This window comes from Toxorhynchites rutilus, chromosome 1 (assembly GCF_029784135.1).
Source record: "Toxorhynchites rutilus septentrionalis strain SRP chromosome 1, ASM2978413v1, whole genome shotgun sequence".
Lineage (NCBI taxonomy): Eukaryota > Metazoa > Arthropoda > Insecta > Diptera > Culicidae > Toxorhynchites > Toxorhynchites rutilus.
Genome location: NC_073744.1, coordinates 111,671,458 through 111,743,546, shown reverse-complemented (window position 1 = coordinate 111,743,546; position 72,089 = coordinate 111,671,458). Strand labels below are relative to the sequence as shown.

Below are 72,089 nucleotides of genomic sequence, written 5' to 3'. Positions count from 1 at the left end.
CTTCGACCTCCGTTCCGTTAGCGAGGGGAATGGTTTGCGTACCAACTTCCCTCTAATACAGCATTCGCACACGATGCGCTCACCGCAATCTTCCACATCCAAACCGCTAACCAGCTTTTTCGACTGCATCACGTTCACTACTTTCATATCGCGATGACCGAATCGGCGGTGCCACGTATGCTGACACCGGTCCGTATGGTTTCCATTATTGCTAACCACCATACACTGTTCCGCCATTTTGAGCTTATACTGGAATCCAATTAATTCACCAACTGCCAAAACATTCTTATCAGAACTCTTTATCTCACAACTATTCTCGTTGAACACAACGGTAAATCCTTTCGATGCTAGCTTGCGCACCGAGATCAAACCTCCTTCTAAAGCGGGAACGTATAGCACATTTTCCAATGTAATCGCGACACGCTGACCATTGCCATTAACACCCATGACAATGCCACTGCCACAACCAGCAGATTTCGTTTTCGAACCATTTGCTAGTGTCACTTCTATAATTACACCGCTTTTGAACTCCGTGAAAAAATCTCGCTCATTCGTCATGTGACAGGTACAACCGCTGTCAATGACCCAAGCACCCGGAATAGAATCTCCCGCCATAAAACACATTGCGCCCCAGACTGAATCGTCTGCCACCACTGGTTTCGGCTGCTGCTCTCGTTCCACTTGTGCTTGTTTGGCCTGCTGATCCTGGGCCGTATTCTTATTAGAATCACTTTCACTTTTCTTCATCGCGAGAAACTTGCGACAATTTCGCTTGAAATGTCCCGAACGTTGGCAAAAGAAACACTTTTTCTGCTCATCTTTGACACCTTTTGCTTCTACTTTGAGCACCTTTTCTTCCTTGGTCACGATTCGACCAGTACCGCTTCGCTTCTGACACTCATCACGTAATCTCGCAACCACCAAGTCCATCGTAAGATCATCTTGTGGGCGATTCTCCAGCGAAGTAACAAAACTACTGAATGAGGATGGTAAACTTCTCAAAAGCATAATGACGCGCAATTGGTCACTCAACTCAACACCCGCACTATCAAGCCGCTCGAATAAATTTTCAACTTCTTCGAGGTGTTTTTCCACGTCACACCCTTCGCTCAAATTGATTGAACATAACTGGTGCAAAAGCATAGCTTGAGTTCCGATAGTGGCCTTTTCATGAAAACACTTTAAATTTTGCCACATATCACGCGCGGTTTCCGCCTTTTTCACAAATCTTAGCTGACTGTCATCAATAGACAAAACAATCGTCGCGCGAGTCTTGGCGTCGTTTTTCTTCCACTGAACATAACCTTCATCCACTTGTTCAGGCTTCAAATTTTCCACCGTTTCCCAGATATCTTCGCGTTCCAATAACGCCTGCATCCGGAACTTCCAAGACACGTAATTCCCATGAGTGAGCTTGGGAAAAGATAGCTTCGATTGATCAGCCATTTTGTTTTCTCCGAACACAAAACTTTTTCTTCAGAAAAACACACGTGGTAATTTCCGGAAAACCGATTTTTTCGACTAAAAACACTTCAATTGTCTCTTCCTGAACCTGGGCCCATAACCTGTTGGGTCGAAACGACAGCAGAATCACGCGGAATGCGTTCGGAAGAGAGACAATTCGAACCACTTCGAGAAAGAAACAACGCAATCGTAGAGAAAAACAAAAAGCACGTTTAATCGATACCGTTTCAGTTTTTAGAATGGATACATCGAGAATACAGTGTTGCTAGTTTCATTATAATTGTGACACTTGATAACTATTCAACAAGGGGTGATTCATTGCGCTCATCCCATACCAACACAAGCAACCAAACAGGACGCTGAAGCAAAATCTGATAACCAAAAGACGCGCTCGAAAGTTGTACAACAAGGTTTTGACGAAGTACGAATGATATATACTGATGGTTGACGAAATGTACGAGACGATGGATTTTGTACAGCTCCCAGGTTGACGTATTATAAGGCCTGTTTACACAAGTTATGAACAGAGAAGACTCAGAATGAGCTATAAGCGACACTGGTATTAAAAAGTAGGATTTTAATAGGAAGTTAGCTAGGTTATTCAAGTTGGGTTAGACCTCGGTTAACATTGCGACGGCGATAGCTATGCTTGAATATCCCCGCCTGTGTATACCGTACCTGAAGGTTAACGGAATGAGCGTAAATGAAAAATTGTAAAGCGTTATTTGAATCTCTCTCTTTACGCGCTCATTAATAAATAGCGCACGTGAGCGACGTTAGTATTAGTAGTGTTAGAATTTCAACCATTGGGAGCACTGATCGATCACCGAAAATCAGTCAAATTATAGTAGAATATAATAAATAATTTTTTTAATAAAAATAAACCTTTTGTGTGAACAATAAAACTGTGATCTAGTGTTGTCACTTTGTGTAAAAGGAAAACATAGTACTTTAAAGTGACCCCTATTCAAACTAATGAAAGTGCAGTTGCAGTAATTTGTGAATAAGGGTACCGTCACAGATTCGGTAACCCTGTACCGGAGAATCATTTGGAACGGCGTGAATAATAGTTACAATTCGCAACAAGGCCATTGCCAGAATTGATCTCCCCAGCAAATTAAAGTTCGTTTTCGCTGCTATTTGCTATTTGCATTGGACAAAAAACCAAGGATATCGTCACAAATAAGACAATGGACTCGAAAATGTATCGGGAAGAATGCCGCAGAAAGTCTTCTTCCGTTTATTAAGGCTTACAAAAATCCGATGAAGTTGTGGTCATATTTGGCAAGCTACCACTTCAGTCGAGAGGAGATTCAATGGTAACGTGACAATGGTCGATTACATTGAAAAAGACCTCAATCCTGGCAATTGCTACCGATTTCGCCTAAGCGAAAAATATTGGACAATTGTCAAGCGGAAATTGTAGAAGGGTACCAGTAACTCGGAATGCTGCAGACATGAAGAGATCGTGGAATAAAATCGCCGCTGAGATTGATCAACAGAGTGTCCAAACTTTGAGAGGGTTTTTTTTTTCATACATACATTTATTGAATCTTCCATAATGTGGAAATAACAATAATTGGTTATACATTTAGTTCTAACATAATAAAGTATTACGTTTGTTGTCAATTCTTACAGTTAAAATTTCACATGTGTGCTGGAGCACAACACTAACGTTTGACCACGTTCAAATAATTAAGGTTTTTTTCTTCAGACGTGTTACCATAGGTTGACCGAGTCGCCTTGCTAGTGGATTTGGATGATTCTTCACCTTTTCCGCATATTTCCTCCTCGTTTTATGAAGTTCTTCTTTAGCCGTCGCCATCCCTAAGTCTAGATGTATGACACTATTGCGGATGTACCAAGGGGCGCCAGTAATTTGTCTTAGCAGTTTATTTTGTACTCTTTCGATGATTCCGATATTATTTGCTGAAGCTGTTTGCCATAGTTGACAGCCGTAATGCCAAATAGGTTTCAGCATGGATTTGTATAGAAGTAGTTTGAACTCTAGTTTTAATTTAGACTTCCTCTCGATTAGCCAATGTATTTGTTTTGCTCGCATCTTCAATTGCGTTTTCTTCGCATCTATGTGTTTCTTCCAGGTTAGACGACGATCTAGATGTACACCAAGATATTTAATTTCATTCGATTGAGGTACTGCAGATCTATTGAACTTAATTTGTGGGCATGTGTTCTTATTAAGCGTGAACGTAACGTGGACACATTTTGTTTCATTTACTTTAATTCTACATTTTTGAAGCCACTTTTCCACGACCATTATGTGTTCCTGGAGATCCCGTGAAGCAATCGTTCTGTCTTTGTGACTGCTGAGAATAGCTGTGTCATCTGCGAATGTTGTAGTCATTAAGTTACGCGCGGTCGGGAGATCAGCTGTGTAGATGAGATAGAGAACTGGTCGAAGAACACTGCCCTGAGGAACGCCAGCATAAATTTCTTGCTCTGGATCAATCGGTGCACTTGTTCAATAGTGCCATGTTTTGCTCGGAATCCGAATTGATGATTCGGGATTAATCTTTCAATCTCGGGCGCTGATTTTATCAGGATAATTTTTTCGAACACTTTTGAGAAGATTGGAAGAATGCTGATAGGTCTATAAGATTCCACTTTCTGTGCGTCTTTCCCTGGCTTAGGAATCATAATGATGGTCGAAATTTTCCATGCTTGGGGGAAATATCCTTTATGGGTCATTGCGTTGAAAATTCTCGTGAGATGTTTAATTGCTAGGTCAGGTAGTTCCTTGATCATATATCCGTTGATGTGGTCGATACCGGGTGACTTTTTCACATTGATATGATTATTGATAACATGTCTCACCAGCCGATGTTTGATTTTCATTTTGTTTTGGTTTATAGCACCAGAAAATTCGAGCGTTTCTTGATTAGGTCCGGATTGGTTCGGAGTGAAAACTTTTTGAAGATGGTTTGCAAAAGTTGCTGCTTTTTCATCGTCACTTCTGGCCCAATTACCAGAGGGCATTCTAAACGGCGGGACCTGTAACTGAGGTCGTTTTAGATTCTTAGTTGCCTTCCATAGTGAGTAATTATTATTTTGATTTGGCGATAATTCAGTTAAGTAATTATGGAATTTTTCATCTTTCTCGTCTTGTAATAGCTTTCTTAATTTACGTTGTGCCACATTGAATTGGTTTTTAGATTCTGGCGATCGTTTGTTTTGCCAGATACGTCTTAGTCGTCGCTTTTCTGCAACTGCTGCTTTTATGTGGGAGGCAGTAATAATTTTTTTGTGTTTCTGAGGCTTCATAGGTGGGGTAGCTATCTTCGCAGCATTCTTCATGAGTACACTGAGCTGGTTAACTGCTTCCTCGATATGATGTTCGTTATCCAGAGGAAGATCGAGAATGTTAGAGGAGATATATGTCTTATATTTTGTCCAATTCGTTGAAAAGTTAGTGAGATTAGATGACGTCTGCTTCACTTCCTTTTCTATGAAGTATTCCAGGAGTATTGGTGAGTGATCAGATGATAAATCCAGAAGAAGCTTCGATCGAATTCGTTTACTATTAATATTTTTTGTGACAGCGAAATCTAGCAGGTCCGGAAGTCGTGCGAGGTCCTCTGGCCAGTGTGTCGGTTCACCGCATGATGCAATGTCATAGCCAGAGTCAGTGATAACGTTGTATAATACGCGTCCACGAGTGGTAATCAGCCTTGATCCCCAAAAGGTGTGTTTTGCGTTAAAGTCACCAGCGACGATAAATCGGTGCCCTTGGAGTGAGAAGAAGTCTTTCAGTTCCTCTTCCGAAGGGTGGTGGTTCGGTGAAGAGTAGAGTGCTGTTAGTACTTTTTTTTTTTTTTTGGCAGACTTATCTCACTTCTTAACTAGGCGAACCTAGCCAGAATTTTCACCTGCCCCCGGGCTTCTGAATGCCAAAGGGGGAATAGGCTCTGCGGAATGCACGTATCTGCATGCTCGTGCTGTTTTAGTCCTGACCGAGGAATTGTCGGACAATCGCGCAGGTGCTAAGGATGACCGACTTTTGGATGCCGGCCAATTCCTTCTCGATGTTCAACACCTTTAGCGCTTCCAGAAGTGTCTTCGGGATAATTCCAGTTCCAGAGAGAACGACTGGAACAATTCTTGGGACCTCCCTTAGCCCCCACAGTTCCTTGAGCTCCACGGCCAATGGTCGGTACTTGCAGATTTTGCGACCGTGGGTCTCCTCCAGATTCTGGTTCAGTGGAATAGCGACATCGATGATGGTGACTTTGCGGTCGCTCTTGTCGTAAACCATTATATCTGGGCGGTTGTGGTGGATCGAGAGGTCGGTCAGAACAGTGCGATCCCAGTACAGCTTGAAACGGTCATTTTCCAGGACAGGTGCAGGCAGGTACCGGTAGTTTGGTACGTTGTCTTCCAGCAGAGCACATTGGAGCGCCAGTTGTCGATGAACAATACGGGCCACGTTGTTGTGGCGCTCGGTGTAGGCTGCGTTGGCCAAAACGGGACAGCCTCCCATAATGTGCTCTATGTTTTCACCTGGTTGATGGCACATCCGGCAAATGTCATCAACGTCTTGATGCCAGACGTACCGCCTGCAGTTTCTCGTCGGCATTATCCTGTCCTGGATGGCTATCATGTCGGCTTCTACTACTGAAGAGAGTTCACCACGCGTTAGCCACAGATTAGATGCGGCCTTGTCGACGTGTGGCCGGTCCAGTTGATGGGGGTGGGCACCATGCACTGCCTTCTGCTTCCAAGCTGCAATCTTCTCCTCCACTGTCTGCAGATTGCAGTTTAGTTGGTACTCCGCTTGCGCCAAGTGCAGAGCGCTGTATCCTCTGTCAGCGGCGCAGACAGCCCGGTATAGCGCGTTTTGGTTGGCGCGTTCTGCGAAGTACTCGCGCAGTTGTCGTACCTGGGCAACACACAGTGCAGAAATGTCGACGATTCCAAGTCCCCCTTCTTTGCGTGGTAGTGAAACTCTCTCCAGTGCCGATTGAGGATGGTGCATTCCGGCCTCTTTGAATGCTTTCCTCATCCTCCTCTCAAGGTCCTCTAGGTCAGTTTTGCTCCATTTGACTACACCAAAACTGAAGGTCAGCAGGGGAACCGCGAATGTGTTGATCACGCGTACCTTGTTCCCCGCGTTGAGGAAAGTCCTCAGGACACAGTTCACTCGACTCAAGAACTTGTCCCGCAGCTCCGTCTTGATGTCGGAGTGGCGAATCCCGGTGAGCTGTCGGAATCCAAGATATTTATAGGATTCGCCACGAACCATGTCTCTTATAAACTCGCCGTCATAGACCTCGTAGCCTCCGGATTCGGTAAGTTGTCCTTTCAGCAGGTGGACACAGCGACACTTGTCGAGGCCGAACTCCATACAGATGTCCCTGCTTATGTCTTCGACAACCCGGATAGCAACACCTAGACGCTGACGTGAATCAGCGTAGACCTTGAGATCGTCCATGTAAAAGGTATGGGTCACTTCTTCGTGGGCGCCGTCGCCATACCTTATTTTATAGCCATGACCGTTTCTATTGAGCGTCCTACTGAGGGGGTTCAGTGCCAGACAAAACCAAAGCGGGCTGAAAGAGTCGCCTTGGAATATCCCCCTCTTTATCTGCAGCGTTCTAGACTGCAACACATTTTCCCCATCACTAAGGTGCAGAGACGTGCTCCACTGCCTCATCGCATGCTGCAGGAACCTAACGACGACGGGATCAATTTTGTAGAGCTCCAATACCCGGACGAGAAACGAGTGAGGTATGGAGTCATAAGCCTTCCTGTAATCGATATAGGCCATGCTTAGGTTCCGCTGGTTATAAACCGCCTGGCCGACTATGGCTGCGTCGATGATGGCCTGGTCTTTGCAGCCATGCGTATTTTTTCTGCATCCTTTCTGCTCTTCTGCGATGATATGATGTTGTTCGCAGTGGGCAGAAACTTTGGCGGTTATGATGCTGCTTAATATCTTGTACAGACTCGATAGGCACGTTATCGGCCTGTACTTTGATGGGTTCAATGTGTTGCTGTCTTTCGGGAGGAGGAATGTGACGCCACGAGTGGCGAATTCAGGGAGGTTGTGTGGGTCACGTTTTTTTTTTTTTTTTTTTTTTTAAAGAGGTGAGGAACGCTCTACCAGCCTTACCTGGGAAGGGTTAACCCAGACGTCGAGTGGGGATCGCACCCACAAAAACCAAGCCCTCTACTCGTTGCCTTATTCCCCCTGGGACCACATCTAGGCGACTACTTCAGGGGGCGGCTGTGCTCATGCACTTCTCGAGTTTTCAACGCAAACTAGCGTTGTCCTTCCCTTTTTCTCAATATTTTTTTCTTTCCATTCGTTATTAATTCCACTGCGCTGATGTCCTCTTCGCAGGCATTTTGAATTTACCCGTCGAGACGTGAACCGATTAGGAATTGCCCTCCAACTTGACGCGCAACCCGTCACAGCCACCCTCGCGGGGTTTCTCACCTGTCGAGACGTGAACCGATTAGGAAGCGCCCTCCAACTTGACGCGCGCCCCGTCACAGTCACCCTCGCAGGATTTCTCTTCCCAACGGAGCGCCGATTAGGCAGTGCCCTCCAACCTGACGCGCACTCCGTCACAGCTACTCTCGTGGGGTATTCACCATTTTGATCGTGGCTTCATCCTTGATGCTCGTTCCTTCGAAATGTTCGCGGTGTTCCTCCATCCAGGCCACGATCAGGCGTTGTCAGGTAGGCCTTTTGCTGTTCTCCGCGGCAGTATCCGTTTACCTGTCGAGACGTGCACCGATTAGGAAGCGCCCTCCAACTTGACGCGCGCCCCGTCACAGTCACCCTCGCAGGATTTCTCTTCCCAGCGGAGAGCCGATTAGGTGGTGCCCTCCAACACAACGCGCACCCCGTCACAGCTACTCTCGTGAGGTACCATCTCTTGCAACAGCCGTCGCCGTTGTTCACCTTTCACCGTCGGACGTTGTCAGCACTTTGGTCAGCCCTCCACCTTCGCTGCAGCTCCGACATGATTTGTGTGATTGCACTGCTCACGGCATTCCAGATCATCTCGTCGCGACACATCTCCTCCACAATATTCTCGACATGAAGTGCAGGCAGCCCCTCGCGCCTTTCGATGAACCTGGGACAGACAAAAACGACGTGCTCCGGTGTTTCCTCCATATCTCCACAGTCCGGACAGAGGGGTGAAACTGCGTGCCCGAACCGGTGTAGATATTGCCTGAAACAGCCATGCCCAGACAGAAACTGCGTCAAGTAAAAGTTAACTTCACCGTGTTTCCTGTTCAACCAGGTCGAAAGTACCGGTATCAGCCTGTACGTCCATCTACCATTTTCTGCCGTATCCCATTCATACTGCCATTTGTCCAACGACTCCGCTCTCATCAATTTCCGGATACCTCTGCTTTCCCGTCGCTTGTAGCACTCGCTATCTTCCGCCAGAGTGATGCAGATGGGAATCATTCCGGCGATTACACACACAGCTTCTGTCGAAATGGTCCTATAAGCACTTACGACTCGCATGGCCATGAGTCGGAATGTGCTGTTCAGCTTCCTCCGATTTCGGTGGGTTTCCAGAGCCGCCAACCAGGCAGGGCCACCATACCTCAGTATCGACGAAGATACACTTGCCAAGAGACGCCTCTTGCTGCTGCTTGGGCCAAAGCTATTTGGCATGATCCTCGCCACCACGTTGATGGCCTTTGACGCCTTCCCACATGCATAGTCGACGTGCTGGTTGAAGTTCAGCCGGTCGTCGATCATGACTCCGAGGTACTTCACCGCCCGCTTCGAAACGATGGTATGTCCTCCGACCGATACCTCTGCCCGCAGCACTGCCTTACAATTGCTCACTAACAGCACCTCGGTTTTGTGATGTGCCATCTGGAGCTTTACGCTGTCCATCCAACTACCGATCATGTCTACAGCCTCAGTCGCCAACATTTCCACCTCCTGAAGCGTCTCGCCGATTACCGTTGTTACGATGTCGTCCGCGAAGCCCACGATCTCCACACCTCTGGGTAGCTTCAGCCTTAGAACACCGTCGTACATCGTGTTCCAAAGCGTAGGACCTAGGATGGAGCCTTGTGGAACTCCCGCCGAGATATTCTTCACTATCTGTCCCCTGTCTGTGTTGTATACCAGGATCCGATTCTGGAAATAACTCCTCAGTATCCTGTACAGGTAGCTAGGGACCTTCAATCTGTGTAGCGCCTCGGCGATGGCCTCCCAGCTGGCACTATTGAAGGCGTTCTTCACGTCAATCAAAATCACCGCGCAGTAACGGTCGCCTCTTCGTTTTTGTTTAAGCGAGACCTGAGCTTTCTCGATAACTGTCCGAATAGCGTCCACTGTCGACTTTCCTTTCCGGAACCCGAACTGCATTTTCGACAATCCGTGGTCATCCTCCGTGCATTTCACCAGTCTGTTGAGAATAACCCTTTCCAAGAGCTTTCCCAAAGTATCCAACAAACAAATAGGCCTATACGACGCTGGATCTCCAGGTGGCTTTCCTGGTTTCGGGAGCAGCACCAGCTTTTGTATCTTCCATTCCGCAGGGAAGAGACCGTCATCCAGGCATTTCTGCAGCACCACCCTGAACATGTCGGGGAAAGCAAGGATCGCCGATTTCAGGGCCACATTGGGGATTCCGTCGGGGCCGGGTGCTTTTTTCAACTTTAGACCTTTTGCCACCGCGATGAGTTCTTCGTTGGTGACTTGTGCGTTCTCTGCTTCGTCCTCACCGTACAGTGTGGGTGGCCACGTCGGTGGGTCGTGCTGCGGAAAGAGTCCATTCACAATGACCTCGAGTTTTTCCGGACATAATTCCATGGGAGTCGTTGAACTACGGAATTTCGCCATCACGATTCGATATGCTTCACCCCAAGGATTTGCGTCGACGTCACGACACAGCTCCCTATAGCAGTTCGATTTGCTCCTACGTATCTCTCGTTTCAAGGCGGCTCTGGTCGCTCGGAAAGACGCGCGGTGCTCCTCTCTCTCTACATCGGTTCGTGCCCTCTGGACTCTTCTTCTGGCTCGTAGACAGTTAGCGCGGAGGATGCTGAGTGTCTCGTTCCACCAGTAGGCTGGACGTCGTTCATTCGTCGGGTTCAGTCTTCTCGGCATCGCTGTATCGCATGCCCTCACCAATGTTCCTGTTAGCCCGTCGGCGCTCAGATTAAGAGTTCTGCTGTCTATGCGTAGTGCTTCGACGAAAAGCTCCTTGTCAAAAACCTTTGTCCTCCACTTCCGCTCAAAGGTTTTTGTATTCCGTACCGCTGCGGGATTCCGTTGGCCGACACTATACAGGATTGCCTGGTGGTCGCTGTGTGTGTATCCCTCCGACACTCTCCACTTCGTATTAGCCGCCAGTGATGGACTGCAGAAAGTTACATCGATGATGGATTCGCGGCCGTCCCTTCGAAAGGTGCTGCTAGTGCCTTCGTTCAGAAGTGTGACGTCTAGTTTTGCGAAGGCTTCTAGTAGGCTGTACCCCCTGGCGTTGGTGCATCTGCTTCCCCACTCCTCAGCCCAGGCGTTGAAGTCTCCTCCGATGATGACTGGTTTGCGGCCGCTGACCTTATCCGTGAGTACGTCCAACATCTCGTGAAACTGCTCCGCTGACCATCTTGGGGGTGCATAGCAACTACACATGAAGATTCCGTTGATTTTGACGATCACGAAACCTTCCTGTGAGCTTTCCACCACTTCTTGGATGGGGTACCTTCCCATCACTAGTATTGCAGCCATCCCTGCTTTATCCACCACCCATTTTCCGTTATCGCGAGGAACTCGGTACGGTTCTGCGATCATTGCAACGTCGCATTTAGTTTCAGTTGTTGACTGCCACAACAATTGCTGTGCTATGTCGCAATGATTGAGGTTGAGCTGGGTAACCTCCATTACTGCGAACCCGCAATCGCCTTTTTGTACGCCGGACATTTGAAGCTACCTGTGACGTGGTCGTTTCCGTCCTCCTCCTTGCACAACATGCACCTCGGTTGCTTGGTGCAGTCTCTAGCAACGTGACCTTCCGTCCCGCACTTCCTGCACAATTTCGATCTGTCAGGACCACCGCAGTTTTTCGCCTGGTGACCGAAGCCCATGCATTGAAAGCATCTCTCCATTTGCTTGGCCATACGAGGGGGAGCTTTCATCGGGCACACGGACCACCCCACTTTTATTTTACCCTTCTCCACCAGTTTATTCGCAGCTTGTTTCGAGAGCCGTATCGAGGCCGTTTGTGTCCCACCGTATGCCTTTCTCAGTCGGATTGTCATTGGCACATCGCCAAGGTCACATTGTGACTGTAACGCAGTTCTCAATTCCTCAACAGTCGTGATCTCGTCCAGATACCGGCACTCGATGGTTGATTCCTGAGAGAGAGCTCTCACCTTCGCCTCCTCCCCTAGTGACTTCTCAATGAGTTGTTTGAAAGCGGAGCTCTTAACCGCTGGATCTTTTTTAAGCTCGAAGAGCATCTCGCCTTTCTGCGTGCGCCTAGTTTTCACGACGTTCTCGCCCAGTGTCTGCAACTCCGGATCGTCTCTCACTTTCCGAAGGATAGCTGCATACGATACTCCTGCTGACACTTCAACGATCAAAGCATCGCCCTTGATTCGCTCCACTCGAGGTCCGAGTTTCTTCTTTTCCTGCTCAACTTTTTTCTTCTTCTCCTTCTGTTTTTTCGTTTTTCTGCCTGGTTATCGACAGTACGCCATTCACTGCTTTCACCTCCTTTCGCGTTACTCAGATCGTTCTTGGCCTTTTTCAGCTCTTCTTCTTCTCCTGGGGTGTCCCTCCTTCTCTTGTCCGATCGTGTGTTCAGAGGACCCTTCGGCGTCTCAAGTATCTCGACGGGTTTCTCATTCGCCTCGAGCAGAGCCTTTTCAGCACCCTCTGCTCTCATCTGCAGCTCCTTATGCTCGCGTTCAGCAACCATGACGACCGATCTGATGCTCGTCACCAGATGTTTTATTTTTAAGTGGACATTGTTTTTGTCCTTTACGAACTCGTAAAGTTCGTTGACCTTTTTCCTAACGTCCGTGATGCTGAGCCTCCCAAGTTGCCCTTCTTGGGATGCGCTTGAGGTCAGCGTAAACAACTGGCTCTGTACGGAGCCAAGATCTCCTTGGAATGCTTGGGCAGCAAACACTTCTTGTGGTTTTGTGTTGCTTGTACTCGTTGTGGCTACTCGAGTGACAGGTGACCTCAGCATTCGTCCGCTTCTCGCGAACACATTCTCCTCTCCATCGTTTGTTGGTGTGTTATTGCAACTATTCATATTTTTCTGGGTCCCAACTTCGGGCCGCTATCTCCGCTCGTTGTACATAGTCGCTACCAGTGATCCCATGGTTATCTATGCAAGCAGTGAGGCCATGCAGGGGTTGACACGGTCCTTCATGGGGACCGTGTTCAGAGCCAGATCAGCGCAAGTCAGGAATGTGACATCTGACGCCTAGTACCTAGTGCCTGGGCCTAGACGAGCATCGAACGTACCCGAAGACTTGCCAAGTTATTACCGGGACGGGGGCAACCGCACTATTAGCCCAAACGCCATTTCAGGACGGTGTCACCCTTCCTTACTCAGGGAACAGGATAGTACGACTGTCAGCCTTTAGCGTCGTGTTGAAATCGTTTCCGTATCGTGTCCGTTTTCTATGTCGTAACCAGTATGTCGTAATCAGGATCTTACTGGCGTCAATCCTGATGTGCTTGGCACTCCTTTCGTGGCTCCTGTACACGGTATTTCCCCCGTGCAATCTCCAATAGGCTTTACCGCGCCCTTACTCGCGTTGTCACCCGATTAGTCGCCTCATACGACAGGGACAGGGACCAAGACCCGAAGTGCTATTCTAGGCCGGCAACTCCACGGCCATGTGTGGGTCACGTAGCACCTTGTTGAAGCACTCAGCTATCTTTTGATGTGCGACGGTCAGCTTCTTGTGCCAGAAGTTCTGAACACCATCGGGGCCCGGTGCTGCCCAGTTCCTCAGGTACCGCGAGGCTTCGCGGACATCGTTCTCTTCGACGATGATAGCTGGCATCTCTCCAATTTCACCACAACTCTCCTCCTCCCGTCTTAACCACATTTGCCCGTCGCGATGTTGTACTGGGGTCTCCCAAATACCAGCCCAGAAGTTCGTCACATCGCGCATATCTGGCAAACCTTCGCGGTAGTCGGGCTTCTCGTCGCTAATGTGGTCGTAGAACGCTTTTTCGTTATCTCTTAACATCCGATTTTGTTCCTGGCGCTTTGCAGAGTTAGAGTAACGTTTCAGCCGTTTAGTTAGGACGCTCAATTGCTGTACCAGTGTGTCGAGTTTTTCCGTCAGCTGGTGAGCTCCCAGCTGGCGAAGTTCAGTAGGTCGCACGATCACAGCAACTTGGCGACATAATTTCGCCGATCTGCTGCCTCTTTTGTACGCCATCAGTCTTCCAATTGCGGAGCGCTTGTTTAGGATCCGTTGCTCCAATCTCCTTCGCCATGGAGGCTCACGCCTTTCACGGAGATGTTGGAGCAGTCCGCCTCTTGGCCTAATACGGTATCCTAAACTTTTGGCGGTCGCCACAGCAGCACAGTAAACTTTCAGTTGCAGCTCCTCCATGTTCTCAGCATCAACCAAGTGCAGCGGAAGAACGTGCTCGTTCATGAGCTTTACTGCACTTGTCAGCCTGCGGGAATGCTGCAACTTCGGGATCCTGGGGCGCGACAATGGGTCTGTGTCGCGGAACTGTGAGATCGCCTCGTCGTAGTGGAAGACCAGATCGCGTAGTAGTGGTTGATCTGGCTGTGGATCTTCCGGCTCAGGGGGTTGTTGTACTGTGGCCTCCACTGGTGCTGATTCGCGTGCCCCACTCGCGAATGAATTGCTCAGCCGTACTGAACTTCGTCTCGACACATCGCTTGCTCTGTTGTTCCTGGAGCTTATTTCTCTCTGCACCTGCTGCTTGATCTCGTCGATTTGCGTTTGGGAGAGCATGTTGTTGCGTACTATCGCTCTACGCCTCGCGTTCATCGCGTTCTGATCAAGCCTCCCGACGAACTCTGGATACGCTTCCTCGAACATTGTTAGTATTCGAGGGCGACCGCTCATGTCCGTCTCCAAAGCAGTGCAGATGTAATAGGCGCGGATCACGAATTCATTCATTTCGTGTGTCCACATGATCCGGCGCCTAGTGGTACCCACAAGTGTGGACGACTGTCGTCTGGCAGTCGCAACACGTCTCGTAGGCGCAGCGTTTCTTGGGTGATGTCGATGGCTGCTGTTTCCGTGTGGCGGTAGCTCTTCGGGTTGAACCCGGCTGGTGGCCCGCTCTTGCACATCGCCCTCCAGCCGCTGGCCGCTCGCTCTTACGCCCGTTCCAGGACCAGCTCCAGTTCGGGGACCCTCCTCGGGTGATCGCATTCTAATTACTCTTCGTGAACGTAGCTCCATTTTCTGGGTGTATCTTCTTTGCCCGGGAGACAGCGGGTTGGCAAGGCCTCCATGACCCGGGAGGCCTTCCCCGGGAGAGATATAGCGCTCTGACTCGCTCGCACCCCCTCACTTAGCCACTTTCGACACCCGTTCTCGGAGCCAAGACCAGGTGTGTGTTTCCAGTTCACGCCCGATCTAAAAATGTCGTCATATGATCTTCGTGGAGGCGTGAGATAGGAACATTTGAGACCAACAGGCAGGCTCCTACCCTATGTTGATCTCCATTTGAGAAACATTTTTTTTTTTCTGATTGGCAGACTTATCTCACTTCTTAACTAGGCGAACCTAGCCAGAATTTTCACCTGCCCCCGAGCTTCTGAATGCCAAAGGGGGACTAGGCTCTGCGGAATGCACGTATCTGCATGCTCGTGCTGTTTTAGTCCTGACCGAGGAATTGTCGGACAATCGCGCAGGTGCTAAGGATGACCGACTTTTGGATGCCGGCCAATTCCTTCTCGATGTTCAACACCTTTAGCGCTTCCAGAAGTGTCTTCGGGATAATTCCAGTTCCAGAGAGAACGACTGGAACAATTCTTGGGACCTCCCTTAGCCCCCACAGTTCCTTGAGCTCCACGGCCAATGGTCGGTACTTGCAGATTTTGCGACCGTGGGTCTCCTCCAGATTCTGGTTCAGTGGAATAGCGACATCGATGATGGTGACTTTGCGGTCGCTCTTGTCGTAAACCATTATATCTGGGCGGTTGTGGTGGATCGAGAGGTCGGTCAGAACAGTGCGATCCCAGTACAGCTTGAAACGGTCATTTTCCAGGACAGGTGCAGGCAGGTACCGGTAGTTTGGTACGTTGTCTTCCAGTAGAGCACATTGGAGCGCCAGTTGTCGATGAACAATACGGGCCACGTTGTTGTGGCGCTCGGTGTAGGCTGCGTTGGCCAAAACGGGACAGCCTCCCATAATGTGCTCTATGTTTTCACCTGGTTGATGGCACATCCGGCAAATGTCATCAACGTCTTGATGCCAGACGTACCGCCTGCAGTTTCTCGTCGGCATTATCCTGTCCTGGATGGCTATCATGTCGGCTTCTACTACTGAAGAGAGTTCACCACGCGTTAGCCACAGATTAGATGCGGCCTTGTCGACGTGTGGCCGGTCCAGTTGATGGGGGTGGGCACCATGCACTGCCTTCTGCTTCCAAGCTGCAATCTTCTCCTCCACTGTCTGCAAAATGCAGTTGAGTTGGTACTCCGCTTGCGCCAAGTGCAGAGCGCTGTATCCTCTGTCGGCGGCGCAGACAGCCCGGTATAGCGCGTTTTGGTTGGCGCGTTCTGCGAAGTACTCGCGCAGTTGTCGTACCTGGGCAACACACAGTGCAGAAATGTCGACGATTCCAAGTCCCCCTTCTTTGCGTGGTAGTGAAACTCTCTCCAGTGCCGATTGAGGCATTTTTTTTTTTTTTTTTTTTATAGGAGTACTTTTTTTTTTTTTTTCCAATAGCACTTTTCCAATAGCACTTTATTTAAGATAGATTACAACAAATTATACGCTTCCAGTGAGAACAAATCTCTTTAAAGGAAGCACACTATCCTATTTTATAGTTAATTCAAAAACTAATTCATAACACAAATTCAACTGTTTCCAATATTTATGTTTAAAATGACAAACTATGAGACTATGGTCGGTCAAAAGATGATAATGAGGGAGGATGACTTGGCGTATCGGTTGACAGCTACGGATGTGCGGTTTTCATAAGCAGGAAGTGATTGCAGTTGAGGTGTTTCCTGGCAAAAATGGGAGTTCCGCTTGGCCTTCGCGCCAGGAAGCAGTACAACCGACAGATGTCCATGGCGGACGGGATTGTATCACGAAGATGCATCAGCAGATGACCTAGTTGCAGGTTAGGCGGTGGCAGCGGCACAGAAGAGGCATGGTCAAGGATGGAAGTCTTCAATCGTGTTCGTTGTCCGCGTGAAAAAATGCTCCGGCAGAACTGAAGTTTTTGACGGATGATGTACATTCCGTGGACGAGGCATGATCGAGGGAGTTCTAGAACTGTTTAGGCTACATTAGGCGCGCAGTATCACTGGCTTCGGCCAGACATATACCAGTCTTTTACCTTACAAAATCTATTTTCCGCTTGGTGTCGGGATGCTGCTCCAGGGACCGTTAAGTTTCCCGCTTGATCGCTGCGTCAGGATACTACATCACAGATTGTTGTTCACGGGAAGAATTACTCGAGTAGAACAAAAGCATTTCACATCGAGAAAACGATGTCGAATGCCTTAAAATACAACCATTGAAGTTCACAAGACCAGGAGCGTCAAATATATCTCAGAACGTTCTGTTTCAGCTTGGTACGAACGACGGCTTTGAAAGTTTTAATACGGCGAATACTTTTTATCTGTTCCGTAAGGTTGTTGTACAGCTTGGTTCCTAGATAGGTAAGCCTTTTCTTCCCTAGTTCCGTGTTTGATCTCATTACAGCAAAATTTCCGGCTTGTCTGGTTACTCGTGTCAAATTACCTCTTCGTAAAACTGTATTATGATGTAATGAAGGGTCACTGATGATTTTTTGCATTTGTTCCAAGATTTGCAATTCATGAAGTGCTTTTATTGGAAGCAGTGAATCATTTATGTTTGAGTACAAGTTAGCGGTGGGATACAAGAACGGTTTCCGCAGAACAACTTTTAAGCATCGGTTTTGTAGAACTTGCAACTCTCGCAGATTTGATTTGCTAGCAGAACCCCAGTTTGACACGAGATACTGCAGTCGGGAATGAACTAATCCAAAATACATGTTTTTTAGGCATAATTGTGGCATAAACGGTGAAATTTTCCGTTACAAACCGCACAAGGAGCCAACTTTTCTTTTCAAAGAATTGATATGTGCAGTCCATCGCATAGTGTAATCTAAGGTTAGTCCTAAGAACTCGTACTGAGAAACTTCTTCCAAATCATGGCCATGAATCGTGATCGGAGTATGATCAGGAATACTTCTCCTAGGACTGTGTATCATCATGTACTTCGTTTTCATTAGATTTAGGGACAATACATTTTCGTTGAAGAACTCCAACAATGTTTCCAGGTCTTCTTTGATATGATTACGGATAGTTCCAGTATCTGTACCGGGATAAAAGACAGCGGTGTCATCAGCAAAGAGTCGCAATTTACCATGGAGTTTTAGTTTTGCTAGGTCGTTAATGAAGAGCAAAAATAATATAGGGCCCAAATTGCTTCCTTGCGGTACTCCAGTTGAGATGTGTCGTAACGTGCTACAGCAATCTCCAATTGTTACAAATTGACAACGGTTTGTAAGATAGCTTTCCAATAAATTCCCGACATTACCTCTCATACCATATGCTTCCATCTTCTTAATAAGTAGCTGATGATCCACCGTATCGAAAGCCTTTTTTAAATCGATGAATAAGGCTCCAACATGTTTTTTATTATCTAAAGCCTCATAAATCTCTTCAACTAGTTCATTACACGCAGTCAACGTACTAGAACCTTGCCTAAACCCATATTGGTGGTTGTATAATATACGATTATGAGTGATGAATTCCACAATCCTGAACACAATAAGTTTTTCTAGTATTTTATCCATTATAGATAATGTGGATATAGGTCTGTAATTATTCATGTTCTTCGGATCACCTGACTTATAGATGGGCACTACACGAGCAATTTTAAGGCAGCCCGGGAATTGGCCAGTATAGATAATTTCATTAAATACGTCTACCAGCAGTGACGAGAAAAACTCATGATGTTTTTTGATGAATGACACTGGCATAGAGTCTGGTCCAGATGCTTTCTTAGAATCCAATTGGTTGATTATAACGATTACCTCATTAAGAGAGGTAGGTCTTAGAAACATCGAAGACTGTAGTGGTTGCATGGTTTCAAATCGATTAATGTTCCTATTAGTATTGATCGTGGAAGCAAGGCTAGGTCCAACATCGCAGAAGAATTCATTGAACTTAGTACAAATGTAACTCGGATCCGTTATTATTTGCGTGCCGTCACGTAACGTGATCAATTTATTGTGATTGTCCTTATTTCGTGTCACGTCGTTAATGAGATTCCATACCATTTTCTGATTATTACCACTCAATATCCGTTCGTAATATTCGCGCTTGGCTTTCACTTTCCTTTCTTGTAGCATCTTCGAAACGTGTGTTAGTATCTCTGATGCATGTACGTCGTCCGGATTTCTACGTTTACGTTTAAGAGCATTATCCTTCACTTTGATCAACCTCCATAAATCAAGCGACATCCAGGGGCAGAAACCTTTGAGTTTGGCTTTAGCTGAGACTGTTTTTGTGCATTCTTCTGAATTCGCTTTGTATCCATTTATTACATATGTTAGTTTTTCGTTAGCAGATGAATTGTGTGGAAGATTTGCTATGGTTTGTCTAAATCGGTCATCCAAGCGAGAATGGTTAACGATTCGTTTCGTCAGAAGTTTTATTGAGGTATGGCATGTCATATTGAATGATGTGCAAATCAGGCAATGATCGCTTAGCTCAGTGAATACAGTTTCATTTACAACAGATTCAGTTAAAGTGTCTGAGCAAGCTACATGATCTAATATATTGTTACTGATAGGCCTCGTTACAATCGTGTTAGTTATCCGTATATTGTATGTTTCTAACATTCGCATATATTCACACACTATGTTATTAGAGGTGATGTTTGTTGGGATGTTCATATCGCCGACTAAAATACTTCTATCACCGCTGTTTGATTCCGAGACCATATTATCTATTTCATACAAAAATTTTCTGGCATCAAAAGAAGGAGGTCTATAGACCGCATGCAAATTAGTTGCCTTTCCCTGTGATTTCAATCGACAATGTATGTGATGAAATCCATCTATCGTTACATTTCTACACACATCAACATCTAGCTCATTGTGCACAAACACAGCTAGTCCACCGTTAGAGCTGTCTCGGCAAGAGAATAATCCTCTATATCCATCGATTTGGTACAGGTTCGTTCGGTCAGCTTTAAGCCAGGTTTCACCCAACACGATAACATCAATACGATTTTCATATCTATGCAGTATTTCTTTCAAGCTGTCAAATTTAGTCAGCTCATTGATCCCTCGTATGTTGAACTGGAGTATTCTAAATGAGGAATTTGTATTATAAGTATGTTTATTTTTGATCCAATCTTCAATACAAATATAGCTCTTATTACAATACATATTTAATAATAAAATTTGTATACGGCGATTCGAAATTCCACTCCTAACACTAGCGTTTTGGAGATGGTCCCGCAGGCGAGGAAGGACTATTCAAATTCCCTGATGAGCTCCGTTGTCTCTTCGATCCATTCTTCTCCAACATTTCAAGGTCAGCTCGATTTCGTATAACTGCAACTTTCGAATTCTCAGTACGCTTTGCAAGAACCGCTCCATAACGACCAGGCCAAATAAACTTCCACTCTGCAAGTTCCTTTCGTTCGCGGACTTCGGTCAACAGTTTCATTCCAAACGAAGTTAGCTCATCCCTCAAAACTATTCTCCTTACAGGGTTAGAGAATGATTCATTCATGTCAGAAGAGAGCAACTGCCCACGAATTTTCTTTTTTGCAAACAAATCCTCCTTGATCTTATCATCCTTGAAACATACTCTAATTGGAGCTGCTTTGCCATCAATTGCATTAGAGTTTTTCGTTATTAATCGACGAGTTTCCACAATTGCATCATCTGGTAAATGGCAACCAAGTTTAGCAGCGAATGACCGAACTATTTCTGTTATATTTTCGCCACTTTTCGATGGAATCCCCAGTATGATTGCATTTTTGGCGATCGCAGCTCGATTAACCCGATCAAGTTCTCCTTCTAGGTGGACAACACGCTCCCTCAATGATTTTTGCTCCATTGATATCGATTGAACGTTGGTTTTCAGCAGGTTATAATCCACCTTCAAAGCCTTCTGTTCGGATAGCAGAGTGTCAAACTTCTCCGACAGGAAATTCTGGAATTTTTCAACTTCACCTATCGTTTGCTTGACCAACTGCATCTCGCTTCTGGTTTCTCGCACCTCCGTCAAAACTTGCCGTAGATCGTTGAGTATCTGTGATTCTGCATTAACATTAGCAGTTATCCGCTGGTAGAATTCACAGCATTCCAAAGAACAATAATAGGGTTGCTCTCGTAGCTTTCGGACGGCATTCCCTTTAACGTTATTGCACTTGAAGTGAACGGATTTGTGGCAATATGTGCACTCGATAACTTTTTTCGGGTCTTTCTCCTCTTTATCGCATTTAATACAATACACCATCTCTTCAGACATGTCTTGTTTGTTATCACCGAACCTCGCAGATCACTTGGATAGGTAGACAATATAATGTGCCAAACAAAACCTCGGTATCAATAACAACACTTGTTGATCAAATAGAGTGAAATATTTCATCCTATTCATACGAACCGTAACGCCTGAACGTACTAACTGATTCAACCAGATCGCTCAGAGACCGTACTTTTTGACTGATTTTTATATTTAATCATGCACAAATGTCTGATATAACACGCATGCTATCAGATTTTGCCTATACCTCAAGCTTGATGTGTGATGATGGATTTTATGTTGCCTTTTTCCATGGAAATTCGTTGAATTTTACAGCTTAGTAGTTGCCTTTGGATTAACTTCACAGTGTTGCCAGCTTGAGACTTGAGAGGGTATCCGAAGAAAATTACCTTCGACCAATCTCGAGATACAACTGGTTTTGTGATTCCGGATTCCGAATGAATCATGCCTTTACTTTACCAATCGAGAAGACCAATAGATGCAATGGGGGCACTATATCACTGATAACAGGACGTACAGGACGTTGCGAACCGAGCTGCCGCAGTTGATATTGTTGTATCGCTAGGTGACTTTAATCTACCAAATTTGCGTTGGCAATTTGATGATGATATGAACGGTTTTATACCCACAAACGTTAACCTTGAACATGAACAGGCACTCATCGAAACAATGTTTGCTATTGGACTGCAACAAGTCAACCAATACCTGAACGCGAACGGCAGGCTTCTTGATCTAGCATTTGTGAGCCTTCCAGAGCAGTTGGACGTAATCGAACCCGGCTCGCCTCTGTTGTCAGTGGACAATCACCATGCACCCTTTGTTATACTACTCGACGAGGACAGCGACGATCTAATTATGCACACCGAGTTAGACGATAATCCTTCCTATGACTTCAACCTATGCAATTTCGCGCAGTTAAAAACGGTTCTGAGCGCTATCAATTGGGACTTCTTACAGCAAACCGGACCAATAGAACAACTGTTATCAGCATTCTATGACAAGCTCTATGCAGTGTTTAATGACAATGTGCCTCGCAGAAGACGTTCATTCAGATCAATGTCTAGCAAACCGTGGTGGACCCCCGAACTCCGAAACCTGCGCAACATTCTTAGGAAAGCTCGTCACCGCTTCTTCAATTCGAAGTCTGTAAGCGATCGGAACTATCTTCGAAATGTCGAACTGCAATACAAGACAGTGCTGTTCGACAGTTACAGCAACTACATTGCCAGGATTCAGACTAGCGTAAAACAAAACCCATCGTGCTTCTGGGATTTTGTGAAAAAAAGGCAAGCATCCACTCGAATCCCTCGTAGCGTCAACTTCAATGGTATCCAAGCCAACACAATCGCAGAAGCCGCGAACCTCTTCGCTATGTTCTTCGGGAGCGTGTTTAGCAAAGAGTCACCGGTACCAAGACGCGGTTGTTTTGCTCACATTCCTGCATACAACATCGACCTGCCAGTGATCCAGTTCACCGAAAATGAAATTGTGGAAACTATCGATGCCCTGGACATCAGAAAGGGATGCGGGACGGATGGTATACCTCCCCTACTGCTGAAGAACTGCTCGAGGGAATTAGCGGCACCAATTACCCTCTTGTTTAACCAGTCACTTCGTGAAATGACCTTTCCGGAAGCCTGGAAAGCTGCCTACATCGTTCCCATTCACAAGTCTGGCAACTACAAAAAAGTGGAGAATTATCGTGGCGTTACTATACTGTGTTGTATTAGTAAAGTATTTGAAAGGTTGGTGCACAAAGTTTTGTACAACGTGATGTCCCCCATTATTTTTGAAGGACAACACGGGTTCATGAAGCATCGCTCTACTACTACGAATCTTATGTGCTACGTCACTGCCCTGTCTCGCGAAGTAGAAGATAGACGACAAGTTGACGCAGTATACGTTGACTTCGCGAAAGCGTTCGATACGGTTCCGCATACTATGCTCATCGAGAAAATGTAGCACATGGGATTTCCAGATTCAATCACAAATTGGACTTCCTCGTACTTGCGTTACAGAACCGCATATGTGGCGCTCAACTCAACTCGATCCCGAGTCTTTAATATTACATCTGGAGTACCGCAGGGTAGCGTATTAGGACCGATGCTATTCCTCATATTTATCAATGACTTGCACATGTTACTTTCCTCATCTAAACTCTCTTTCGCTGACGACCTAAAATTCTACCGTACTATCGAGACTTCCTCAGATTGTGATGCACTCCAGGCAGATATTATCACTATGTTGGTGTGGTGTAGAGAGAACGGAATGCGTGTCAACGGCAATAAGTGCAAAATTATTTCTTTCGGCCGTTGCAATAGTCTTGTTATGCATCATTACTGGATGGAATCGACAGAGTTGGAACGTGTATCGTGCATCAACGACCTTGGAGTTACTATTGATTCCAAGCTTAGATTCGGTGAGCATGTGGCGGTTACGACCGCGAAAGCATTTTCCGTTATGGGCTTTATTCGACGTCACGCAGCTGAATTCACAGATATCCATGCACTGAAAGTACTATACTGTTCACTAGTTCGCAGTACGCTGGAGTACGCTGCGCCAGTCTGGTCCCCTTACCACGCTGTCCACACCTTGTCGATCGAGCGGGTGCAAAGAAAGTTTTTGCGCTTCGCTCTTAGACTACTTCCATGGAATGATGCGACCAACCTACCGCCATACCCTGACAGATGCAAGCTCATAGGATTGGAAGCATTATCAGCCAGACGAATTACGATGCAGCGGTTACTTATATTCGATATTCTTGGAGGTTCTATTGACTGCCCTGAATTGCTTGCACAGATCCCGCTCAACATACCTCCCAGACGTTTCCGGAACTCGCCTTTCTTTGCAATACCATACCACAGAACAAACTACGGCTACAACAATCCGTTCGATTCTTGCCTCCGCCAATTCAATCTTATTTGTGATGTGTATGATTTAAACTTGACTAAGAACGCTTTTAGAAATAGGATAAAATGTCTATCATAGGTATAAGCAAATTACAGTCTGTACGACTAGTCGAAGACGGTGTAAATAAATAAATAACGTGGCGACTGTCATCTTCCAGGCGTAAACCGTCAGCGGCTCATATACTAGATATATGCTTTCCCCGGATCAGTCTCCCGAAAAACACATGTCCATGCGATTTTCAAATTCCATGTTTTTGTTTAACACGAACTTGCTTTGCGCTAGTTCATGTTCATCCCAAACACGCCCAACATGAGTGCATGCACTTTTTGCAATTTACCGTGAAAAGAAAACATTCTCCGAATAGACAGAAGTTTCTATGAGAATTTTTTTCTCTGTGCATGTTGCCAATCGAAGTCTGGGGAACCGACTGCACAGCAGGGTGACGTCATACAAATGATAGCCTAATAAATTAATAAATACCCAAAAAATAGTTTTAGATGCATGTTTTCGGGAAAGGTTACACCTATATGTAAGTGGTATTTTGATGTGGGTAACTGAACATCTCCGCCACGCTTTATTCAATTGTAGTACTTGTTCCAACAGCTTATAATAGCGGATGTTACATAAATTCAACTTATAAATTGATGCGTGCACTAAAAACAGGAAGTGGGTTATATCTATGGTATAACCGCAATGGTGACATAGGACTATCGTTGATTTAGTGATCATTTGAATCTGAATTCATTCTGAATGAAAGAATAAATGAATATTTGGGGGACTTCGAAAACGAGAGCGTTATGTAGGAGGTACAAGGTTTTATGCATCCAATATTGGATACGAAAATGTCCTACTGATGGGGAAGAATAATCTTCAGAAGCTTTCCTGCTAATTGCACTTGATTGAAAAATCACAGAACTAAATGTATTTGGTCGTAGTATTATATGTATAGAAAACATTAAAATAAATTCGTTCGCTTGCTTGTAATTTTCAATTCCAAGGGGAATTGGCTGATTATTTTGCAGCAACGACATCTTTCCGGAATCTCCTCGATTCTTCTCGAAATCCACCAGTGGTTAATGCTAACTCGATAACCACCTGTTGATTGCACTTGATTGAAAAATCACACAATTAATTGTATTTGGTCGCAGTATTAAATGGATAGAAAACATTACAATAAACTCTTTCGCTTGAATGTAATTTTCAAGTCCAAGTGGGACTGACAGATTATTTTTCAGCAACGATTGGATCTTTCCGGAATTTTCTCGATGCTGAATGGCATCCAAACGAAAATAATTCCGTGCGTGTATGTGTGTGTGTGGCGGCTGCTTCGATGTCTTCCCGGGGAACAGTTCCTCGACGCTGATACTTTCTTGGTCACCTTCTCTTCTCCTTCTGATCTATCGACTTTTCTGTCCTCCCTCACAGTTCCAAACAAACTGCATGTCTTTCAGGTCAGATAAGGCCAGGTAATGAATCCCTCGATCCCTCGCCGTTCAGCTCGTTCAGTAACGATGTTGTCTTGTCGATGTCCTCACGAAAAATGAATGGGTTTCACCACCATAATATCGCTTAAGTATGCTATTCGTGCGTGTTTGAATGGAGAGAAGGTGTGGTTTACGAAGGCAATTCGGATGGCAAACTAGAGGGGAATGAACTCTCTGAGTTTGAAACTTTCAGCAACTGAGCATTAATCGATTGAAAATTATATAATTTACACGATGCGAAACATTTTCCGTTGCGCGCGCATACAATATTGGATACGAAAATTTTCTACTTATGGGGAAGAATAATTTTCAGAAGCTTTCCTGTTAATTGCGATTGATTGAAAAACCACAAAACCAAATGTATTTGGTTGCAGTGTTATATGGATAGAAAACATTAGAATAAACTCTTTCGCATCAATGTATTTTTCAATTCCCAGGGGAACTGGTAGAGTATTTTTCAGCAACGATTAGTTCTTTCCTGATTTTCCTCAATACTCGAAGCCCACCAGTGGTTAATGCTAACTCGATAACCATTAATTGAACAATATTTGGTCGCAGTGTTACATGGATAGAAAACATTAAAATGAACTCTTTCGCATCAATGTATTTTTCAATTCCCAGGGGAACTGATACGATTTTTTTTCAGCAATGATTAGATTTTTCCAGATTTTCCTCGATACTCGAAGCCCACCAGTGATTAATGCTAACTCGATAACCATTAATTGAACAATATTTGGTCGCAGTGTTACATGGATAGAAAACATTAAAATGAACTCTTTCGCATGAATGTATTTTTCAGTAACGATTGGATCTTTCCGGAATTTTCTCGATGCTGAATGGCATCCAAACGAAGAGTTCCGCGCGTGTATGTGTGTGTGTGACGACTGCTCCGATCTTTTCCCGGGGAACCGTTTGTGGCATCACTCTTCTCCTGATGGACTCGACTCAAGTCCAGACTTTTGAACCACGGTTTGAGGCTAACCTTAGGGATAATCGAGTGAAACCACCGGCCCAATTCATCTTCATTCCACTTGCGTTGCCAGTTAGCGATGGTATTTTTGCGGACTAAAGAATAAAATTCATTGAAGGCGATTTGACGCTGATAAATGTCGCCTTCAATTGCACCTACCTTTGCCAATGAGTCAGCCCTCTCATTACCCGGAATTGAGCAATGTGAAGGGACCCAGACAAAGGTAATGACATAACAGCGTCTGGATAAAGCACTCAAAATTTCTCGTATTCTCTCAAGGAAGTACGGCGAGTGCTTTTCCGGCCTCACTGAACGGATAGCTTCGACAGAGCTAAGACTATCCGTTACAATGTAATAGTGTTCAACAGGTCGTGAGGCGACGCTGTCCAGCGCCCAGTATATCGCTGCCAATTCAGCAATATATACCGAGCAAGGATTCTGAAGACTGTGTGAGGTGCTTAAAAATACGTTGAACACTCCAAATCCTGTGGACTCATTCATAGAGGACCCATCAGTATAGTACATATTATCACAATTGATACGCCCATACTTTGCATTGAAGATCGTAGGAACGAACCCCAATCTAAGATAATCTGGATTTTCATGGATTTTCTCCTTCATGAACAGATCGAAATGTACAGAGGAATTGATGTAGTCACACGGTTGGGAATATACGAAGAAGGAACAACCTGCATAGAGGTGAATTCATGAAATGAACTCATGAATCCAGAATGAAAATTTAGCTCGATCAATTGCTCAAAATTTCCGATCACCAATGGATTCATAACCTTACACCGAATGAGGAACCGAAGAGATAATAAATTGAAGCGATCTTTTAGTGGGAGTACGCCTGCCAAAACCTCGAGACTCATGGTATGCGTTGAGGGCATACATCCCAACGCGATACGGAGACAAAGATACTGAATTCGCTCGAGTTTAATGAGGTGTGTTTGGCAGCTGATTGAAAACAGAAACTGCCATACTCCATCACTGAGAGAATAGTTGTTCGATACAACATTATAAGATCTTCGGGATGGGCTCCCCACCAGGTGCCGGTAATTGTACGGAGAAAGTTTATTCTTTGTTGACATTTTTTACTCAGATACCTAATATGGGCCCCCCAAGTACATTTGGAGTCGAACCAGACCCCAAGATACTTGAATGACATAGCATGAGTGATCGGTTTACCCAAAAGTTGAAGCTTTGGTTTTGCTGGTCTATGCTTCCTAGAAAAAACCACCATCTCTGTTTTCTCCGTGGAGAATTCGATCCCTAGCCCAATGGCCCAGGTTGAAAAATTGTTCAAAGTATCTTGTAAGGGTCCTTGCAGGTCGGATTCGTTTGTTCCTACGACAGACACCACTCCATCATCTGCAAGTTGTCTTAGGCTGCAATTTTGTGTAAGGCAATTGTCGATGTCGCTTACATAGAAGTTGTACAAAAGGGGGCTTAAACATGAGCCCTGGGGGAGGCCCATGTAAGAGACCCGACTTACTGCCGAATCTCCGTGAGAAAAGTTCAAATGTTTCTCACAAAGCAAGTTATATAACATATTATTCAATAGAGGCGGCAGACCCCGAGAGTGTAAATTGTCCGACAAAACCTCTATTGAAACAGAATCGAAGGCCCCCTTTATGTCCAAGAATACTGAAGCCATTTGTTTTTTTTTCGGTGTAAGCCATTTGAATCTCTGAAGAAAGCAACGCAAGACAATCATTCGTCCCCTTGCCCCTGCGGAACCCATATTGTGTATCAGAGAGTAGGCCATTCGTTTCAACCCATCGATCAAGGCGAAACAAGATCATTTTCTCCAACAATTTCCGTATTCAAGACAGCATTGCTATTGGGCGGTACGAATTGAAGTCGGACGCGGGTTTTCCGGGTTTTTGAATAGCTATAACTCGTACTTGTCTCCAATCATCTGGAACAATATTATTCTCCAGAAACCGATTGAATAAATTCAACAAGCGATGTTTCGCCACATCAGGGAGGTTTTTCAGCAAGTTGAACTTAATTCTATCCGATCCCGGAGCAGAATTGTTACATGAAAGCAGAGCAAGAGAGAATTCTACAATCGAAAACTCGGAATCAAGATCGCACCTACCTTGTGGTATATCTCGAACAATTTTTTGCACAGGAGCGGAATCAGGACAAACCTTCCGTGCAAAATTAAAAATCCATCGATGTGAATATTCTTCGCTTTCATTCGTTGAAGAGCGATTTCTCATGTTTCGAGCCACTTTCCATAATTTTTTCATTGACGTTTCTCGTGACAAACCTCCCACGAAATTTCGCCAATAAGCACGTTTTTTCCCTTTGATTAAGTTTTTAAATTGATCTTCAAGGGCTAAATACGTTTGAAAATTTTCAGGGGTTCCACGTTTCCGAAAAGCTTTAAATGCATCCGATTTATCTCCATAAAGCTTGGAACACTGGCTATCCCACCATGGATTGGGAGGCCTTCGACGAATAGTGGAACCTGGGATGGGTTTCGTTTGAGCGCGAACCGCGCTGTCATAGATCAAACGAGAAAGGAAGTTATACTCCTCCAATGGAGGTAAACCATCTCTGGAATTGATGGCTAGAGCAATCGCGTCCGCATATTTTTTCCAGTCAATGTGTCTTGTGAGGTCATATGCCATGTTTATAGATTCAGAAGAATTCGACCCAATGGTGATGGAAATTTTGATTGGCAAGTGATCACTACCGTTGGGGTCCTGGATTACATTCCACTTGCAATCTAACGATAGTGAATTCGAGCAAAGCGAGAGGTCAAGAGCACTTGGGTTAGCAGGAGGTTTAGGAACACGTGTTGTTTCCCCAGTATTCAAAACGGTCATATTGAAGCTGTTACAAAGGTCATATATCAAAGATGAACGATTGTCGTCGTACTGTTCCCCCCAGGCAGTTCCGTGAGAGTTGAAGTCTCCCAAGATCACTCGTGGCTCAGGAAGGAGTGAGCACATGTCAACAAGTTGCTTGCGGCTAACCGCAGCTCTCGGAGGCCAATACAAGCTGACAATACAGAGGTCTTTGCCTCTGATGTTTGCATGACAAGCAACAGCTTCGATCCCTCCAATAGGTGGAAGGTCAATTCTAAAAAATGAGTGGCACTTATTGATCCCCAAAAGCACCCCTCCGTATCTATCATCACGGTCCAAGCGTATAATATTAAAATCGTGGAAAGAGATATCATCTCGCGAAGAAAGCCAAGTTTCGGACAGAGCAAAAACATCACAATTGAAGTTATGAATTAAAAATTTGAATGTATCCAATTTAGGGATAAGTCTACGACAATTCCACTGTAAAACAGTGATATCTCCGACCTCTCTATTTGAATTAGACATCAAGAGAGATAATCATTGCAAGGAGGGGCCATGTTTGCATCAATTGTTGCAAAATTGTCTTTAATACTGGAAGCATTGAGATGACAATGGTTCTGATGGAGTCGGAAACATTAAAACACTTGAAGATTTGATCCAAAAGGTCAGACAACTTTATAAATCCCGATTGGGAAGTTGAGCTGGACGGAAAAATAGGGACAGTTGGGGTTTTTGATGTCCCCTCGAGTGCTGGGTCGGTCGAAGGTGAACTATTCCCACGGAAGCCAGGAGGAACCTGATTTTGCTTGTCCGCTGTACTCGATTTTTTAGGCAAGCTAACAGGGGGTATCACCGGTGGGACTTGTTCTTGAACTTTGGGAGTGGTCACATTTTTGCGCCGGGGATTCCCTTTGAAAATAAACGGTGTGCCCCCGTTACCTGTATCCGCGTCCATTTCGTCAACTAGCAGCGAATCGAAGGCATTGTTTGTAGGTAATGGTTGTTGTTGTTGAGCCAGTGGAGAAGCGCCCTTTAAAATTTCCGCAAAAGTGCGTTTTGAGCATTCCTTCAAAGAGCGCTTCTGTTTCTCCCAGCGACTCTTATAAGTTTCACAAGCTGAGAGCACGTGTGGGGATCCCCCGCAATATGGACACTTTTGCTCAGTCGCATTGCAGGATTTCCCCACATGTTGCTCTCCGCAAGTGGCATAGCGCTCCTTGTTGGCGCAATAATCTGCTGTATGACCAACTGACTTGCATTTGTTGCAAGTCATGGGCTTTGGCACGAAGAGTCGCAGTGGTAGCCTCAATTTGTCCACCATAACGTAGTCAGGGAGGGCGGAACCAGCAAAAGTTACTCGAAACGAGTCGGACGGCGTGAATTTTGTTTTTCCCTCTTCCCGGGACACTTTTCCTAATTGATGGCAGTCCAAAATTTTAACTTTCGTCAAAGGGAGTTTTTTGAATCTGCCATCTCCTTGTTTTATGAATTCGCTCGTCAGACCCGTTTCTGTAATCACCCCCGAAATTTCTACGTTATGGGAAGGTACGTACACGCGATATTCTAAAATGAACCGATTGTCAGCAACAATCTCGTTAGCTTGCTTCCGATCAGTCACGACAACACGCAGTTTGTTCGGTCGAACCTTGGAAATTTCGACCATGGAGGAATAATTTTTTGTCAGAACTTTCATGATCTGAATGACATTCAAAGCTTTTCCTTGTGGCTTGAGCCGAAAGAAAACAACCCACGGGCCTGTTCCAGGTGCATCTTCTGGGTATATCTTGACACGGGGAGCGGAGACAACTGAGGGGGCAGACGAAGACGAGGATTGAGTGGAAGAGGATAAAACAGAGGGGAGGGACGAGGTAGATGGTTGATCGGAAGTAACAGGTGAGGAATGCGAAGTCGTCGGCTGAGTGGAAGCGGGAAGGTTAAGGGTTTGAGAGGAGAGGTTTGCGGATTTCTTAGAGGGGGGCTTTTAAGTGTGGCTTGAATCTTCTTCGGAAGAATTATCTTCCGGTGAGGGAACGCGCTTGAGCGACTTCCCGGCCCCTTTTTGTGCAACCGAGGGGGAGTCAATATTTTCATCGTAAGAGATCTCCATATTTGGAGATCTCTCACACTCTTCCATAGTTTATACGGATGATAATTATAATAATATTTTATAATAATTTATATAACCTAATAAAATAATAATAACGATAATAATATTTATACAAAATACTTGGTAGTGCACACCAGTGCAGCTAATCAGAAAGCGACTGCTCCTCAATCGATTGGTCGCAGGCACAGCTGTGATAGCTAAACAAACAATCATGCTCCGGTCCACACTAAACGCACACACCAATGCAGATAAACTGGAAACTTCTCGATCGGTTGAACACGTGATCGACGCTCTCCGCAATTGAAATTGTGTATCACACACACGCACTGTCGGCGGTCGCACAGTATCCGAATGTGGGATAATGGCAAAACACGGCGAAATAAATCGTCACTCCAGCTTTCTGCTGATAACTCTTTGTTTTTTGTTGGGCTCAAACGAATTGTATAAACAAAGCGTATGGATACAACACGGCAGAAAATACACCAGCTAACGGTAACCGAGAACGATAACGATAACGGAGTGACACAATATACGTCTGATTACTCGAAGGTCTCGACGCGGAATGAATTTGGCTCATTGATGATGATTGCTTTTGTGGTGATCGGAATGTGTTCCCGAACACGGACACAAAATCAAGGCACCTGGAGAAACCGTCATCGCGAATACATGCAGGCTGTGTTTTTTTTACTCGCTTCCAAATGCGTTCGAGCAAAGGAAGATTCACGCATTCGATTCCCGTGATGCAATTGAGACCAAGAGCATCAGTTTCTGTTTTGCTTTCGCATGAAATGGTCATGAAGGCATATTTGCTTGTAATTGCGGTCGAGCGAATGAAGATTTGCGTATTCGGTTTCAGTGATGCAATCGCATCCAAGAGCATCAGTTTCTATTCTGCTTCCGCGTGGAGTACTCATGAAAACTCTTGTATTATTCTAACGAGAACAAAATAGAACTATGCATCAAACTTCATCAGTTGCTTTTGCAAAACCACGCAAACCCAACGGTTCTTTTCTGGACCACCAACAAGTTCCAAACAGTTGAATCTAATGTTAATAACAAATTCATACTCATACTCATCCACTCACATATTAACGAGGAAAATTTTCAGAAAGTTTACTTCTTATTTCACAATGTTATACGAAAAATCAAATAAGGTATGATATTGATGCTACTAAAACCTTAACAGGTTGACCACTTGGGCCGCATGAAATACCCCGTGATTCAAACTGTGTAGAGGATTATTGTTTCCGGAAAAAAGGTCGGTCAAGGTCGTTGTTCTACAGACCAAGCGTTACAATAGTGGGAGGGATTATTTTCCCTAAATTACTTATAACGGTTATTATCATAATCAAAAATTGTTAAATATGGCATCTTTTCACACTTGTTGACGGCACAACGTTACGTCATTTTGTTTCCTAATATAGCAAATCAAAGCATACGAAATAGAAATAATCACACACTTGATCACACCAATTCTTTTTTCACTTTTCTTATGTTTAATAAAAAAAGATATAATGATGTCGACCAAACATAACACATTTATTAGCTGTAGTAGATTTCTTAAGGTCAATTCTAGCCGACAGACTGGCCATGATAATGGTCTTATTTTTAAACCATCGAGCAATGTTGCTTTTGTAGAGAGCGAAGGCAATGACCCAATACCATTGCAGTATTTCATACAACTAGAACTGAGAGTTCGGCTCAACGCGATCAAATCGATATTAACTTCGTTTTTTTCAGTGGAGACATTCCCCAAGAATGGAGGAAATGAGTAGCAATTAACTGTTGTATGTGCTTATTATTGAATGGAATTCGTTTTGATAACTTCATGGTCTGGCGTCGCCGCCCATTCACCGCGGAAGTGTGTCCACATAGTAAAAGCGCCACGCAACGCACACGATAGCAACCTTTACTGTTAACTTGGGGTAAATTAATTGAATACAAATGAGAAGTGTCAACATTTTAGAACAATGTTTTTGCTTTCGAAAGCTTTCGAAAAACAAGTCGTCATGCAACAATTGAACGTGATACTTCTTTCTATTCCTACCAACGGACACTAATGATGCGTACCACCAATATTAATTATTGAGTGCAGAGCTGAGATCAATCAATCCAGAAAATAGCTACGAAATCGTTTGAGTGCTGTGTTGCATGAAAATTTAAAATCATAATGTGCAGCAGCTATTTACACCATCTTCATTTCTTTTTCACGGCAGCCCAGTACTTTCTATACACTCTATCTTTTTCTAAGTAACATGTAATTTTAGCACCTCAATATGAGAGATTTAGGGTAAAATTGCATAGAGCGCCCTGCAGACAAAATGACCCCCTTCAATGAATCGGTTTAGATCTTTCAAATGGAAGTGAAACCGATCTTCTGCTCAAATTTGTACGAAATTTCTCTCACTCATTGTATTTAGACAAGATTGTCATATTTAAGTGTTGATCATTGCAGCGTATTCTATATTACATCGAAAGAAATGGATCGGAGATCTGCCAACTTTTGCTGCACCGTTCGGAATAACCACTAATTAGGGGGAGCAATGTCCGGAGAAAGGCAGGCATAGTATAACATCCACTTTGTTGCTGAATTTATTTCGTATAAATTTCCTAACAAACCAAGCGAAAATCTCCTATTTGTTAATATGCATGACAAAAAATGTGTTTCCGACGTCTACTGGTTTCAGTTCATGAAGATTTCGATTTTGTTATTTGTTTTCCAATCCCATGGTTGTTATTTGAGCGAAAACGGCTTGTTCAGTGACTTCTAATAATTCTTCAATATCTTACTTGATTTTACTCCGAGCTTAGAATAATATTTATAATTCCTTATCTAAAGATTTTTAGACTGTCCAATGCCATTCTTGTTTCCAACGCTGAAATTGATATATACTCATGTATATATATATTTTTTTCAAATATAATTTACAAAAAAACAATAATGCAAAAAAAACATGTGCAGTACGAACATGATAGCTTATGAAAACATAGAAACTTTTAAACAGTTTTACAAGTTCACAACAATGATTTCACGTGTGAGACAAACAAATTTTTGAACTCAGCCATTGTTGCCGCTCGTATTAATTTAATATTTCTGGGCGTGAAATTGAAGAAATCTAATCCTTTATACAATAGTGAATTTTGGGACCTACTAAATATAAAGTTAGGTCAATCGCGTTTTTAAACGGTTTTATTTAGCTTGCCCTTTAATTTGTATGTTTGTATGTTTGTAACATGTTTGTCTGTAGCGCTTTACCACATTAATAGAAATTTGAACCCCTTCCTGTTGACCAATTGATCTGAAATTTGGAACACACATTTATCTCTGCAGTCATTATAAAGCTGCGTATTTAATGATTTTAAAAATCCAAGATGGCGGCTGCTACAAAATGGCGGATTACATATTTTCTCAAAACCCAATCAATATGGGTTTTTCCCAAACCCCATTAATATGGGTATCAAATAAAAGGACTTGACTAGTAGAACACAGTTGTACATCAGAAATGCATATATATGCATATATATATATATATATATATATATATATATATATATATATATATATATATATATATATATATATATATATATATATATATATATATATATATATATATATATATATATATATATATATATATATATATATATATATATATATATATATTTCATTAACGTAACTGACATGTTTGATCTCTTAAAAGTTAAACGTCAACTGAAAAAAGTAATATAAGTTTGTCGTAAAGTAGAAAAAATGAAATATAAAAAATCAATATTTATTGCTGTCTCCTTGTTAGAAAATACGTGCATGTGATTTTCAACATGGCTTAGTTTATAACAGCTTGGTCTCATTAATAAATTAGAAAACGTTCAAATTAATCGGCCTGTTTGGAATCGCGCTATTTTATCGTTGTCATTCAATCGAGGAATATTCACATCGGTAATCTAAGTTTGAAACACAGCCATATTGCTTCCTTTATTCATGGATGTTTTTATTACTCTTCACCGATTTGTAGAACTCAATATTCATATATGCATATGAGTGATCGGATTTTACAATTCGATCGAAATCGACTTTTACACTCTTAAATTCGTTCGCCTTGTCGCGAAACAATGGTCAAAATAAGTTGTATTCAACATAATACAACCAACAATATGTGGGGACGAATACGATCGAACTTCATTTTGTGTTTGAACACACGCGCAATGTCATGACAATGCATTGCGCTTTGGCCTGGCTATAACTAAAGCTGTGTCGGCGTTGCTCATGATAGTGTCTCGCAAGTGAATGTATTATTCCTCGCACCGCTTTTGTTGATTGTGTAGTAAGAATTGCAGTCGTTCAATCTCTATCTTCGCGTATATGTCGACCATAAATTGTTGGCACAGCTTACGATATCTTGAATTGGCGTTTCTTGACCATGTCAAATCACCATATGATAAACATAAGAATCCTTCGAGCGCGCCCTCTGTTTGTTTCGTCGCTTGTTCATAAATATTAAATCAAAATGAGAAATGATGTTCATAATGAATTAAGTATCTGTGACGGGGTCTCGTTGGTCTAATGTTTATGCAAGAGATTTTTCGGGGGTCTTCGTAGCCACTTGGTTACGCGTTCGCTTACCAAGCGAACGATCGTGAGTTCAAACTCAGGGCCCTCAATTGACCATCTTTGTGTTGTTATAGAATAACTACGTCCACGCAACCATCATCAGCGATGGAAATCGATCCACGGTCGAAATGAGATCGATTCATCCATACAATGCTCTGCTCTGCAAGACACATCGGGCTGCTGTTCTATAAATAACTCAACAATGATCAATATCAACTGTCTTCGCTGTCTGGTCTGCTGAACAATGGAAGAACAGAAAGAATACCCTTACGCCTTAATGGCTACTACTGTGTGATTTACCATAATGTAATGGAACAGAATACTTAACGCCTAAATGGCTACTACTAACTACTGTGTAATTTACAATTTATAGAAACATAAACATATGTACATGTACACGATTAAAACCCGGCTCTGTTACAGCTAAAATGCTAATGAGCCTAATAAATGAATAAATGAGATAAAAAAAAGAGATTTTTCGTTAAAGAAACCCTTCTGACTTGCACTGTAGTCACGCGAATTCTTGAGCTTGCCACTCCAGAATACATTCAAGGCGTATTGTTCGTCATAGAAATCTCAACTATTTACTAATAAAAATGACGCAAGTAGTACTACGTTGAGAAGGCAAACCTTGGGAACGTTAGTGCCATTGAAGAAGAACATAGCGAGGGTCGTATGAACGGTGTGTGTCAACGATGAATTCCAGATTATTGTTTTTTCTTCGCATTAAATTTCTCGTGTCACCGTGCTATCATGATTCCAGCAGCGCTTGTGCTTTGGATCTACACACGTGCTCTCCAGCTGATGTTTTATCAGGGTTGATGGCAATAGCGTGATTGTCATTTTGTAATCCGAGCAAATGTGATTTGAAGAATTTCGAAAACTCATTGTGCTCATTCAAAAAGGCTTCCAGCTCGTCGGAGATGCTCCATGCTTTAGATGAATTGATGTTACTTGTGTATTTGTAGATGGATGTTCAATGAAGCGGGCGTTACGCCATCAGTTATTGAACAACTTAAATAATTTCGTTTCAATACTTTGATTGATCAATTAAGCACTATTCACGAAAAACAACTGTTGATTTTCTTCGCAATTATTTGTCCTGAATCTTCTGTACCTCCAAAATGTATGGACCGCGATAAACTATTTTTAGTGTTAATTAAGATGTTTAATATTTTTCATAACTGCTTGCTGCTATTCTAATGTTGATCGATTTTCCTCTGTATATATTATATGCATATAGTCTTTTTCAAGGCTTGTGAATATATATTCCTTGCCCAGGTGTACCTTTTCCAATTGTTCTCTCTATTACCTCTACAAAACTTTGAGTACATTTTATCTCGTTTACGTTTGAGACGCACAAGTGAGAGTGAGTGAGAACAGCTGCACTCAAGTCTAGATTGTCAGTTATGAACTGTATCAAAATTGGAAAAACGAGATCTATCAAATTTCTGTTTTTTTTTAAATTCTTGTAACTTCTGACAAAGTCTGTTTCAAGTTGTAAAAATCAGATAGTTGTTTCAATTGCTTCGAATTCTACACCTCGAGACAATCGGTATTGAAATCGCCAGCAATTACATTCAATGAGGAGAGTTTCATTTAGTCAATGAAACTCTCCCATCAGTTTTCTAAGATTTCTAAAAATCGCTGATCACTAGAACTAAGGGAATGATATAAAATTCCAAAACAACCTATCTGCATACCTCTTTCAACTGAAATTGCCATAAACCAATTATTTTCAATAGATTTGTTTAACCGTGTGTTGAATTTAATCGATTCTTTTGCACGAGGGTAGTTTTGTTTTACGAAGATCGCGATTTTTAATTTTTGTGGAATCCAAAATGACCCAATATTTTCCACATATTAAGTATCTTATACAATTTTACACAATTGCAAGGCTTATCCTGCGTTTCTTTGGATTGGTTGATAAAAATTCATAACAGAAAAAGCTGTCATTTTGAATGACTGTAAAACAAGCTTTAAAAAGAGTTCTACGCGCGAGAAGCAACGAAATTTATCTTCTGTTTGGTTAATTGTTGACATCCAAGAGTTCTCACAATTTCTCAAACACGATAATGGTTCTGTTCACCCTCTTATACTGCCGTTCTACGCATAGTTGTCCCATGTTTCAAAATCAGCAACTGAGAAAAACGCAATCAAAGTTTTCTAGCATATTTGTCTACCGGAAGCATTAAGCATTTCAGTTTGGCAATACACCGGGTTTTTTATAAGCAGTAAACTATTGCTTAATGAAATGTGAAGAGTTCCCCTCACTTGAATCAATCAAGCTTGATTACGATTCAAAAATACATGGTGGGACTGTTATGCCTAGAATATCAACATTGGACAATTGGACTGGATGTTGGTTTTTGAGATACTGAATAAACAATAAGTTTTTTTGTGTTTCTCCAAAAGATTATGCATAAAAACATCGCTTTATGAAGAAGGGAGTGATCTGCAACACCTTTATAGAATATAAATCTCATTGTTATTAGGCATTCGCTAACAAAGTGTACACGTGTTCTGTTAAACTTTTTTTAAGTGTTCGAGAATAAGATCGTTCTTCCAAACCAGAAATGAATACATTAGACCTGCTGAAAACGTGACATAAAATTCTTGTACTTGAACCGATCCATCCATTATTGATTTACAAAAAATACATGGTTTGACAGTTATGCTTAGAATATCAACATGGGACAATTGAGCTTGATGTTGTTTTTTGAAAAGTTAGGAACAAACAATAAGTTTTTTTTGTAGTTTTCTGGAAGATTAGGCATGAAAACATCGTTTTATGAAGAAAAGTGAAAATTGCCAAAAAGTAACAAGGGACAACTATGCGTAGAACGGCAGTATAGTAAATGTTAAAAAATGTTCAATACAGTACACAAACTCAAACACTTTCGTGTTTTTTAGACTAAATACGAGGGTCGTTCAAAAAATAAGTTTCAGTGCCCCAGAAATCGTGGAAAAATAAAGTAAGGACAAAAAACAAGGTGATTTTCGTAATCTACGTTTTATTTTCTATTTTGCTACATAATCGCCGTAACGTTCGAGGCATTTTTCATAGCGTGGCACGAGTTTTTCTATTCCGAGCGCAAACGCACAACTGCGTCACGAATTTCTTCAGTGTTATCGAATCGTTGACCGCCGAACGCCTGTTTCATCACCGTAATATTGTGGAGTTTTGGACCGATTAAGAACCGCGATTAAGAACAAAAGGCTAGGTTTATTGACGAAAGGAGTGTTCCTCATCCATCGTACTACATAAAGATGGACGATTATGAAGAAAAATAGAAAATAAAACGTAGATTACGAAAATCACCTTGTTTTTTGTCCTAACTTTATTTTTCGGCGGTTTCTAAGGCAGTGAAATTTGTTTTTTGAACGACCCTCGTACATCATTCGACTATTGGTATTTATACTGTTGAAAAGTGAGATTGTTCTTTTGTCTTCGTTATCACCCGAATAAATTTGAATTGAACAGAAAAAAACTATTAAAAACAAATCTGACATCACTGAAAATAACATATTTTTGTTCCTGTTACCATCGATCCTAAGACGCAACGAATTCTTTAAGTTTTGAGTGTTTTGTATCTAAATGTGACTTATTTGATGTGTTTAAAATGAATAAGCTCTCAGAAAAAGAAAATATAAAAAGCGCAGAATTAAGCTCCTTATGTTTTGTTTATATTCCCTAAGCCGGGTTTACACGCTGTCAGGCACGTAAATTACGATAATCTTCTCACATACGCATTCTTCGAGTGGTACTTTGGTTAGAGTTATGTTTTTGGCGATGTGGTAGTTCGAGAGTCCCGGTTTTGTTTTAATTATTCTCAATACCTCCAACCTTAGCTTCCGATGGTAAGTTCCTTCCGAAAAACAACTGTACGTTCAAGACAACACTGTCGATTTAGCACATTTCAGTGATTTCGCGATTTTAGTACCTGACCACACCGAATCTTTAATGTGGGTGTCCAAAATAAAATTTCTTCTCTATGCAACTTTTCCAAAACAAAACGGATCAACGAAACAAAATTTTTGATCGTCGAAAGATACGGGGTTTCCAAAAAAATTGCTGTCAAAAGATTTCAGATATGCCTACTACGACCGCAGCTAAAAAATGAACAGTGATTCCGAAATTTAACTGAATCAAAAGAAAACATTTTTTTCCATTTTCAATCTTGAAATATCTCGATTATGTCGTATCCTATAATATTTCGATGATCCGAAACTATTGTCTCATTTACTCGACCAGCGAGGATCTCAAGGAATTGGATTGGATTGAAATTCGACTCACTTCGGTCTCGAAAAAGATTTTGTGAGCACTGAAGGAATAGAACACGTGAATATTTTCACTTCAACTATAAGATTGTTTATTCTCGCGCAGATCATGCGCTCGCGGATAATCGGGGCTCTACTATATTAACGCATTAATAGCAGTGTAGTAAAAATACTTTTTTTTCTGAATAGTTGAATAATTTTCCAACAACTTTGCCGTACATCATATTTTAATCATACATCTTGATATCATGTTTCGATTTTAAAAAAATGCCATTTTTCTACACACGTTTTTATGGAAAATCAGTCGTAATTAAAACAGGACATGTGATAATGAAAATTGTGATTTTGGGTGATGGCCTCTATATGTATGAAGTTTAAAAAAAATCAGAGAGGGTCGGGTCAACGGCTTGCTGATTTGGCGTGGAGTTGCTCTATGTAACTATATTGATCCATGTACACGTGATGTTATTTTATTGTTAGTATACAACATCAGTTCAATTAATACAGCATAAAAGCGGTGTGTCGATCTAACTTGACACACTTTTGTTAACCGCAAAATATTCTTCAGTTGCATGATTATCAATTAAAACACTTCGATCATTTTCGAAAAAGAAGCCAAAGCAACTATGAAAAACATCGAGACAGTGATCGTTAAGCGGACCTTTATTGACAATATGATGACATTTAAGAGCATAATGACAGCTGAACATGGCCGACGACGCAGAAATCCGGATTTTCTGATTTTCGAGTATCAATATCGTGACATTCGTGGCGATATTGACCGTGTAAGGTGGAAAAATATTGATTGAGGTTAGATCAGATGTTGAAAGCCTAGCTGTCACGATATTGAAGACACTTATTGTCAATCCGGTTGATCGTGTAAGGTGCCCATTATAGAAGGTAAAAACGTTTCATCGCGATCAATTAACTTTTTTTGCGATGAAAGGCGACTTGTTGATGACAATTAAGTCACAACTTTACACGGCCTACTGTTCGATCAGTGTTGGCTTTCAGTGCTAATTATACACCGGATTTGAGATCCGCATACTTTCGACGAGTAGTAGGGTACACATTTGGAAGAAAACACCAATGCTAAATTTAAAGACACTTTTGAAGTGGGCTCTTGTTAGTATTATTTTGAAAGGAAATTTTCCACTATCAATTTTTGTTGAATCTAGCAATAGAAGGTAAATATAGCGGCACTCTTTACAACAATGTAATGTTATCAAAGAAATCATATTCGAGCTAGACCGATAGATAAATAAAATTGTTCTTGAATTAATCACAATGTAATGTTATCAAAGAAATCATATTCGAGCTAGACCGATAGATAAATCAAATTGTTCTTCAATTGATCTTCAATTGATATGGATGCATGATGTTGACGTTTTACCTCACGGACTTCCAGACTGAGTTGCCAGATATGCAAGCGCACATTTAATTTTTGTTAGTCTTTTTTGCGATTGCAATTAAAATTTATAAACTACTGAAATTGTAGGAATCATAAATGGAAGCTTTTGGTTTGGAAAACCGATACTTTGAATAGCAAAATACGGTAATTTTCACGATACAAATCAAAACTTCAAAGTAAACTGACAATGTGATGGTGAGAGAGTGGATGAAACTTAACAACGTTTTAGGAATTTTTTAACGTTGAACTCGGTCATTCTTTGCGCTAGTGAGCGAGTTGTGTGTTTCTTCACACTCCGCTATAAAATTTGGAGAATGAGAAGATCTGGGAAAATCACAGATGAAAAAACATCATGTGTTCATTCAAGCTACAGTAGAATCCCGATTATCCGCGGAATAGTCGGGCAAACTCACCGCGATTAACGAAAATCGCGGATGACCCATTAAAGGACAAAAAAATGCAAACACGAAAAGAGATGTTTCAACATAAAAACTATGTTCTATAAATACAGAAATCAATCAAATATCCATCTATAAGGTCGTGTACACCAGTGGCAAAATAATGTAAAAGCCATGACCACAACAAAAGAGCATGGGCCTACCACTCACTAACAAATTCCGGAAAGGCCTATTGATTTACTATGGAACTCGCAGTCACGAATAATCCGCAGGGCGGATCACCCGCTCGCGGATAATCGGGGTTCTACTGTCATAGACTCATTTATGGAATAAAAACATTTGCTTGCAGATAAAATAACTTGCAAACATATATTTTCGCAAACTAAAATAATCTGGCATCTCTGAAACTGAAAGGAACAGTCTGTATTTGTGAAACGAGTATTATGATGTATTTTTGAGAAGAAAAACCGAATTCTAAAGTGTAAATTATGAATGAAAATTAACTTTTACGAATCAAATTAGTATTCTATGTGAATGCAAATCACTTTTTTTCTACAAGTGGTGAGAAAATCCCATACAAAAATTATGTCTGAAATTGACGTTATATTATAATAATACATTTTAGTAGGAATATCTGAAAATTCAGGGGAAATAGGTTAAGTTAAGGTTAGGACTACGCGCTTCAACTAATTAAATAATACCAAGTAGATATTTTCATTCAAATTTTACCAATTGAAAATTGCCTTTTAGCCTTCTAATCTGATAGAGAATAGTTTGGATTCCAAACTCAAATGTCGCCACTAGCCATCGCGGATACTTTCGTTGTCTCGGGTTGAGGGCGATATTGACCGTGTAAGGTGGAAAAATATTGATTGAGGTTAGATCAGATGTTGAAAGCCTAGCTGTCACGATATTGAAGACACTTATTGTCAATCCGGTTGATCGTGTAAGGTGCCCATTATAGAAGGGAAAAACGTTTCATCGCGATCAATTAACTTTTTTTTGCGATGAAAGGCGACTTGTTGATGACAATTAAGTCACAACTTTACACGGCCTACTGTTCGATCAGTATTGGCTTCCAGTGTCAATTATACACCGGATTTCAGATCCGCATACTTTCGACGAGTAGTAGGGTACACATTTGGAAGAAAACACCAATGCTAAATTTAAAGACACTTTTGAAGTGGGCTCTTGTTAGTATTATTTTGAAAGGAAATTTTCCACTATCAATTTTTGTTGAATCTAGCAATAGAAGGTAAATATAGCGGAACTCTTTACAACAATGTAATGTTATCAAAGAAATCATATTCGAGCTAGACCGATAGATAAATAAAATTGTTCTTCAATTGATCCGAGCTCTTACGTAGGTTCTTGGCATGATAAAGCTTTTCGTCAGTGATTTTTTTTTCGAATTGAGTCCATTATTTGAGGTATTTCAGTTGTATCTCATTAATCACTCATGATTCTTATGTCTGATGATTCAGTTAACGATAAACCTCGTGATAGGTGGCGGTCACTAAATCGGTTACATGATTTCTTCTTGGGTGCTTGACAAATTCATCTACCATACCGAACTAAAAACTTCCACTGTTCAAGATCATGCAGCTTTTTCAATGAAGTAAATAGTGTATTTGATGAAAAATTATTTTTTTTAATTTTTTTTAAGCACTTATTGCGGAAGAGATACATAGATTTGCATCTGTTTACTTCCCCCCTGATCGTGCTCAAATTAGTTGTTATGAGAAATTCTTCGAAGTTGCTGAAAATATTTTATCTTCCTTGGCACCAGAATCAAAACTCCATATATACGGAGATTTCAATCATCGAAATGCAGACTTTATCACTGATTTTGACAATGAAACATTGGCAGGGTTCTTGCTTCCAGTTGATGGTGATAATAAGACTCTGCATTTTTATTTTTGGTAAAATAGCCGGTCTTGGGTTGAATCAAATAAACAATGTTCATAATCGAGAGAAATGCTTCTTGGATTTCTTGTTGGCAAATATGACCGAAGATTTTTGTGTGACTGAATCATTAACTCCACTTTGGAAAAATGAAGCCTTCCACACAGCTATCGAATATTCTATATTTATAGATAACACCCAAAAACCTTTTGATTATGAATTCGAGGAAATCTCTGATTACACTAAAGCAAATTACCAATCAATTAGGTGTAAGCTTAACTATAATCTAAATTATCAAGGATTTATTTAGAAGTGTGGAAAACATTGAAGTAGCAGTGACGACTTTTTACTCGATGATCAATGATCAATTATAGAGGAGGAGATAACAACAAGACGAAAAAGGAGAAATATTATATAAACACAAAACATCCGATTTGGTTTGATCAAAACATAAAGAATCTAAAAAACAAAAAACAGAAGGCACATAAAATTTATAAGAAATACAAATCTGATGCTAATCTCGAAAAATATCTGAATATTTGCGAACAGCTCAACTCAACTGTTAAAAGCGCTTTTGAAGTTTACAACTTAAAAACAGAGTCGGACATAAAATCTAACTCGAAAAGTTTCTTTAATTACATAAAAACAAAATTAAAAAGCAATGGTTTTCCATCACGCATGCACCTTGACTATACCGGGGGGAAGGACCCAGAAAAAATTTGCAACCTCTTTGCAACATTTTTTCAAGACGTTTATATTGAAACAGCTGAGGAGGACCGAGATCGTGACTTCTTTACATTTCTTCCAGAATTTCCAGGTGATGTTGGAATCAGAAAACTAACTTAATTTTTGACGCATTAAATAAGCTTAATGTCTCGAAAGGGCCAGCTCCTGACGGAATTCCACCGGTTTTTAAAAAAAAATTGGCATCTGAATTAACTCATCCACTTTTATGGCCTTTCAATAAGTCATTGGAGTCAGAAAGGTTTCCAAAAATATGGAAAAACTCTTTTTCTGTACCTATATTCAAGTCCTGTAATAGATCCGATGTAAGAAATTATCGTGGAGTAGCAATTATTTCTTGCATTCTAAAACTCTTTGAAGCCATAATATACCAAAAACTTTTTCAACAACTAAAGACACGAATTACAAATAAGCAACACGGTTTATTCAAAGGACGATCAACAACAACAAATTTGCTGGAATTTGTCACATTCACTTTGAATGCAATGGATAATGGTAATCAAGTTGAAGCTCTATACCATTACTGCTTCTTAAACTTCAAAAAATAGGGATAGAAATCAAGCTATTAAAATGGCTAGAATCATATTTGACGGACCGCACACAAATGGTAAGATTTAATGGGAAAATTTCAAATCCAATATTTGTTACATCCGGAGTTCCTCAAGGCACTCATTTGGGGCCACTTTTGATCATTTTATTTGTTAATGACGTTTGTGTTTTTCTTAACAGTGTTAAGGCACTTATCTACGCAGATGATATGAAGCTGTATATGGAAATAAAGAATGAAGAAGACTCTCAAACATTCAAGAATCAAGTTGACATTGTTCATAATTGGTGCACTAAGAGTTTATTACAGCTCAATGTTAGGAAATGCTCTTTAATGACTTTTACAAGAAGAAGAACACCATTGAACGATGGTGTTAAGCTGAGAAATCAACCCAACAGTAGATGTTAACGAGTAAGAGACTTAGGCGTGGTCTTAGATTCGAAACTAACCTTCGTTGATCATTGTAATACAATCATCCATAGAGCAAATAATATGTTGAGCTTCATCAAACGCTTTAGTTACCATTTCCACGATCCGTACACAATTTTTTTTTATTCTTTATTTTTGAGACTTTCAGCCTCCTGGGCTGGTTCGTCTCAGATCCGTACACAATAAAAACATTGTATATTACATACGTCAGATGAATTCTCGAATACTGTAGTATTGTTTTTTTTTTTTTTTATATCTGTATTATAGTGACTTTCAACTCATTTGGCTGGTTCGTCACTTCTACTTCCATTTTTGGAAGAATGTCGGGAGTGAGAATTGAACTCGTGACCTTTAGCGTGAGAGGCATGGATGTTACCACTACGCCAGATCGCCTCCACACTGTAGTATTGTATTATCCCCCTACATAACTTCACACGAAGACAGAATCGAACCTGTACAAAAACCATTTTTATTATTTGCACTTCGTAAACTAGGCTGATCTTCATACCATTTCCCTCCATATGAGGCACGTTGCATGCTCATCAATATGAAAAGCCTAAAAGAACGTCAGAACTCTGCCATGATTCTATTTATTATTGACATCATATCACAACGAGTGGATATTTTTCGCACCGATCAGGCACCTGAGAAACCCTAACATTTTCTACATAGATTACCGAAGAATGAATTATGCTAAATATAGTCCTATTAGTCGTATAATGAGCCTCTGTAACGAACAAAGTGAAATAATTTATGTAACCATGTCAAGGTCAATGATCAAAGACTATCTGAATAGAATAAGATATAGTTAAATTTCACTGTTATATTTGGGCAGCATATTTAGTCTACGCTGGTTTGCCGAAATAAATAAATAAATAAATAAATTTTCGATTATGTAACTTGTTAAAATCGTCTTTTGAATTAAACGGATAAATTATCCAGCCAGCTCTCTTTAGTTTTTTTTTTAGTTTTAAGTGGTATTAAGAATGTATCGGTCTACAATTTTGATTGACGACAATAAATAAATAAATAAATAAAAGAAGTCAATACAGGTATGAGTAATTCCAAATGAAATTGACAAATGACAAAACATGGGTATTTTTGATTCGAATGAAAGTTTGTATTCTATTTGGGTTGGAGGAAATATGAGTTTTCCACAATTTCCAGCAATTGGAAATTTTTTGACATTTTCTCTCATTCCAGACTATTACTTCAAGGATGACAAATTAGAGACATTTGGACGATTTTATATGTATAGTATATACATATATGATTAATGCATCGTTGGAAAATAAGTAATATTTTTATGTGTATTAAAACTTATATATATATATATTCAAAATTTCAACTTCAAACATTTGAAACATGTCAGACCTCTTTGCATAACCTTTCGAAATTGAGCTCGCAGCTAAATCCATTCATTATTCTCAACCTTCAAGTGCGGTGAAAATAGCATTAATTGCAATACAGTTGCTCGGAGTGATTTTTATTGCTGTTTAATTACATTTCCCTATTTTCTATACCACAAATCACAGTACTAATAATCTAATATAACGTAATAGTTGTGAAAATGCCCAATAATGACAAGCGCCTGCTACAAACGAAAGTTCGAGTATACTCAAAAGTCGAAAGAAATTAAAGTAATGAAACAAAAATTGTAAATAGACTAGAAATGGGGAAAAAATGAAATGAACTTTTGAAATTTGGTGCCACTTAGAATTATGTAGAATCAAGTGAAGAAGAAACCAGTTCAGTTATATTTTCGCAGCAAATCACTTTCAAATACAACATCGATTTGTTTAATTTTCAAGAATAAAAATGCAAGAATATTTTTAAATAAAATATATTTACCATTGAAAAATGTTTTATTCATTGAAGAAAATATAATTAGTTGTTTCATTGCGATTCGCTCCATAAACGCAACTAAAATGCCGTTTTGCAACAAACCGTGACAGAAAATGTAAAATGGATACAACAATGAGTGACGAAAAACTTGAGGTGAGCGATTGGAGAGGGATTCTGTGTTATGAGCTTCTATCAAGCAACCAGTCGATAAATTCTCACAAGTACTGCTCGCGATTGGTGATCCAGGAACAACTTCCAGAATTAGTCGATGAGAGGTATCGTGTTCCATCAGGACAACGCCAAACTTCATCCCTCTTTGACAACACGATAAATAATTTTGAAGCCCAGCTGGGATGCGTTACCCCACTAGCTAAACCAATAAATATTGTTCCTTTAGATGAACACAGGTCCAGTTCCCTGCAAAGGGCAAGAACTTTGACTCTATGAACTGCATAAAAATATTTTAAACAATTTTCGATGCTCTGGGAGAATAGAAATGTAAGCTGCGTGAAATATAGCGAAAGATTGTGGAGCAGAACTGTGTATATAAAATTGAATAAATGTATGTCTGTTTATAAAAATGATGCCTTCGTTTCCCAAAAATCAACACGAACTTTCTGGACAACCCGATATGGGCTATCCTGATTTTTATAAATTATAGTTGGCAACCCTGCTAATGATAGTTTGCATTCCATCTTACCCCGCTCTACGGGACAAGTCGAAACAATGCAGTCTGTCTTGTATATGCTGCAAAAAAAATTCAATCTAGTGATTTAGTGTTTTTTTTAGATAATTTTCAAGATGAACTTCGGAAAAATCGTTTCAACTGGTGTACCTTATTTAGAGCTCGCGATAATTTAAAGACGGTTTTTGATACAATGGACTAATATGACTAAATTGACTAAATTGCCCAAATTTCCATACTTATGGAGCATACCTTGATAGAATAAAAGCTTCCATTTTCTAAGAACAAATGCGTTCCATTTTCACAATAAAAATAAGAGCTGAATCATATTCACATTGGCGGAAAGACACGTATGGAATTTAGAGCTCGTTATGGTGCTTCCCCATCGAAGTACTACCATGATAAACTGCACACGTACGAAGTTCTTGTAACGCAAGAAATGTTCAAGGTCTCAATCCAAGCTTGAAATGCGATATTGATCTGATTTGCTCAAAGGAAATCTCCCAGAGCGTACTACGGATTGCCACTTATGTGTCATCTAAGAAGAAAGAGAAGCTAATTTGGATAACTCTGAATCTGAAAAAATACATTGAACGCATTCATGAATGTTTCTGAATAATTATTCAAATTTAAAACGAAGCCTCCAACTGTTCGGTAAACTTTTCAACTGGTAGTATTTTGAGCGAAGCCTAAGAACATCAAGAATTAGAAAGAAAAATAGTCGATACGATGCTCCACACGACATACGAATAGCAATAATTACTTAGCTCAATGTACCATTTTTTGATCTTCGTTTGCTTATCATCGGTTGGGGCTGGCGCATCACAACGGTTTTATTCCAGGCGTATTGCATCACGACAAAAAAATATATATTCAAAGCACGTCATACGTGTATTAGTTTTGAGTTCAAGAAGTCGGCGTCGGCGGAAACCGGCACGGCGCGACGACTGCCTGCAAATCGGCGACGTCGGTATAGGTACTCGGATTCGCTTCGGCCTGAACCAAGCGAGATATATTTGTGTTCCTGCCGGGGAAAACACCGCAGCCGCAAACAAGACTTCAACCGAAGCATGTGAGATATACCAGCCAGACACAGAGCACTCTGGTGGTAGTGGGATTCATCAAAAGTAAGGGTATTATCACCTGAGCTCGCTAGTTCATTGAAGTCTTTCGAGGTGTTTGGTGGTGTGTCGCAAGCATCCACAACCAGTTGAGACCGGGGATAGAGTGTGATCGGTTACCGTGTGTCGTGTAACCCAGAAGTTAGTTACTGCTAGTGCACAAGTGAATTCGTGTGTTAGTCCTCTAAAAGTACACTAAAAAGTGAAGATGAACAAGTTTGTCGCAGTTTGTTTACTGCTAGTTGCCAGTGCGCGTGAGTATCCCTTTATATGACCCTTCTAGTCTCGTATTTTAAATTGTGAACCAGTTAGCACCGACCAGAGAGAATTTGTTTTCTATTAAGTTGTTCGCATCAAATCTTTACCCCACATCCGGGGGTCGTTGTCCTTTGAATTTATAGTTGTCAGATCGTAATCGGACTAAAATATAACGTGAATATTTCATCAATTCAACCAATCTCGTCTGTGGGAACTTGACTTACTCTAAACGCTTTCGGAAAAATTTTGCACAACGTTGCTGCTCCCAACATATGGGATAGTAGGTGCGGAAATTGTTTTCACTTTCTTTCGCGTGTATTACCTCTCTACATGGGGGGATTGGGAACCCAAGAAAAGGCATAACTTGTAAGCAACAGTTGGGAGCTCTATTACATCAGACGGTGTGAGAGTTTATAAAAATGGAAATTGGTTTCAAAATTATATAATTATCGTGGGCATGTGATATGCTGTTACCGAAGGAAGTCTTGATTATTCTTTCTTCGCTGAGATGTTACCAACAAATGTTTGTAATAAAGCACGTGGCCCGTAAATAATTAATAATAAACAATGTATTCGATAATCACTCGTTTAAAAACGTTTAATTCAAAAAGTGGTCATTCAGAGTTTAATACAATTGCATAGGTATGAGAAATCCAAATCCTACTGCTTCCATGCTAGCTTTGGATTTTTCATCCCTCTCACTCGTTAAACAATGTATCGCTTATTGCAATTGTTCGACAAAAGGAGTCAAGAAAACCAAGGCCTACTCGTTTCCTTTTGCCGTGTCTCGGCGAGAACGTACTGTTAACATAATCGTTAATGATAAGGTCGTCCGTCACGGTTGCGGGTTGAACTTATGATATCCGGTAAGTGGAAAGTAAACTCACCCGTTCCCGAATTCTGGACAACACAAATGACATCATGTTCCGTTCGATGACTGATATGTTTCCTGTGTTTAGTTCCTAGAAGAAAACAGAAACACGATTTATATATATATATATATATATATATATATATATATATATATATAATCAAAGTAGCCATGAAACCGTGGAATATTATTTCTTTAAACCGGTAAACGCTGCGGCACCCACCTCGAACGATTCGTCATTTGAGGCATTCGACTGCAAATTGCTTGATTGGTATCTATTGGAGTCCGGCTCGGATGCAACAGCGAAAAAGAAACGAAGAAGCAGATTTATGATTCCAACTCAATCCATGTCAAATCGATAAATTCGTCAGATGTTTGACAGGCATGTGTGATCGAGTACCTGGGGAGTATAACTCTTAGCGTGGAGCATGCAAATGCTGCTGCGATGTGAGCGGTCATCAAATCGTTGTGTTATACGCTTTTGACGTCCGTATCTGCTAATACAAACAGAGGAAATTGACTCCCCTTTCTTGCTAGCTAATTTAAACATGTATGCTCCAGAACGCACCCTACGTCATCGTGATTTCCTTAGGCTCGATTTCCGGAATAGTTTGTATGGCCAGTATGATCCGATGGAGTTTATGTGCTACATTCTACATTCAATAGGATTTTTCACATTTTCGACTTTAATCTCGCTAGCAATGCGCTTCGGTTTAGATTAAATGATTATTTCAGAATAAGTTGACACTCGCAATGCGTGTATTTGATACTGACTTGGTTAGGTCCATTAAGACAATTTGATGTCAGATGGATTAAATAAAATAAAATAAAGAAATAAAGAAATAAAGAAATCCTGTTTTGAGTTCATATTATCGAATTATATATGACTTATTACTGGCATTGTATTGTGAGGCTTGTAACACTTAGAATCCGGGATCACAAAACCAGTTGTATTTCGGGATTGTTTGAAGGTACAAAAAATGTGTTTGTATCAAAATGCAGATAATATTGATACTGACAATAATATTCCGTGACACTTTTGATGAATTTTCGTATCTTTCTTCGAAAACCCCCCATCAAAATTTGGACTCTCCGTTGGTCAATATCAGTGGTCATTTTATTCCACGATTTCTTCATGTCTGCAGTATCCCGAGTCTCTATGGCATCTTCAGGTTCCGTTTGACGATGGTCCCATACTTCTCGATTGGACGGAACTCAATTATATCTACTTCTTTGAATAAATTGCAGTAGGTTCGTCCAAGATTTTTTTATCAGTTGTGTGTGGCTTATAAAACACAATGTCAATATAACTTAACTTGGGGCTTGACCTATAACGTGTTAGTACCATTATACACCACCGCAGTATACAGCCGTTAAACGAGTAACGCTTCACCGCATACACACACACATACACACGAGCCGAATATCTACTCCTCCATATATGATTCGGCACTCTCCCACCGACACAGCACGAGGTAAGTCGCACATTTGGCGATCCTGCCATTCATTTAAAGTGAATCAAGAGTCCTCTATACTTTTGCAATTGCAAATAAGAGGCCGAGCTAAAAGCAAGTGAATTGTGACAACCGCAATGCATTCCGAAAAGAGCCGGAAATGTGCATCAATCGTTTAAAAAACGACGCCATTGGAAAAATGCAAATCTGTTGCAGTCAATGCAAAGCGACGCCATGAAAAACGCTAAATATCAAATTTTGTTTCAAAACGACGCCATTGCAAAAATGCAAAACTGCTATCGTTTCAAAACGACGCTATTGTGAAAAAACGCAAAATTTCAAAGATGCTGCAATCGTTTCAAAACGATGCCATTGGGAAAAAATGCAAAAATTGTAAATCTGCTGCAATCAATGCAAAATGACGCAATTGAAAAATTCAAAATTGCAAAGCTGACTGCAGCAGCTGTGTAAAACGACGCAAAAAAAATGCAAAATTGCAAAGCTACTAGAATCATTTCAAAACGACGCAATTGAAAACATACATAATTGTAAATCTGCGGCAATAATTCCAAAACGACTCCCATAAAAAAATGCATCTGCTGCAGTCAATGCAAAACGACGCCATGAAAAAATATAAAGCAAAACAAAAAGCTGAATAATTGGCCGAAGAAGCCATATAAAAAATGTTTAGCTAAAAACGCCACAATATCTTTAGTAATCATAATCGAATGAGATCCACCGAACAACCAATGCATACAGTATTCAATGGCTAGTTCACCGGTGTTTATAGCTAAAATTATGTATGCGGCAAATTGCAGGTTGAAACTCGTAATCTCTACAACATACTTTCGAAAAGCTTGAACTATGACACACGACAGAAAATACATTCGGCCGAAAGAAAACCATAACCCCGCTGAACTCCGATCTGATGATAAAAAACCGTCGCAGGAAACAAATCCCAGCGGCCTCGATGAAAGTACGAGTGATGATAACAGCCGCGAAGGTTCATCGAACTACAGCGCCACGAAGAAGCTGGAAATAAGATCAATGCAAGCGACCGGAAAGGTGTTTCCAGTGATGCTGATGATGAGCCCGCATAGAAGACCGAAAAAACTCAGGTAACCCGAAAGGAAAGCAACATGAGCGAAAAGTTGAGCAACACGAAGATTCTTGCTGATTTCTCGACGGTAGTCGCACTCCAACAGCTTCCTGTTTCAACTGCTAGCCTTCCACATTCATCTATGAGAATTCAAGAGCCTAGGGTTACTACACCATCGCAATACATCAAACCTTTCCCAAGCAGTATCCGAAAATAGTATATATATTGCTGCGTAACTTTCGAGAAGAATATCTAAAGCAATCTACACTCGATGACGGTACATTTGCCGAACGTCTAACATTCCAGAATACGTAGCATGCAAGCACACCTACAGTAAGTTATAGAAAAGCAAAACAAAGAACTGCAATTAGAGGATGCAGAAACAATATTAATTAATAAATCTGTGCCTGTCGCCCGTAACTTCAAATTTACATAGCATAGACAGTTACTAGTGCCTTGATTACAATAACCCAAAAATCAATATTTTCCAAAGATTCAGGATAATGTCTCCTAGAAACATTGGTAATAGTATAATTGGAAGTTTGATGCATGAAGCTTACTTCATTTTTTTTCTAATACTAAACATACTGTTCTGCAGTGATTGCAATGGTGGTTGCAGTTGTAACTGTGATTATTTTTTTCTTTGGAGAGAGGGGGAGATGTGTGGCTTATAAAACACAATGTCAATATAACTTAACTTGGGGCTTGACCTATAACGTGTTAGTACCATTATACACCACCGCAAGCGCAACAGTATACAGCCGTTAAACGAGTAACGCTTCACCGCATACACACACACATACACACGAGCCGAATATCTACTCCTCCATATATGATTCGGCACTCTCCCACCGACACAGCACGAGGTAAGTCGCACAAGTTGCAGCTGGGAAACGTTGGGAGGGTTGCCTGTTTTTGGTGGATGGGATATTCAGTCAGGCCATCTCCACCAGTGGCATAATGAGGTTAAGTCCGGCCAAGAGATCATATCATCATTCGCGTGATTCTTCTTGATAAAGGAGGCATATCTCTCCAGTCACTGCAAGCCCCGTAGGAGAGAACAGCGTCCTGGACATTCCCTTCTCGCATATTGTCAGTCACAGAAGGACAATCTCCGGAAACTAGGAGTGGGAGATAAATTTGACGTCATCGCTTACCTTCTTAGTGGGGACGTCCAGTATCCGTTACCCTCCCAGTCGTTCCCCGTCATCGTCGCGCTTCACTCAAAATAGCGTGTGGCAAATAAAGTTTTGGAATTTCTTTCTTGAACTGACAAAAAACATTTGAAAACGGTCCGTAATCGGCTGTTCGGCTAAGCATCCTTTCAATGTCGGAACAGGAGTGTTGTACGGTTTTCATGTCAACATTTTGAATGCATCTGTTAATATTTTGTATAGGGTAGTTTTTCGTGGGAATCAACTTTTTTAATCAAGTTCGTTTTAAAAATTCGAGGGTCACTTTTTTCCCATACATCCAGAGTAAAAAAAGTAGGAAAAATGATTAAAAAGAATTCAGCGAGGTCAATGATCGGGTGTTCAAACTTCTCAATCCGGCGAGTAATGGCCAAGAACTTTGGCTATAAGTCGTATGCGCTACGCAGAGGTCAATTGAAGCATCTTCATTATACCAAATCTGTAATCATATTATCTGATGAAAAAAAATCAATCAGGATCAAGAGCTGATTCGAAAGAATGACAGGTGGCTTGCACCAGATCGTAGTCAGGTTCCTATCGTCATGTCAACGACGTTTCCGACCCATATGACGGTTCTAGGCGTAGCCTCCAGCTAGGGGGGGATCTAATGCCCCGGATTTCTTTGATCTAGGACTAAACATAACAGCCGATGTATCCTTGCAGGATGTTGTTGTCCCGTGGATGAAGAAGGTTACTGCTGGCCGTCATGTGATCTTCCAACAAGATGGGGCACCTGCTCGTAATACTAAAAAATCACAGAAATGCCATGCTGAAAATGTTCCAGAGTTTGGGGAGAAGGAAATTTGGCCATTAGAAATATTGTCATTCAAATTTTAACATTTTAAAGCTGTCTTCGGGTCTGCTGATCTGACTTAAGTCTCCGCTAGGCAGTTTTTCATTGTCTGATCCGTTAACACGATCTCCCGGCACAAAGGCCGGAAACGATGTAGCCACCTTTCCCTCCGTCTACTACATTAGCTTCAGCTGCAGTTATGATCGCGTAGCACCATCAGACGACCGAAATCAGGCTTCCGTTCAGTACTCTCATTCTTCTCCAGAAGTCTAAGAATAATATAGATACCGTAACGAATGTATCCGGCGGACTCGAAGTACTTGACTTTGACTTGTCCACTTTCTTCGCGACGGAACGCATTCGCTTTACTGTTTTCGCCATAACTTCCGCAGTTCAACTGATAGTTGTCAAATTCTGTTCGAAAACTCATGGGTTACTATGATTGACGATGCACAATTGGTTCCATCATCAGGTGGATGCATGAAAAATTGGTAAAACTTGTCCATTTTTTTCAATGGAAGCGTTGTCACGAAACTTTAAAAATAGTGGTTCTGATGGTGTTATCATTAGTTTTATTCCTAAACTTCATAATAAAGTTGATTGTTTCTATCAGTCAAATTAAAGCTCTCTAACCGCACAACAATTCATTCTTTGAAACCTAACTTTTATCTTTTAAAACTTGACTGCAACATCGTCAAAAAAAATTCCAGGTGAGAATTCAAACAAAATCTTCAAAAACACGATTTTTACTCCATCGTAATTAAAATTGCCAATTAAATTTCATCATAACGTTGAAATGTTACTTTTTTTTAAAATAAGTCATACTTGAAATAAATATTTTTTTAACTGTATATAATCCAGTCCAAAATTATATACAATCGAAGCATATATCATACATATCGACTATAGGACAAGTAATACATTGATTTAAATTTTACGTTTATGCGATTCCCGAATCTCATCTGCCGGATATGCCTATTTATGTTGTCGATTAAATCAATTTTACGATACTGTATATCATAAAACCGATATTTGCTATACCGAATTACGACTTAATCGGTAGTGGTAAATAAAATCAGGTTTTTGCATTTTACACGGTTTTTGATATACACTATGTATACTTTGATTGACATTATGTGCGATTGTGGTTCGATCCCACATTATATATGATTTAGAAAACACAAGTTATACGATTAAATGTTTGCTGGGCTATATTCGGCGAACACAAAGTGTCTTAAGATGTCCAGCTTCTTCGCTCCAGTATTAAGCTGGCAGTACGAACAAACCATTAAGCGTAGTTGCTTAACCGTGGCTTAACAAACGTGGGATTTATGAAAAAATTGTTCCATTGATTTATCTTTTGTAATTTGTTTTTATCGCCATCCGGAATTAGTCTATTTTATTGATGCATACCTTACCACACGTTAACAGCACGGAACAATCGTGTGTCTTCAGGAAATGCAGCAGACATTTTTTAAGCCACTTGTTTGCATAAATTTTTTGGTTGACGGTGCAGTTTGCAATGATGGTTTCATTTCACATGCCATAGGTACATATAACCTTTCGAACCAAACATTTTTTTTAGCAAACTTCGACAGTTTCACATGCTGGACAGTGTCGAACACCTCCCCTCTTCCAGTTGCCGTATAAAACTCTTACTCGAGTAGCTATTTGAAGTTTGCCTTGACGTAGGTTTGAAGTTTGTTTATTTACTTTTCACTTACTTCCTATTCTTAGTTTGTTTGTGACATCTCGAACGGAGAGGTTGAATGCGCATGCGCCTGTCACTCTGTCGTCACTGCGGCTTCCAGTTTTCGTTTTTCTCCCGATCCAGGCTTTTCGGTTGTGGACAAAAGTTCCCCGATCACCTTTATTATGTTGTTGATAGTTGATTTGGCCACTTTTGTAAATTCACAAAATCAAGGGAAATTTTGATGCGTTGCTCCTCCTGCATGGACGCCATTTCGATAAATGAAGAGTGAATGTCAAAATGTCACGATTAGAAGGAAAGCGATTAGAAGAAAATCATGTTTAAACTTCGACTAAATATTGATCGTAACACCCTTTATGTGTGCCGTTAACCATTCGGCCAAGTAAGCAGAGAGTCGATTGCTCAAGCATTTGAATTGATATGGTAACATGGGAGTCGTTATTTCGTGAGAAGTAGGTCGGCCAATAATAGAGGCAGACAACAATGCTACATTGTGGTGCTGCCTATCTCGGTCATGTGGTTCGAATATGTTTACAGAGTTTCCATGATTGAACATGATTCCATGTTCAATGTAATGAACCCACAAAGGCATTCAATATGTTAATATGATACTATGTTCTAGGTAGGTATCTGAAACGAAATTCAGAAATGGATTCACAATTCAAATGTGAGAAAACATCTCTCTAGGTTTAAACAGTAATTGTGAAAATCGATTTGAAAGCAATGTTAAGGGGATGTAAAAGTGCATGTAGTAAATATCGGCACCTGCGTCCCTACTTGTTTCGATGCAGCTAAATACAAGCATTTCACATTTCATCTTTCAGCACACTGAAAAGCATTTTATTTGCCAACGCTTGTTTTGGTGTAGTATGTATGGGAGCAGACATCCTTTTTTCATCACTTTTGGGACTGTGCCTAAAAAAAGTCCAAACGATGTCAACGGGGATCGAACCAAGGCCGGCTGGAATGCAAGGCTGTTTTACACGACCACGCTATCCACATAATTGCTGGTGCTGTTGCATAAATGCGTTATAATATTACACCTCATTATAAAATGAAGCTGGAAAGTGTTCTCTAAGAGTAAAGAGGAGAACATAAACGTGAATCTATATCTTTCGTGGTCTGGGCTGTGTATGTGACAAAGCATGCGAAAAGGTTTAATGCGTGCTTATTTGAAATGTGTCTCTTGTTTCGCTCGCTCTTATTGCTTTTATTTTGATGGTGCATATATATTAACAGTTCGGCTGAAAAGTTTGTAAGGTAACACAGTGAAACTATTTTATTTTGTAAAATTCGGTTTTATTATTTAACATAATAGCTTTCGAGGGCGATACAGTGATTATAGCGATCTTGCAACTTTTCGATACAATTTTTATAGAACTCTTCCTGTTTTTCCTCATAAAGGCCTCAGTTTCGGTAATAACTTCATCATCGGTCTCAAATTTCACAATAACAAAAGTTGCTTCATTCTCAATGCTGTAACTCACGAACCAATCGACCGATTGCTGTCAAATTTTGACACGTATCCATTGAAAGATGGTGCTTTGTGATAGTCAAGTAGATTTTTGTAAGAGGCGCCATCTAGAGGTTGACGTCTGAACTGAACTTTTTAGCCGAACTGTTACATAAATTATATACCAGTATAGGGGAGTAGCGCATTTTCTGTTAGTTTTAGGCTTGTTTAACGTAATAAATCGGGATGCCAAAACATGTGCTAAAAATTTATCTGGGTGTAGTTTTGGCACACTTCTGACAGATGTTTAATGGTCGGTGGATTCAAGTGCCGAGTGGTTAACTGCATCAGCGTCAATTAGACATAGTTTGGATATATTCCCATTCAGACAACTTGGAAATTTCTACTGAGTAGAAAAATACATGGCTAAATTTAAACAACGAAGTTTAAAGCGTAACAAAGAGAAAAGAGGCAAAATAATGATGATAAAGGGAAGAATACAAGTCAAGGTTTTGTTTGCTTGAGTATTGCTTAAACCACTTCATTGAGGCGTATGAACCATTCCGGTTTCTATACAATGTCCAAACACGTAAAACCAGCGGTTTGTTCAAATATATGATTGCAAATATGTTTTCAACGATACACGAACGATTATTTCACATTCAAGCACATCATCTGCCACGATGGCCTACAATTTCAGTGTGAGAAAATTTGCAAATCAAAAATACGTTGCTTTCATTGAACATCATATTGATTTCGACCTTCGTGTTTGAATTTGCATCTCCCCTGTCGTGTACGAACAATAACTATGGATAATTGCCATCGTATCTTCAATGATAACTCGCTAATTTAGTACGATTCGACCGATCCAATTACCCGAAACCATTGCATCATTCGCATTACACAACGCCCATGATTATGCTGCTGCTGTGTAGGACCAGTTGTCCTTGCCCATAAACATGTCCTGCTGCTGCCAGAGATAAATCGTTCGAAATGGACACTGTTCATTATACATCAAAGGGTATAACGCACGTCTTTTCGAAAGTTGTTTCTTCAGAGTCATAAATGATCCGTCTGAGAGATTGAAAAGAAAACTGGATCGGATGCAATGGTGTGTCTCGTTGCTATTCTACAAAGAAACAGCGAGAAAAAAAACGAGCACAAAAAATAGACGCCTCCCGCAGATTGCGTGATCTGTAAAGGTTGACAAGCTCCGTTGATTGAATCAACGAAACTGAACTAGTTGATAATAAGATAAACTTTTGAAATGAAAACAAAACAGAAATGTTAATGAGATCGCCATTTGTCCAAAGACTCGACGTTTGTATAAATTATGCTCTGGTGTGACATTGAATTCGACATTTGATGTGCTTAAAATGGACCAAAATGCTTTCTCTTAAATGGATATTCAGTTCATTGACCAACACCTTCTTTTTCCAATAGACGCCCAACAGTTCAAATGCCCCAGCAAAGATGGCCAGTATCCGGATCCATCCCAGTGTGATAAATTCTACGAATGCTACGATGGTCGTGCGACCGATAAATTGTGTCCCGATGGTCTGGTATTTGACCCCACAATTAGGAAGATAAACAAGTGCGATCAACCCTTCAATGTAGACTGTGGCGATCGCGTTGAGCTTCGTAAGTATTACATTGAGCAAGGAGTTCATCGGAGGCATAATTTTGATATGATTCTCAGAGCAACCAAGAGGCAACACACTGTGCCCACGCAGGAACGGATTCTTTGCCCATCCGGATCCGGCTGTTTGCAACGTTTTCTACAACTGTATCGAAGGGGAGGCCAATGAAATTTCCTGCACTGCTGGTCTTCATTTTGATGAGTACTCTGGCACCTGTGTGTGGCCAAACGATGCCGGTCGTCAAGGATGCAATCCTGGAGCAAACAGTAAGTTCTTCAACGCCACTGACAAAGTATAATTTAAAAGATTAAACCCTATTGTTTATTTCGCAGAAAAATTGAAAGACGGATTCACTTGCCCAAAAGAGCAAAAGACTGATGATGCTGGCCAAACTGTTGCCCATCCTAAATACGCTCACCCAACCGATTGCCAGCGATTCTATGTTTGCCTCAACGGTGTTGAGCCACGTGATTTGGGTTGCCAGGCTGGTGAAGTGTACAATGAAGAAACCGAGCGATGCGACGCTCCCGAAAACGTTCCTGGATGGTGAGTTTTAGAGATTTTCAAGTGATTTTTTCGACCTTAATGTTTCAACCTGAATTTCAGCGAGGACTGGTATAAGGATAGTGACGAGAAGAAACATTAGACTGCTGCACAGATCATACTGATGATTTGAAGTTCATCATCATTGATCGTTCATAAGACTACATATTGTTTAAAATATTTGGAGATAATTAAGTTAATAAACACAATCGTTTTACATAATTATTTATTTTACCTTTCTCCGAACTTACCGTCAATACCACAGGAAATCCGGGGCCGGCTTTGAGTAAACTAAAATTGAAATCATGAGTTTTTGGGTGAAAAAGCATCAATAACTGCAATTAGGATTAAGATATTGACAAGTTCTGTATCGCAAAATATTTTTCTTGATAAGCTCTTGATAAAAGTCGTTCGAAGACAATTTTGAAGTAGGATTTGAAGTATAAAAGTTATTGCATACAAACCCGTTCTTTCACGGTAACCCTAATTAAACTTAGAATAAAAAGTGCTATATGTTAGAGGCGAATGAACTGAAAAGTTTAAACCCTCTTAAAACCAAAAGGAAGAAGAAGAAGTGCTATATCGGATATTTCAAGAGATAGAATAAAACTTTGTCCTACTTTAGCCTGACGGGGCCGGGAGCTAAATATTTTGACAATTTTTCTTATCATCTATGTTAGTAATATGTAACCGATTGCTCGCGGTTGGCTCGAGGTTAGTATTACAAGTGTTCTCATAATTGGGATATTGCAGTCTCCGATGCTCTGTACGTGTGCCCGACACGGGATACTTCCTATTGGGTTGCAGCTGACCATTAATCAGCAACGCCCCCCAGGTATGTACCCCATATCTACCGTGGTGCGTCTTTCTCGACTCGAGGAATCCAGGATAGAATGGTCACTAGCCGGCACAATCATCAGCTCGTGTAGAATTGCCATGAGCGGTACAATCCTCAACTCTTGGTGAATGATCAGTGGGCTGCACAACCTTCGGTCCGTGTATCTGTAAAGAGTGTGTGTATGTGTTGTCGCAACTAAGTAAAAGTTTATAGATCGGGTAGGAGGGATATGAAACAGGGATACAACAAAGGTAACATCATTGAACGTTGACATCAGCGTTTCTGAAGAACAGGCATAGATGGAGCAGAAGATCATAATCACGGCTACCTAAGATATCCCGGACGGGGATATCCGACTGTCTGCCTTGTGCTCTCAGTGCTCTAGAGAACTGAAAGCGAGCATCAGGGCACTGGATATACAACCAGATAATATGCTCGATGTCGGGGTAGCCATCGCTACAATCACAAAGATTGTTTGTTGCGAACCCAATGCGATAGAGATGCGCGTTTAGGTTGTAGTGATTGGACATAAACCGAGATATCACGCGAATGAAAACACGACCTACATTCAATTCCTTGAACCCTGCACTCGTTTTTTTTTTTTTTTTTTTTCTGTATTATAGTTACTTTCAACGCTTCTGGCTGGTTCGTCACTTTTCCTTCCATTTTGGAAGAATGTCGGGAGTGAGAATTGAACTCGTGATCTTGAGCGTGAGAAGTATGGATGTTACCTCCACGCCAGATCGGCTCCACCCCTGCACTCGTTGAGACCTTAGGGATAATCGTGTGTAATCAACGACCGAACTCATCTTTACTTCACATGCGCTGCCAACTTACGAGTGTGTGCTCACGAGGAATGTGGTAAAATTCATTATAAGCAATTAGCCTTTCAAAAAGTGTGCCGTCTGAAACGCCCACCTTAGCTAACGAGTCCAATGGGAGGGAACCCATGCTAACGTAATCTTGAATAATTTTTCGACCAAAGCACTCAATAGTTGTCTTATTCTTGTTAGGAAATAAGATGAACGTTTATCAAGTTTCATTGAGGGGATTTCCTCTATTGAACTGTTGCAGTATACAATTCCGGAGCTTCGAGGTCAGCTGCTTGGTGTCCGTGGCTCGCCAATCATTATTGTACATCAGGACACTGTGGGAGCCAAAAAAATCCTTCACCGAATGGCACTGGGACAAGTTGGTCGGGTTCCGTTCCTTGGGTATCTATATTTTCTCGAGGTACGCCAACGTCTTCTTGGCGTAATGGGAAGACACCTTGTCCGGCCAGAAGACGTACTTCCCATCAGAATGATACTCCTGTAAGAACGGAACCAGATTCTTCTACAGGTACTCCTCCTGGTATACCTTCTGGCTTGTTAAACCAGGGCTTTGAAATTCCTTTGTCGGAGATTGCCATAATTTTCTTCTCAAACTTATGCTTGTATTTGTACTTTACCCCGGGAGGTGTGAACGCCTTGTCGCCTTGTTTTCTTCCGACAGACTGCTCTCCTGCTTGCTCCTTTATGAACAAATAAAAAATAAAAAAAAATACCGCAGGACTTTTTTGACAGCCTAATATAATTCACCAAAATTACATACAAAAATGAAAATAGTTTACAGAACTGCGATATTATTGCACAAAATATTTTGCTGCTTATTCACTAATACTAATGCGTGGACCTTTATAGCATACAAGGGTAACTGTATATGAACAATGATTCACGACAATGAAGCCGATTTTGACAGCTTGTAGGAGTGCAGCCACTCTAGCACTTATATTCGTAGAAAAAATTAACACGTTTTCGAAATGAAAATTATCTTCTCTGTATCAAATAAATATTCAAAAGTGTTCTTTAAGTATTTGATTTATCCTTATAACGTCCTTCAGAAATGGTTGCAAAAATGTTTAGAAAGCATGTTTTGAGAATTCAAAAATCCATTAGCAATTATTTTCATTGATCTTTTAACGATTTAAAACTGTCTTTTTGCATAGTTATTTTAATGGTTTATGCTTACTTCACTCGTTTAAAACGTTTCTAGATGTCGACACCGTACTTTACTATCCTAAAATGAACTCAGCCTACCTTACTTTATACACCGTTATTGATAAAATGGACATGTCCTACCTTATCTCAGTAATGAGGAACCGATATCAGAAAATCCGGATTTTCGTCATTATTGCCACTTTGTAGAATTACACGATCATGTTTAAAGTCATTCTGTTGATTCTGTTGTCCTCCAAGAATCAAATCATAAACTATATTCTGAAGAAGATCGGCGATCAAGACTCCAGATATGTTCACGTTATTTTGTATCGCGTTGGTTTAGATAGCAGCGCCCTATAACATCTTGAAATCAAGTCTATTTAATGTTCTTTTAAATATGTCGAGATGCGATACAGAACGAGAGTTTTACATCGAAAGAAAAAGGATTTACATTCACTTTTATTACACAAAATTATTCAAAAATTATGTAGTGGAGGACGGGGTGAGACGGCCACTCTAAGCATGGGGTACAGTCGAACACAATGTATACAAAATAGAAGCATCTCATTGTGTCAGCATCGATCTTTAAGATGGTTTCCACAGTTACGTTGATTTTCAGAAGGTTTACTTCTTATTTCATGATGTTATTTGATAAATCTGAAAAAGAATAAAAATGGTGATAGTAAATTAATGCGGGGCAACGTTGGCCACCAATAGGGGTATAAGGCCACATGATTCTAGCCGTATAGAGGATTTTTGTTTCCGGCAGAATTGTACTACAGTTCAAGGCCATTGTACTATAGATCAAGTGTGACAAGAGTGCCTAATGCGCAACCCTTATCATCAAGCAAACCATTTATCATGACAATGTCATGCGAAAATGCGAAAACAGAATAGAAACTGAGAGAGGTTGGCGTCGACATAATGCCTCATACCGTATGAGCGCCAACCTCTCTCAGTTTCTATTCTGTTTTCGCATTTTCGCATGACATTGTCATGATAAATGGTTTGCTTGCTCATCATAATAAAACATTATTGTATGTGGCATCTTTTTTTTGACGTAGGACTACGTCTTTCATTTCTATACCGGGGTGTAAAACCAAAGTTTCGAAAACGAAAGCGTTACGCCGGAGACCGAGATTTTGAGCGTTAATAGCTCTTAAACAACTGAACGAAATGGTATGATAAACACTTCATTCGAAAGATAAAATGTCTACGCGTCATATACTTGTTACTTTTTCATCCAAAAACTTGTTTCAATAGTCTTAAAATTGCTTTCAAAACATGCTATTGAAATCACCAATCGGTATATAAGCGAGCGCCGCTCGTAAACCCACTCAGTTATGATTGAACAGCGATTGGAGCATGTTGTCGCTGTTGTTGTGAAGCTAATTTCGTTTATCATGAAAGCGCTGATGAACGGTGTCAGCCTGTTTGTGCACCTAAGGCCAGAAGGGAATCCATCAGGAGGAGAGTGATGCCACGGTTCCGCTTGAAACATCGGAGCAGCCGCCACACACACACATACACGCGCGGAACTCTCGTTGCTATCATCGTTGCCGAAAAATAATCTGCCAGTTCCCCTGGGAATTGAAAAATACATTCATGCGAAAGAGTTTATTTTAATGTTTTCTATCCATATAACACTGCAACCAAATACATTTGGTTTTGTGATTTTTCAATCAATCGTAATTAATAGGAAAGCTTCTGAATATTTTTTCCCCCATCAGTGGAAAATTTTCGTATCCAATATTGGATGCATAACATGAAAAACGGAAAATGTTTCACATCGCGAAAATCAAGTCATTTTCGAGCGATTATTTGCTTTCTACTCATATAATGCTGCGACCAAATACATTTCGTTTTGGATTTTTTCAATCAATTGCGATCAACGTAAGACCACGTCTTTCGGAAGTTTATTAGAGGTGCAATGAATCTTTAGGAATTCCCGCTCTACGCGCACTGGCAAACAATGATTACTCAACAATTTCTCAAACGAGAAATGGGTGTTGTGAGAAAGGATTAGCGAACGCGAAAACGACAAACGGGAGAAAGATATGTTTGGAGGTTGAAGGAAATTGGCAAAAAAAATTCTTCATTCTATCATTCAAATAATGTGATTCATACCACTTCGTTTTACCAGAAAGAGTTTCTTAATGCTCAAAGGAGGAATCGAGTCCTCCGAGGAAATTACCCAGCGCAAATTAGAGTCGACTATCGATTGCGGCATTCGTACACAAATAATTTTATAATGCAGTTTCACCAAAGTGATTTCTTCGGATATATTCACTACATCATGTCATTTATTTCATATTCTTCATTATGAAATCCATATCCATGGCACCTATTGGTAACGAATTATTATCGAAACCACGATTTTCGCTAAATGCTCCTTTCAGTTCGGCCTGTAAAAAAGTTTTCTGAACTCTAATCCATCAAATTTGGAACCCTGAAAAGGGCCGTTGATTATATGCTAAGCTAATATAGCACGCTCTCCTCGGATACGATGGGCCAGCTGGATGTCCTTGGGCATGATGTGACGCGTTTTGCATGGATAGCACACAAATTGGTATCTTCGAATAAGCCTCCTGCAGCGTCATAACCGCGGAACTTTGGAAGCGCAAGTCGGTTTTGAAGTCCTGAGCAATTCCACGAACCAAATGCTGCAAAGGTAGCTTGCGGATCAGCAATTCGGTCGACTTCTGATAGCGACGAATTTCACGCGAAGTTCCCGGTCGATAGCGATGTGGCTTTTTCACGCTTCCTGCGGCTGGTGCGCTTATCCGAGCTGACTTCGTGTGCCTTACCACCGAAAGACTAACGAGCTGTCTGCGAAAGACTAACGAGCTCGAGTCCTCATGGTGCGAGAGTAGAGTAAGAAATGAACGAAAGCAAAGGAAGCTTCATTTTATAAACCATAAAAGTATAGAATCTATACCCCACCCTTATTATATTCGTAAGTATACAGTAAGCTTATATATTAAAGAGGGTGGGGTTTACATTCGATACTTTTATGTTTTATGAAATGAAACTTCCCTTGCTTTCGTTCATTTCTTACTCTACTCTCGCACCGTGAGGACTCGAGCTCGTTAGTCTTTCGGTGGTAAGGCACACGAATTCAGCTCGGATAAGCGCACCAGCCGCAGGAAGCGTGAAAAAGCCACATCGCTATCGACCGGGAACTTCGCGTGAAATTCGTCGCTATCAGAAGTCGACCGAATTGCAGATCCGTAAGCTACCTTTGCAGCATTGGTTCGTGGAATTGCTCAGGACTTCAAAACCGACTTGCGCTTCCAAAGTTCCGCGGTTATGACGGTGCAGGAGGCTTATTCCGAGATACCAATTTGTGTGCTATCCATGCAAAACGCGTCACATCATGCCCAAGGACATCCAACTGGCCCATCGTATCCGAGGGGAGCGTGCTATATTAGCTTAGCATATAATCAACGGCCCTTTTCAGGGTTCCAAATTTGATGGATTAGAGTTCAGAAAAGTTTTATACAGGCCGAACTGAAAGGAGCATTTAGCGAAAATCGTGGTTTCGATAATAATTCGTTACCAATAAGTGCCATGGATATGGATTTCATAATGAAGAATATAAAATATATGACATGATGTAGTGAATACATCTCCATATCGAAGAAATCACTTTGATGAAACTGTTTACCGTTTGTCGTTTTTAATTGTTGGGAAAGGGCATTATTTTTGCTGAGTAAATTCCAAGAAAAAATCCATTCCTTCTTTAAGCGTGATTAATTCTGCTTCGGATCAACGGAACAGTATGATAATCATTTCATACAAAAGATAAAATGTCCAAGAGTTATATGATTGCTATTTATTGAGTCGATAATTGTTTCAATAGCTTAATGATAGCTTCGAAAACAGGTTATTGAAATCATTCGTATCCGTATGTAGCGCGCCCACTTGGAAACCCATTAATCTTATTGGAATGTGAGATGGGGAAGCTCATACTTACGTCTATGCATTATCTATGTCTATGTCTATGCACACTTCAATTAGAGCCCCCGCACACTACAGACTTTTTTTCAGCCGACAGTTTTTTTCAGCCGGTCGACAAGTCAGTCTGCAGTCTGCGGGGCTCTTAATTTCGTTTTTGCAGGCCGAACCGAAAAATTTTCAGTCGAGTTAACTCTTTTTTACAGTAATGCTTTTGAATCCGGACACTTTGCATTACATTCAATATCATACCACAGCCATAATATTTTTTTCATGTTGAATTTATGCGATTAATAGTTACTACTATAGTTACTGATAGTTTCTTGATAGTTACTAATCAATCGCATTAATTCAACATGCAGAAAATGTTGTGGCTGCGGTATGGTATTAAATGTAATGCAAAGTGTCCGGATTCAAATACATTACTGTATACTTACTTCGATGTTATTCGTTTCTCTCTCAGGGTAAGCAACGAATATAATAAGGGTGGGGTTTAGATTCTATACTTTTATGGTTTATAAAATGACGCTTCCTTTGCTTTCGTTCATTTCGTTCCCTACTCTCGCACCGTGACGACGCGTTTGTTTGGGACCAAGCAGATAGCTCGTTAGTCTTTCGGTGGTAAGGTACACGAAAGCAGCTCGGATAAGCGCACCAGCCGCAGGATAGGTGAAGAAGCCACATCGCTATCGACCGGGAACTTTGCGTGAAATTCATCGCTATCGGAAGTCGACCGAAATTGCTCATGACTTCAAAACCGACTTGCGCTTCCAAAGTTCCGCGGTTATGACGCTGCAGGGGGCTTATTCGAAGATACAAATTTGTGTGCTATCCACGCAAAACGCGTCACATCATGCCCAAGGACATTCAGCTGGCCCGTCGAATCCAAGGAGAGGGTGCTATATTAGCTTAGCATATAATCAACGGCCCTTTTCAGGGCTCCAAATTTGATGGATTAGAGCCATACAGCATCGAGAAAATTCCGGAAAGGTCTAATCGTTGCTGAAAAATAATCTGCCAGTTCCCTGGGAATTGAAAAATACATCCATGCGAAAGAGTTTATTTTAATGTTTTCTAACCATATAACACAGCGACCAAATACATTTGATTTCGTAATTTTTCAATCAAGTGTAATTAGCTGGAAAGCTTCTGAAGATTATTTTTCCCCATCAGTAGGATATTTTCGTATTCAATATTGGATGCATAACATGAAAAACGGAAAATGTTTCGTATCGCGAAAACTATATAATTTTCAATCGATTATTGCTCAGTCGCCAAAATTTTCATACTCAGAGAGTTCATTCTCCTCTAGTTTGCCTTCCAAATTGCCATCGTAAACCACACCTTCTCTCGATTCAATCACGCACGAAAAGCATACTTAAATGATATTCTGGAGGTGAAACCCATTAATTTTTCGTGAGGCGTCGTGCACAAATTACGTAACGCGATAAGGGGGGAGGGGGTAGATGTTGCGTTACTTTCTGTTTATTAGAGATAGGAAATTGCGTTACGGAAGGAGGGAGAGGGGGTTCAAAATCCGGATTTTTAGCGTTACGTAATTTTTGCACGACGCCTGAGGACATCGACAAGACAACATCGTTACTGAACGAGCTGAACGGCGAGGGATCGAGGGATTCATTACCTGGCCTGACCTGACCTGAAATGCAATCAGTTTGTTTTAACTGTGAGGGAGCGCAGAAAAGCCGATCGATCAGAAGGAGAAGAGAAGGTGACCAAGAGAGTATCAGCATCGAAATACGGTTCCTCGGGAAGACATCGAAGCAGCCGTCACACACACATACACGCGCACAACTCTTTTCGTTTGCTGGTTATCGAGAAGAAACCTGGAAAGAAATGATCGTTGCTGAAAAATAATCTGCCAGTTCCCCTTGGAATTGAAAATTATATTCAAGCGAGTTTATTTTAATGTTTTTATCCATATAATACTGCGACCACATACATTTGGTTTTGTGATTTGTCAATCAAGTGCAGTTAGCAGGAAAGCGTCTGAATATTATTCTTCAGAACAAGATTTTTTGTATCCAATATTGGATGCATAAAACCTTGAGTCTCCAACGTAACGCTCTCGTTTTTGAAGTCACCCAAATATTTATTTATTCATTCATTCAGGATAGATTCAGATTCAACTTCAAATAAATGATCTCTAAATCAACGATAGTGCTACGTCACCCTTGCGGTTATACCATAGATATAACCCACTTCCTGTTTTTTTATAAATTCGTTTATTTTTACAGGCTCAGTTACATAAGTTTAAAGGAGCCGAAATCTTAAATATATTTTTAAAATCTATGGTTAGTAATGTGGGAAACCGATTACTCGCGGTGGACTCGAGATTAGAAGGGTGACATATTTTTCTCAGGAAAAGGATGGGGTATAAGGAAATTATTACAATGTTGATAATCACACACACTCAATTCTTAAATCTATTCGTACATCTATTGTGAATTTACATTTCATTCTCCTGTTTATAGCAAGCGGACCAATTACTCACAAAGGAAGAAATGGAGGGTATAAGGATATAAGGATAATCACACACGAACATCGATAGATTTAAGGAAAACATATATTTGGGACATGTAATCAAGGTCTAACCGAGCCAACACATCTCTCACCGGCACATTGGGCTGCCTTCCTCTAGCCCGAAGGGAGTCTAAATTCGATCTGGCAACAAGATACACCTCACACGACCAAACAACGTGTTCGATGTCGTGGTAACCTCGGCCACAAACGCAGATATTGCTGCCGGCCAGATTGAAACGAAAGAGTAGCGCGTCTAACGAACAGTGATTGGACATGAGTCGGGAGAAGGTGCGAATAAAGTCCCGACTCAAGTCCAGACTTTTGAACCATGGTTTGAGGCTAACCTTAGGGATAATCGAGTGAAGCCACCGGCCCAATTAACCTTCGTTCCATTTGCGTTGCCAGTTAGCGATGGTATTTTTACGGACTAAAGAGTAAAATTCATTGAAGGCTATTTGACGCTGATAAATATCGCCTTCAATCGCACCTACCTTTGCTAATGAGTCAGCCCTCTCATTACCCGGAATTGAGCAATGAGAAGGGACCAACACAAAGGTAATGACATAACAGCGTGCAAAACGATCAAGCACTCGATGTTTTTCAAATACCTTGGAGTATATTTTGACTCTAAATGTACCTGGGGAATACACATTGCGTATTTGAAACAGAAATGCCAGCAAAGAATCAATTTTCTCCAAACAATAACCGGAACATGGTGGGGCGGCCATCCAGGAGACCTCATTCAGTTGTACAAAACAACGATATTATCAGTGTTAGAATATGGCAGTTTTTGCTTCCGATCAGCTGCCAGGATTCATATTCTCAAGCTGGAGAGAATACAATATCGTTGCTTGCGTATAGCAATGGGGTGTTTGCATTCGACACATACGATGAGTCTCGAAGTCTTGGCAGGAGTACCCCCGCTTACTCTTCGATTCACAGAATTATCCTACAGATTTCTCATCCGTTGCAAGATCATGAATCCATTGGTGATTGATAACTTCGAAAATCTACTCCAACTGATTCCTCAGTCAAGTTTTATGTCTTTATACCATGAGTACCTTACCCACGACGTGCACCCTTCACCAGGCATCTCCAACCAAGTTTGCTTCCCATACTTTTGCAATTCCTCTGTCATTTTTGATCTGTCCATGCGACAAAAAATCCATGGAATCCCAGATCATCTACGCTCCGATTCTATTCCGCCGATATTTTCGGCAGAATATGGGAAAGTTAGATCTGATAAAATGTTGTTTACTGACGGTTCATTCATAAACGGGTCCACTGGCTTCGGCATCTTCAATGAAAATTCCAGTGCCTCTTTCAAACTCAAAGATCCTTGTTCCGTGTATGTCGCTGAACTGGGTGCGATATACTACGCACTAGGGATCATTGAAACACTGCCCATCGACCATTATTTTATTTTTTCAGACAGTCTCAGCTCAATAGAGGCAATTCGTTCAATGAAAGTTGATAAACGCTCATCTTATTTCCTAACAAGAATAAGACATCTATTGAGTGTTTTGGTCGAAAAATTATTCAAGATTACCTTAGCATGGGTTCCCTCTCATTGCTCGATTCCGGGGAATGAGAAAGCGGACTCGCTAGCTAAGGTGGGCGCTTCAGAAGGCACACTTTTTGAAAGGCAAATTGCCTATAATGAATTTTTTCACATTCCTCGTCAGGACACACTCGTTAGTTGGCAGCGCATGTGGAGTGAAGATGAGTTCGGTCGCTGGTTACACACGATTATTCCTAAGGTTTCGACGAAAGCTTGGTTTAAGGGATTGAATGTAGGTCGTGATTTCATTCGCGTGATATCTCGGCTTATGTCCAATCACTACAACCTAAACGCGCATCTCTATCGCATTGGGCTTGCAGCAAACAATCTTTGTGATTCTGGCGATGGCTACCACGACATCGAGCATGTTGTCTGGTCGTGTATCCGGTTCCATGCTGCTCGCTCTCAGCTCTCTAGAGCACTGAGAGCAAAAGGCAGACAATCGGATATCCCCGTCCGGGATATCTTAGGTAGCCGTGATCCTGATCTTCTGCTTCATCTATACCTGTTCCTCAGAAACGCCGATGTCAACGTTTAATGATGTTTCCTTCGTTGTGTCCCTGTTTCATATCCCTCCTATCCGATCTATAAACTTTTACTTAGTCGCGGCAATACATACACACACTCTTTACAGATACACGGGCCAAAGGTTGTGCAGTCCACTGATCATTCAACAAGAGCCAAAGGTTGTATCGCTCATGACAACTCTACACGAGCTGATGTTTGCGC

At 41.2% G+C, this 72,089-nt stretch overlaps 1 protein-coding gene across 1 annotated transcript; it reads left to right on the top strand.

The window, feature by feature from the left end:
• Positions 1 to 49,388: 49,388 nt before the first annotated feature.
• Positions 49,389 to 60,706, top strand: LOC129761856 (protein obstructor-E-like). The gene is made up of 5 exons (XM_055759669.1): positions 49,389 to 49,723; positions 59,745 to 59,942; positions 60,001 to 60,207; positions 60,274 to 60,487; positions 60,548 to 60,706. The coding sequence occupies exons 1-5, from the start codon at positions 49,678 to 49,680 to the stop codon at positions 60,585 to 60,587; spliced, it is 705 nt and encodes a 234-aa protein (XP_055615644.1). The 5' UTR covers positions 49,389 to 49,677; the 3' UTR covers positions 60,588 to 60,706.
• The last annotated feature ends 11,383 nt before the right edge of the window (positions 60,707 to 72,089 follow it).

Bases quoted from the DNA above. Each gene is read 5' to 3' on its own strand.
- LOC129761856 (XM_055759669.1), top strand. From the start codon at position 49,678: ATGAACAAGTTTGTCGCAGTTTGTTTACTGCTAGTTGCCAGTGCGC. The intron at 59,943-60,000 runs GTAAGTATTACA...TATGATTCTCAG, and splicing joins TGGCGATCGCGTTGAGCTTC to AGCAACCAAGAGGCAACACA. The intron at 60,208-60,273 runs GTAAGTTCTTCA...TTTATTTCGCAG, and splicing joins ATGCAATCCTGGAGCAAACA to AAAAATTGAAAGACGGATTC.